This window comes from Rattus rattus, chromosome 2 (genome assembly GCF_011064425.1).
Source record: "Rattus rattus isolate New Zealand chromosome 2, Rrattus_CSIRO_v1, whole genome shotgun sequence".
Lineage (NCBI taxonomy): Eukaryota > Metazoa > Chordata > Mammalia > Rodentia > Muridae > Rattus > Rattus rattus.
Genome location: NC_046155.1, coordinates 111221007 through 111281954, shown reverse-complemented (window position 1 = coordinate 111281954; position 60948 = coordinate 111221007). Strand labels below are relative to the sequence as shown.

At 41.2% G+C, this 60948-nt stretch overlaps 3 protein-coding genes across 6 annotated transcripts in view; 1 reads left to right on the top strand and 2 right to left on the bottom strand.

Annotated features, from left to right (window-relative positions):
- The first annotated feature begins 5487 nt into the window (after positions 1-5487).
- LOC116894234 (ferritin light chain 1-like) lies at positions 5488-6089 on the top strand. Its single transcript, XM_032895940.1, has one exon. It carries the CDS (start codon positions 5523-5525, stop codon positions 5931-5933), a length of 411 nt encoding a protein of 136 aa, XP_032751831.1. The 5' UTR covers positions 5488-5522; the 3' UTR covers positions 5934-6089.
- Positions 6090-20200: 14111 nt separating this feature from the next.
- Hikeshi (heat shock protein nuclear import factor hikeshi) lies at positions 20201-43451 on the bottom strand. 3 transcript variants are annotated; one of them, XM_032893253.1, is made up of 5 exons: positions 43214-43451; positions 38296-38533; positions 25101-25252; positions 21560-21678; positions 20201-20528 (listed from the first exon to the last, which is right to left on the bottom strand). In XM_032893253.1, the coding sequence occupies exons 1-5, from the start codon at positions 43241-43243 to the stop codon at positions 20474-20476; spliced, it is 594 nt and encodes a 197-aa protein (XP_032749144.1). In that variant the 5' UTR covers positions 43244-43451; the 3' UTR covers positions 20201-20473. The 3 variants fall into 3 exon arrangements, with proteins under 3 accessions (XP_032749144.1, XP_032749146.1, XP_032749145.1); XM_032893255.1 differs by lacking the exon at positions 43214-43451 and adding an exon at positions 31732-31868 and having other exon boundaries at positions 38296-38362; XM_032893254.1 differs by lacking the exon at positions 38296-38533 and having other exon boundaries at positions 43214-43443.
- Positions 43452-60170: 16719 nt separating this feature from the next.
- Positions 60171-60948, bottom strand: part of Eed (embryonic ectoderm development) — a 27340-nt gene continuing 26562 nt past the window's right edge. For both annotated transcript variants that reach the window (XM_032893250.1, XM_032893251.1), the window contains exons 11-12: positions 60898-60948; positions 60171-60564 (exon numbers count right to left, since the gene is read on the bottom strand). The exon at positions 60898-60948 is cut by the window's right edge and continues 23 nt beyond it. In XM_032893250.1, the coding sequence (XP_032749141.1) occupies positions 60438-60564; positions 60898-60948 (178 nt within the window). In that variant the 3' untranslated portion in view covers positions 60171-60437. The remainder of the gene's footprint in view (positions 60565-60897) is intronic.

Sequence of the window (60948 nt, the reverse complement as noted above, 5' to 3'; positions counted from 1 at the left end):
TGTGGCTGCTGGGAATTGAACTCAGGACCTCTGGAAGAGCAGCCAGTGCTCTTAACGGATGAGCCATCTCTCCAGCCCCCTCCCCATTTGCTTCTTGTCAGATAGATGGCCAGAGTAGTGAGAAAACCAACCGCATTGTTCTGGCATGCACATGAGTTTGTTTACCAACCCAAAGGCTTCTTGCACCCTTTCCTCTAGAGGTATTATGGAGGTTTCAGTTCATAAATACGATTGACTAATCATTGGCCATTGGTTTTGAACTCATGTTCTGTCCCTCACCAATACTTTAGCTCACTGATGAATGTGTGGCTAACGAGTGATCAGGAGATAGGAATTAGTTGAGAGAACCAAGCTATGATGGTTGTGTGTTTGAAGCCTACCCTTCCATCCAGCTTTGACCCTCCCCACTTCCCTCCTTCCTAGCTTCTGTTAAGTGGGCATCTTCACTTTGCCATGTGCTGCCTACCGTGATGTATGCCTTATCTCAAACTCAAAGCAATAGAGTCAAGCAATTATGGATGAAAACAATGAACCAAAATAGAAACGTTCTTCTTTATATTGTTGTTCTCCATTATTTTGTCCCAGCAACAGAGATCTGACTAATACAGGCTGGGTATATCAACCAGAGAGTGGATGAACAACAGACACTAATATATCCATACAATGGAGCACTGTCAAGAGCCCTCTTAGAATGAACTACAACAGATAACACCAGTAAACTCCAAAACCATCATGCTGATAGACACAAGATACTAAATATGCCTACTGTGCGATTTTATTTGTCTAAAAATGCCAAATAATTTATAATAAGTCAAGAAACCACCTATTTGACAGAGCCAGGATCATGAGAAAGATGAACTTCAAAGGGGCACAAGAGTATGTCAGAGAGGGGCATATTCTATATCCAAATGAGGGTGGTCTCACAGAATACACAGTTGTTAAGTTACCACAGTTGTGTACTTCAATGAGTCCATTTTATTGTGTATAAAATATACTTCAATAAAGACTTTATTTACAATCATAACTCAGAATTCTGTGGAAGCAAGCACTGATTGGTCACATGTATGAGAAAACTGCCTGTGGCACTGGAAAAAAAAATCAACCAAAGGATTGCGTGTGGGGGTTCAAGGACAGTGTCATCAGGTCATCAAGTAATGTGCCTGTTACCAGCAGTTGGAGGAGAAAATCTCTTATTTCAGGGGAAACTTCACAAAGAAGGAAACTTAACCCTGGATCAAATGCTACTCCAGTTCTCCTCAACAAAGCTAAATATCTATTGCAGGATATTGATCACACTGTGAACTCCAAAATTGTGTTATTTACTAAAAAAAAAAAAAAAAAAAAAAAAAAAAAACCAAAAACCCTGATTCTAGTTGTGGTGTGGCTCAGCCCTTAGCACATACCTTTAATCCCTCTGGTTAGAATATAGACAGACTCTTAGTACACAACTTTAATCCCAAACAATAAATGTAAAGTTAGTTTGTAGAAAGCAGCACCTGTGTTTGAAAGTGATGACTAATTGAGTGGCAGACAAAGTGATGAATTAGAGAAAGATTTGACAGACTAGGATATGCCCAACTCTCATGAGAAGAGAGAGGAAAGAGAAGCTACTTAGAGAGAGCAGTGCAGAAAGACAGGGGGACGAGAGGTAGTTTTTCTGGGACAGATGTACAGAGATTGCAGAGAGAGAACAAGGCTAGACACAGGAGAAGACAGAACAGTCAGAGAATACAAAGAAGCCAGAAGACTAGAACAGATTGCCAAATAACTAACATATGAGGCCAAGCAGAGCATTTCAGGAGAGGCAGAGAAAGACACCAGATTGAATCAGTCAGCTTGGAGAGGAGTTTGAACCAGAACAGCTGAGTTGAGTCAGACATCCAGAACTCAGATTTAGAAAGAGTAAGCTTACTCACCATTACATTTCAGAGGCAGAAAACACTCTAGGCCTAGATAAGATTATACAGAGGCTAGACGCTTCCAGGGCCAGGCCTAAGTTAGCAGACTGAGGCAGTAAGACTCAGAGATGACAAATGCATCAGGCAAATAAAGGATACTATTACAAAGATCAGAACAAGTTCCCTGTTTCCAACTGCCCACACTGCAGTCCAGAAGAATGTTATGTGGTATGGATAGAAATAGAAAAGGATCAAGAGTGGAGCATGAGAAAGTCCTAAAGTCTAACATCTAAGGGAAGGGAACAGGGAAGGAGAACACAGGCTCTACAAGGAGAGAGTAAAACCAATCCATTGTGGGATCAGCAATGGCTCAGAGTGCAGGTCACCAAGACTAACAACCCGACATCAGTCCCCAGGGCCAGTGTGGTAGAGAGAGAGCCAACTCTCACAAGTTCACAGGTTGTCCTGTGGCCTCCAACATATCTCTCTCTCTCTCCCTCTCTCTCTCTCTCTCTCTCTCTCTCTCTCTCCTCTCTCCCTCCCTCCCTCCCTCCTCCTCCCCTCCCCCCTCACACATGCACACGTGCACCATTTTTAAAATGAAAACAGAGTTTGGGTATATAGCTCTATTGGCAAAGTATTATCTTTCATGCATGAGGCCCTGAGTTGGATTTCCAGAGAGGGAAAGAGAGTAAGAGAGGGAGAAGGAGAGGAAAGGGGAGGGGAAGGGAGAGGGAGAAGAAGAGGGGAGGGAGGGAGGAGGGAGAGGGGGGGGGGGAGGGAGGGAGGAGGGAGGGAGGGAGGAGGGAGAGATTTAAGAAATCTTAAATTGTTGAAGTGACTGTTTCTAGACCTGCTAAAATGTTTCTGCTAGGTAGAAGGTCTGGAGGGAGTCGGCTGCACCCTTAGATTCGTGTTCTTCCTGTGACTTGCTGCTTCACCTTAGTGGCTTCCCTTATTTGCATCCCAGGGCTTTCTTTGTCATACCAAGTGTTGTAACCTCCAGGCTGATCCAGTGCTCTGACCCTTCGGACACTCCCCAGTTGATATACCGTAGGTGGCTAATATTCTAGTCAGGACACCGTCTCTGAAATGCTCTCAAAGGAGGGGAAGCAAACAGAACTCTAAAGCTGTACAGTCAGACCTGTCTCCTACTTTCAAACCTAATAAGGAGAAACAGTCAGTCACTATCCAACTTGAGGCCCATGCCTGACACTATCTGGATGGTCAGGACCCAGAGGCTACATAGCCCAGAGACCTAGGATAGAAGCAAACACAACTGACCATAAAATAGAAGTCAATGAAATGATTCCTAATGATATTCTGACACACTCAGAGTCCAGAAAGTAGCACAATCGTCATCAGGCAGGCTTCACCCAGCAACTATGGGAGCAGATGTAAAGATGCACAGCCACACATTAGGCAGAGCTGGGGACCCCTCAGAAGGGGGAGGAGGGGATAATAGGTACCAGATGAGTCAGGACACCACAAAAAAACCCACAGAATCAACTAAGCAGGTCTCATAGGGGCTCACAGAGACTGAAGTGACAATCAGGAGTCTGTATGGGTCTGGCCTAGGTCCTCTGCATAAATGTCATGGTCGTGTAGCTTGGTGTTCCTGAGGGACTTCTGACAGTGGCAGTGACGATTGTCTCTGATGATTTAAAGTGCTCTTAGGACCCTTTTCCCCCTACTGGGTTGCTTTGTCCAGCCTAGGTATGAGGGCATGTGCCTAGTCACATTGTAACTTGTTATTCCATGTTTGATTGATATCTGGGAGGCCTGCTCTTTTCTGAAAGGAAACAGGGAAGGAAGGGTTCTGGAGGAGAGAGGAGAGAGGAGGGAGGGACTGAGAGGTGGGAGGAAGGGGAAACTGTGACAGAGATGTAATACAAGAGAGAAGAATACATAATAAATAAATAATCAGTCTCTAAGTGAGCAAGTGAAGAGCGTGTGAAGTAGGCTATTAAGTGGAGCTTCCGTTCTACAAAGCGAGGGCTTTTCTTATTCTTCTTTAAGACACTCTGAAGTGCTCCATGAGCATCTGCAGTTCCTCCTATATAACATAATACCACTTGCCTTGCAATGAGTCCAATACAGCTGAACAGAGACAATGGATGAGAAAGTAGGGAACTTAGGAGACAAGGGTCGCCCCAGGAAAGCAATGGGAATGCTGGTGTTTATTTTAAGATTTATTTTTGGGCTGGTCATGGTGGCACATGACTTTAATCCCAGTATTAGGGATGCAAAGGCAGGAGGATCTCTCTGAGTTTGAGGCTAGCCTGGTGTACATAGCAAGTTCGGGGACAGCCAGAACTACACAGCTGGAGTTGCAGGTGGCTGAGACACCTGACATAGGTGCTGGGAACCAAGCTTTGGTCCTCAGCAAAAGCAGCAAGAGCTCTTAACCATCTCTCCAGTCCCCAGTGGTGGGGATTATTAGAGAGATAACCAAGGTAGTTATTCCACACAGCCCCTTCCCAAGGTCTGGGCCCTACCTAAGATCTGAAAGCCCGATGAAAGCCAGACAATAAAAGCACCACAATTTAATCTAAATCCATGCATTCTACAGACCTGGAGTGCTTGTCTTCTCTTCCTTTGTTGTTGCTGTTGCTGATGTTCTGAAACGATAATATAACTATACCACCATCACCCTCCACCTCCAACTTTCCCATACACCCCCTACTTGCTTTCTTACAATTCATGGCTTCTTTTTTTTTTCATTGATTCTCCATTTGTTTGTTTGTTGTTTGTTTGCTTGCTTGTTTGTTTGCTTGCTTGCTTGTTGTTTTCTAGACAAGGTCTCTCTGTGAAGTCCTGGCTGTTCTGAAACTCACTCTAGGGTCCAGAGTGAACTCCAGAGATCTGTCTACCTTTGCCTCTTGAGTGTTGGAATTAAAGGAGTGAGCCACCACCATCTGGGATTCTTTCTTACATTGGAGTTCTCGTTCCAACCTTTATCCCACCTTTGTCTCGGATATTATTAGGAACCTTCCTCTGCCCATCTGTACAGCTGGGTTCATTAACCCTCTTCGCGACTTGAATTTCTTCAGTGTTTCTTGAATGTCTAGTTAAGCAAGCTTGCTAAGTGCGCTGACCACTTTACCAGGATCCCTGCATACGCTCCCTCTGTAAGCCACCACCTGGTGGTGAACCAACGTAACTACGTCTGGATTGCCTAATTTGTACTCAACCTCCTAAAATCCTATTTAGTCATAGCGGTTCCCAACCTGGGAGCCACGACCCCCACAGGGGCCGCATATCAGACATTTACATTATGATTCATAACAGTAGCAAAATTACAGTTATGAAGCAGCAACGAAATAATTTTATGGTTGTGGGTCACCACACCATGAGGAACTGTATTAAAGAGTCACAGCAGCACTAGGAAGGTTGAAAACCATAGTTAAGAGGGGGAAAAGCCGGCAGCTCTTTGGAGATCCCGAGGATCTGTATCTTCAACAGTGTTTGCACGGAACAGACCCGGGGACTCCCACTTTATTCACTTCCAGCCGCCTTACAAGTCTCTCCAGTCGCAGCCTCCGGGACCATCTCCTTGCTGTCTTCGGCTCCTAGGACCAGCCGGCCAGGTCTTCCCGGTTAGCTCCATACTCCGGATCAGCCATGACCTCTCAGATTCGTCAGAATTATTCCACCGAAGTGGAAGCTGCCGTGAACCGCCTGGTCAACTTGCACCTGCGGGCCTCCTACACCTACCTCTCTCTGGGCTTCTTTTTTGATCGGGATGACGTGGCTTTGGAAGGCGTAGGCCACTTCTGCGAATTGGCCGAGGAGAAGAACCTGAACCAGGCCCTCTTGGATCTGCACGCCCTGGGCTCTGCCCGCATGGACCCTCACCTCTGTGACTTCTTGGAAAGCCACTTCCTGGATAAGGAGGTGAAGCTCATCAAGAAGATGGGCAACCACCTGACCAACCTCCGTAGGGTGGCAGGGCCACAACCAGCGCAGACTGGCGTGGCCCAGGCATCTCTGGGCGAGTATCTCTTTGAGTGCCTCACTCTGAAGCACGACTAGGCCTCTGTGCCTTCCAAGGGGCTCCCTCCTCTGCTCTGCACCGACCGCCTCAGCACCTCCACCCGAATGAACCTCTAAAGCCACTAGGCAGCTTTGTAACCGCCCTGGAGCCTCTCCCAGGTCTCAGACCAAGTGAAAATAAAGCTTTTGAAAAAGAAAAAAAAAAAAAAAGAGGGGGAAAAGCCGCCGTGGTCTGCATGAGTGTGTTTAGTGAGGCCAAGCAGTCTTCTCTCAACTATTTTCTTTCACCCTCCCCCTCCTCTCGTTTCCTCGCATCCTAAATCTTCCATCCCCCCCCCCTTTTTTTTAGTTGGTTGACGGTAGAAATACACTGGCGTGCATTTGCAGTGTTCTGGCTCCTTAAGAACACCCAGATGTCCTTTTGGAACTCACACATCCGTGTTATGCACAGTCTAGTGGGACAAATTTCTCAGTGATCACACTGTGTTTCAGAAGCTGAAGCGAACAGTCCTTACCCTCCCTGACTCAGCAGGACCACAGGCCAGGTACGCAACCAAAGCTCACACGAGAAGGTGATTCAGAGGTTCAGACACAGACAGCAGAAGACTCTGGAAGGCAGACATGCAGAGATGGCACACTTCCCTCTCTAGCAATCGAATTGTCAAGGCTCATACGGCCCACCTTTCCTTCCATTCCTACCTCTCTGACCCTTGCAGCTTCTCCCACTAGGTAGCGTCCCCGACAGACTTCCAATAACTCCCTCAAATTAACTCACTCCAACATCTGTGACCTTGTTGCTTACGAATTTATAAAAAGAACTAAATGTCAGACTATTGTAGAGCTATCAACAGAGGCAGGCTATCCACTCTCCCACATCGCAATCAGATTAAAGAGGCCTATTTTAAATCCGAGCTTAAGTTACCCACGTGGCTCCAGCAGAACTACATGCTGTTAACATGATGATCCTTCGAAAACCAGAGGAAGAACAAATGCCAGTGGGAAGATTAGACAGACTTGCCTAATGCAGATTAGATCGTGTGGTTCTGAGAGAGAAATTAATCCACCTTACAGCACGGCAAACCTTTTACTTTAAGAGAAAAGCAGCCGCAGGTAGAAAGGACTCCTCAGCTTGTCCCTGCTCTCCCCCACCCCCAATCCCCATAAAGATCCTCCCTCCCCAGAGGAGCATATAGATACAACACAGGGGGCGGGGGGGGGGCGTGCATGCACACATCCAGTGGGAATGTCCAGCAAGAGTTTATGAGATACAAAGGGGCTGAAACTGTATCTGGTGCCGAGGAGTGGTTTTCGTAAAGAGAACAGAAGCAAGATTTGTTCTTGAGATGTCTGGTGCCCGACAGCTTAGGCATGCAGTCCTACCTGGCTCTCAGGCAAGGTGAGGGAGAGATCAGTTAATGCCAAATGCTGCTCTCCACCTTGGACACCAAGTGGCTCGGGAGAATTCAGCTGACGCATTAGTGAGGAGCAGCTCTGGTTCTAGTAAGGACTACCGAATACCTCAAGAAAAGAACCTGCAGCTGAGGTACGGCTCAGAGAGTGAGGAGCACTGCCTGTACAAGCATGAGAAGCAGAATTCAGGTCCCTAGCGAGAGACCTTACTGGGGAATAAGAAAGAGAATGATAGAGCAGGATACCCAACATTACTGGGAAAATTAAGATTCCCTTTTTGTGTTCTAAGTCTTGATTAACTGAGTGACTGGTTGATTTGTTTATTTATATGTCTGTGAGTACAGGAGTGCTCTAGCTACATGTACCCCTGCATGCCAGAAGAGGGCATCAAATCACATTATAGAAAGTTGGGGTTGTTGGGAATTGAACTCAGGACCTCTGGAAGAGCAGCCAATGCCCTTAACCACTGAGCCATCTCTCCAGCCCCTAGTTTCTAGTCTTGTTAATAAAAGAATTCGGAAACAGACTCAAAAGAGTCTAGTCTAAAAGGAAAGAGCAGACAAACCGTTAATCTCAATGGTTTCCAGGAGAGATGGAGAAGAGAAAGCTACGTCCTTTGAACTAAGGTCTTACAAAGGCACGTCTTAGCAATGCAGGTCTGCAGACAGGCACATGACAAACCAAAGGACTGGGGAGCTCAAAGGACACTGAGAACGTCCCAACTGCTAGGGAAAGCAAGCCTGGGATCTGGGCAATATCTGAAAGAAGAGAGACAGAGGGGAAAGTTAGGCTTTCCTGAGTTTGGACTCAGAAAGTGGACAGGCTCTTTTCAGTGTCTTCACAGAGAGACTTCTGGGAAGGATAATTATGGTATGTCATTAGGAAGACAATTAGTATTCTGAGATTTTTTTAATTTTATTTTTCTTGGATATTTTATGTATTTACATTTCAAATAATATCCCTTTTCCCCCCTCCCTTACCCCTTACTCATCCCCCTGCTTCTATGAAGACGCTCCCACTTCCACCTACCTACTCCTATCTCAATGCTCTCTGGCTTTCCCCTACACAGTACCAAGGGCCTCTCTTCCTATTGATGCCAGACAACGCCATCCTCCGCTACATATGCCGCTGGCGCCAAGGGTCCCTTTGAGATTTTGAACACTTTCACAGCTAAATCAACTTTCCCAGGGGGTAGACTCCAGGCCATGTGATTGACAGGCCCAACTGGATTAACTCTTAAGAAACAAGGCAACAATATGTAATGTTTTAATCTTTGGAACAGATCAGAAAGTCATGCTTTTACCCAAGATCAGAGACAGCCCATTTTTGTGACTAGGAAGCCTAAGGAATAACAAAATTGATGTTTATCTTTTTAGTGTTACCAGGGAAATAGGAGGTAAGGTCCAAAGCTGACCACAAGGGACCAGTTTATCCTCAATGGCCCTATGTCCCTCTCTTTTTTTTTTAAAGATTTGTTTGTTTATTTATTTATTATAAGTAGCTATCTTCAGACACTCCAGAAAAGGATATTAGATCCCATACAGATGTTTGTGAGCCACCATGTGGTTGCTGGGAATTGAACTCCGGAACTCTGGAAGAGCAGTCAGTGCTCTTAACCACTGAGCCATCTCTCCAGCCTGCCCTCTCATGACCCCTGTTTAATTCTCTACTCAAATCCTCCTGACTCTTCCTTCTCAGTGGCAGGGTCACAAACAGATGCTACCACACCTGGTGTCATTCTTTCATTTCCTTTTGCTGTCTTGGCGAAAGCGTCTTCCAAGGAAAAGCATGTATTTAAGCTCAGTTTATGGTGCAGTCCGTCATGGCAGGGAAGCCAAGGCAGGAGCTTGAAGCAGTTGCTCTCATGGCTGGCAGAGAAGAGAGCAATGAATTCGTGATTCTGCTCAGCTCCCTTTGTCTGCTTACACAGTCCAGGAAATGGTACTACCCACAGTGGGAAGCTTTTCCCACCTCAGTCAAGCCAACAAGATAATCCCTTCAGACACACCCAAATGCCCACCTCCTAGGTGCTTCTAGACCCTGTCACATTAACAGCAGTGACATCCTAATTTTCACTTGGGTGCTAGGAATCAAACTCAGGTTCTTATGCTTGCCTGGCAAGCCCTTCCTAGACAGAGCCGTATCCCCAGCCACAGAATTAAAACTTGAAAAACTAGAGGGCCAATGGTGGCCCTCTTTAATCCCAGCACTCAGGAAGTAGAGGCAGGAGGATATCTGTGGAGCCAGAACTACATAAAAAGAATAATTAAAAACTTGAAAAGATAATATCTCTCACAAAGAGTTTACAAATGATATTTCGTGTGGTCCCAAAGGAACTTGTCCGCACTTTTAGCATCATATACTCATTATATCAACATCTGTTTTCCATATTACAGGAGGTAACAAGGGAAAACTGTCTCTTATTTATTTCCTCATCTTTGTCTCCACATCGCCGTACCACAAATCTGGGATATTAAACATAATCAAATGCATATGCACTTCTTTCAATGAAAGGGACAGATGCTCTAATATTGTGTAAATGTAAACATCACATAAGATTTTGAGTTCTTACTATAATCCTTTGAACTTTTTTTTATCATTCCATCATTTTTAGTTTACTCTCCAGGCCTTGTTTCAGAACCACCCCCATGAAACTTTGTGGCCACCCCTTCCTAGGGGTCCCTTAGCAACATCCCCAGCACTGCTCCTCACAAATGTAGCATGTCTAGTTTACAGCATTGGCAGGACTGCTCTAATACGGTTCTCAGGACTCTCAAAAGGGAAGATTTCCATTAGCTACTCTCTCTCTCTCTCTCTCTCTCTCTCTCTCTCTCTCTCTCTCTCTCTAAAACCCTATTCATTTGTTTTTCCTTCCTCTCTCGGTTCCTCTACCCTTCACTTCTGTCCATGCACACCCCAGGTCTGCCATCAATTATGAAAGTGAGCCTTTATCCTCGGGCCTCCCGCTGCATACAGAAAAGCAGTTACCTGAAGACCCCAGCAGTTTTTCCGCCTTGACTTCTCACTGAGTTCTCCAAGAACTACTTAACCATGAGCAAGCAGCTGCTTATACTGTCCCCCCTTCCTGGTCTTGACATGTACGTGTTCGTATAACCTAAAGAATGAAGCCGACAAGCCAATAGACCCTAGTGAAACTCCAATAAAAGCCGAGTGGATAAACAACACTTCTGACATTACAAATAGTAACTTTTGGCCACAGATCTATTTTTGTATTTTTAATTAGAAAACACACAGACACAAATTTAAGATCTTAACCCTTCTAAGAATAAATACAAAGGTATTAGGTTTATTTACATTGTTTCCAGCCAATACCCAAAACTTTCTTCTGAAAAACTGAACCTTCCTCCATACCCCTCCCCCTAACACACACCTGGATAACTACCGATTCCCTTCTGTTCCTGTGATTGATGCTAGGTACTTCAGGGAAGTGGAACCATTTGTTCTTTGTTTCGTAACTGGCCAGTGTCATTCATGGTGCAGCACATGTGGAAATCCTTCTTCTCGTGGCTCTGTAATCACACCTTGTGAGATTATCCATCTGCTTATCCATCCATCTGTGCTGCAAACAAACATCCCCCATTGCTGAAGACTTTGCCCAGGTCTCTCAGTCCTCTCACACACAGGTCATTTCGATTTTTCTCTTTCAAAAAGACTGTTTAAAGGGCAACGTTAGGTTCATAATAAAACTAAACAGAAAGTATAAAAACTTCCCCCTCAACTCCCAGCCACCCAGCCACCCAGGGCAACCCCACCTAATGCTTCTTACTCCAACATCCTACAGCACAGTGGTGTGCGTGCGTATGTATGTATGTATGTATGAATGTGTGTGTGTGTGTGTGTGTGTGTGTGTGTGTGTGTGTGTGTGTGGAGTTTATTAGGAAGATGCTCTTGGATGGATGAATTCATGGGACCCCAAAAACAGAAGCCAGGGAAGTCCATGGGAAAGAGGGAATGGGGATAGGGAAGGGAGAAAGAAAGAAAGGCACATGGGAGAGAGAGCCAATGGTGCCTTTTTATTACTGGCAAACCCACATTGTCCATAGTCTATAATAGGGTTCACTCTTAGTGTTTGGTATTTGGACAAATGCACAATGATGTGTTCATCCATGTGATAAACATCGCTAATCTGAAACCCCCCAAATCTAAGGCTTTTGAGAGCTAGTCACAGCCCAAGTCTAAGGTTTTTGAGAGCCAGTCACAGCCCAAGTCTAAGGCTTTTGAGAGCCAGTCACAGCCCAAGTCTAAGATTTTCTAACACTTTGGATTTCAGATGTTCATACTAAAGGCAGCTAACTAGCAAGGTCTATGAAATAACTTTAAAATAAAAATAAATCCTTAATCCGAGACACTTTTGGTCCTAAGCATGTCAAACAGGGATAGTCTAACGGTACTGTGTATATAGGAATTTTGATGCTCTAAAATCATCTCCTCTACCTGTGCATTCCTTTCACACCCCACTCGGCAAACTTTGTCTTACCAGTTTTCCCTTATCTAGAATGTCACATCATACATAGTCCCTTTAGATTAGCGTCTGTCACTTAGTTGCATGTATTTAAGGTTCCTTTTCTTAGGTTGATAGCTCATTTTCTTAAGCGATGAATAGTATTTATTCATCCTAAATGTTTAAGTATATTTGGTTTCGTGAAAAGCTCCGAATTCTCTTCCGGAGAAGCTTGACTGTTTTGCATTGCCAACAAGAGCTGCTGGTGCTCTATGTCGTCACCTGCACTTGGCCATGCTACTCTAGACATGGGGCATTTAACAGGACGCAGCAGTATCTCAGCATCGTTCCAGCTTGCAGTTCTAGAACACGATGCGGACCAGCCTTTGATGTGTATGTTTAGCATCTGCACATGCGTTTTGGAGAGGTGTCTGTCATGTTAGGTCTTTAGCTACTTTAATTTTAAAATCAATCTTTTCAATAATGAGAAATATCAGAAATATAAAAAAGAATTGACGGTGGTTAACAGGATGGTAATAAATACTAGCAGGGCTGATGTAGCTGGGTGCTTGAGTGCTTGTGTGTGCAGTGCAGGGTTAGGGCAAGTGGCTAGGCCTCCACCGTGAGCTACATCTTTTGACAAGCATCCTCTCCGGATGAAAAGGCCTCCCTCCCATCTGTATTAGCTAATTTTCTATTGCTGGGATAAAACACCATGACCAGGGGAACTACAGAAGAGGGAGTTTATTTGGGCATACAACTCCAGAGGCACGAGTCTGTCATGGCAGTGGGAATGGGCAGAAACAGCTGAGAGCGAAGTGAGAAGGATAAACAGTTCTTAAAACCTCAGAGAGGTTGCTCCAGTCATGACAGCAAGGTGCACCAGCTTTGAACACTATTCAGAGGCAGACAAGCCTTGGTGAATTTTGGGCGACCCTGTTCCCCTAGCAGCCACTCAGGATGGGACAACATCCCTCTGATTAAATCACAACATCTCTGTGATTGGTACAGTAAGAGCCGCTGTCTGGTCTTCTATGAGGCCTATGACTGGCCTGTTATAGAAGACCTGAGAAAGATGAAAATTGCTCTGTGTAGCAGCCTATGTAACCTGTGCACAGCATGGCATACTCCCTATCAGGCTTTTTTTTTTTTAATTGGTTATTTTTTATTTACATTTCAAATATTATCCCCTTTCCCAATTTCCCATCCATATACCCCCTATCCCATCCCCCTTACCCCTGCTTCTGTGAGGGTGTTCACCCACCCACCCCTTCCCACCTCCCCAACCTGACATTCCCTTACACTGAGGGGTCAAGCCTTGGCAGGACCAACAGCTTCTCCTCCCATTGGTGCCCAACAAGGCCATCCTCTGCTACATAGGCTACTGGAGCCATGGGTCTGTCCATGTGTACTCTTTGGATGATGGTTTATTCCCTGGGAGCTCTGGTTGGTTGGTATTGTTGTTCTTATGGGGGTGCAAACCCCTTCAGCTCCTTCAATCCTTTCTCTAACTCCTCCAGTGGGGACCCCATTCTCAGTTCAATGGTTGGATGCAAGCGTCTGCCTCTATATTTGTCAGACTCTGTCTGGGTTTGTTGGCTGTATGTATATGGGCTGGATCCCCAGGTGGGACAGTCATGGCCTTTCCTTCAGTCTCTGCTCCAAACTTTATCTTTGTATTTCCTCCTATGAATAATTTTGTTCACCCTTCTAAGAAGGACTGAAGCATCTGAACTTTGGTTGTCCTTCTTCTTGAGCTTCATGTAGTCTGTGGATTGTATCTTGGGTAATCCAAGATTTGGGGCTAATATCCACTTATCAGTGAGTGCATATCATGTGTGTTTTTTGTGATGTTGTAACCTCACTCAGGATGATATTTTCTAGTTCCATCCATTTGTCTATGAATTTCATAAAGTCATTGTTTTTGATAGCTGAGTAATACTCCATTGTGTAGATATACCAAATTTTCTGTATCTATTTCTCTGTTGAGGGACATCTGGGTTCTTTCTAGCTTCTGGCTATTATAAATAAGGCTGCTATGAACATAATGGAGCATGTGTCCTTGTTATATGTTGGAGCATCTTTTGGGTATATGCCCAGGACTTCTCAGGTTAGTCTACAGAAAACTCACTCTGGCCTATTATCCTTGGTATTCCAATATCAGGCCCAAATAAAGGGCATCTTCCACATGATCTTGTATTAACCCCTTGTGGTCTTTATCACCATAGTGGTTTAAACTGATTGCACAAAGAACAGAAGAGCTCCTGGTTTTAGCCCCAGGCCTACCCAAGCAGCTACAAGAAGGTAAGTTTCTCAGGACCAGTGGCAGAAATTAGACAGCTAAAATTACAGAAGGTGCTACAAAGATCCAAAGGTGAGACCCACAAGTGCCAATCACTAGATGTCCTGACAGCCACCAAGGCTTAAGAGCTGAAGAGTCTGACATCCAAAGTGTGGGAGCTTTAACACTAAAGCTCAAAGCCCAGAGCGGTAAGTCTCTGCCTGTGCATCAAGAGCTGCTTGCATTTGAAGATTGGAACAATAATCATTTGTTTCTTGGGTCCATGAGCCACAGCCTCTGGCCAGTGTTTAGTCTGAATATCTAGAGCTATAAGCCTCTGGCTTTCAAGACCTAAAGCCTCAAGTCTCTAGTTCCCAGATCCTTGAACTGTAAGTTTCTGGGTTTTTAGCTTAGCCTATAAGCATCACACATAAGTTCAGGCTATTCCTCATCTATTCCCAGTTTCTACCTCAACAGGTGAAGAACAACCCTTGGTGTTGCTAGAATTCCTTCCCTGGGAAGACCTAACTGTCTACCTCTCTTCTGAAGGCCCCAGTGTTAAACCAAGGCATAATTCCACCAGAGTCCACTCTGGAAAAATTAACAGGTCCATTAGACTTACTTGTATAGCAAAGGGGGTAGGGCTTGTGTACAGAAGAGTAGGTGGCCCTAAAGCAATTACACTGGAAGATCCACACTCAGCTGAGATTAACAATTCCCCAATGGCTACATAGATAGAGCATCCTCTCTAGTCTTTCCCAACCTATATACTTCTAGCTCCTCCCTGAGGCCAACTTCAAGAGCCTGGTTGGGAGGAGTAGCTGGTACTCTGTATTATGACTCTCCCCAGCCTTCCTTCTATGAGGCCAGTTGTCAATGAGCCCAGTTATGGTGAATATTTATAAGCAGAACTCAGGAAGATGGTGGCAGTTTGGCTCAGGAGACAGCCCAGTACAATATCCAGATGTTGTTTGTGACAATAGTAATAAATCCAGCTTGCTTATTGCTTTGGGAAGAAGTTATCCACTTTCCACTGCCATCTTGCATGTGAAAAACCTGATTGACTGTCTTCATCAAGATATTGGCTACTGGAGCATTCCTAAGAATGCTGGCTTAAACTCTGCTGGGATTGGTTGTCTGCCATCTGGAAAAGATACCTGTCATTAAGTTGAAAGCACAGTCCCAAAGACTGTCACCATGGAGCTTTACTGCCAGGCTAGTTGTTGAGCAGCATCTGGTAAGCTATTGTCCTTGCTGGGAACTTGTCTCTTCTAGGAGGCTGTTCCTAAGGGAGGCCATTACAGGAAACAGTGCTGTTTGTTTGTGGCTTAGAGTGGATGCGGTTGTTGTTTGTGTGTGTGTGTGTGTGTGTGTGTGTGTGTGTGTGTGTGTGTTGTTGTTGTTGTTGTTGTTTAAGCAGGAAAGTGGAAGCTACTAGTCCCACTATTGAAATACAAAACAATTTACAGAATTGTAATGATTACTACATTATTGACAGTGAACACTCTCATGTGTCCCATAACTTTATCAGTGTGTGTGTATAAGATGGGGAGGGAGGTTGTATGCGTGCCTCAAATGACGACTTTGTGGAGTTGGTTCAGGGCTCAAACGCAGGTTGGCAAGATTACGTAGGAAGTGCCTCTCACGCAGAGCCATCCCACTGACTCTAGGTTTTTTTTTTTTTTTTTTTTTTTTTTTTTTTTAAGCTGGGTATTGAAGTCAGGGATCATAAAGTTGTTTTGGAATACCTAAAATCTAAAAAATGCCAAGCAAACTTTTAAGTCTTCTATATCTTTTCATCAACAAGATGAAGTTCATCCATAAAACACATCTATCCAGTATTATCCCGGAATTTGGAGAACACAAGATTAGTCAACTTAAGAAAAACTTAAGATGTCTGAAGGGCCAAAGGACAGTTTCAGTTAACATCTGCATCCAGCACACTAGAAAAGTCAAGAGCTATTGAACATCTCATCTCAGAGATTAATTTTAAAAATTGTGTTCAAGCTGCTAGCCCTTGGGAGGCAGAGGCATGTAGATCTCTGTTGAGTTCAAGACCAGCTTAGTGTACACAGTGAATTTCAGGACAGCCAGAACTACACACTGAGACCCTGTCTCAGAGGGAAAGATTTCTTTTACTAAAAAAAAAAAAAAAAATAGGTATTTTTAAATGTTTGCTAGCCATTTGAAATAATGAGATAAATTTTTGGTATGCTCATAGCTGATGACATAGATACCAATATGGACAGGTATCATCCATCCTAGAATAAGGCTGTGTTAACTTCTGCTACTGGAACAAAACAATCAACTTTTTTTAAAAAAGATTTATTTATTATAAGTACACTGTAGCTGTCTTCAAACACACCAGAAGAGGGCATGAGATCCCGTTACAGGTGGTTGTGAGCCACCATGTGGTTGCTGGGAATTGAACTCAGGACCTCTGGAAGAGCAGTCAGTGCTCTTGGTTAGTGGTTAACACTGAGCCCCGTCTCCAGCCCACAATCAACTTTTAAAAAGGAAGATTATTTTGGTTCAGCTTCCAAGGCTTCAGTATACGGTGGCTTGGCCCTGTTGCTTTGAAGGCCGAAGAAAGCTGTATCATCGTGGAACACATGGCGAAAGTTAGCTCACCTCATGACGGCCAAGTAGCAGGAAGTCTCACTACCCTCTTCGAGGCTATGCCCCAAAGGATCCTGGGGCCGTCCACTAGGCTCCACTTCCCACAACACTACAGGTACTGACTCAGTCTTTAAGTATCCAGGCTATTGGAGAACATTTAAGATCCTGCAAACGCTGTTCTGGATTTCAGTCTCTAATTGCAGTTGCTCCTTGTTCTCATAGTTACAATACTTTGAGAAGAAAAGAAAAAGTTAAAATCATCAAGAAATCTTTTATTTCTGTAGCTTCTATATTTTTCCATGATTTTCATGTACATATTTATTTCAACATTGGCCTTAGTTTTTAAAAAGCTTTAAGACATAATCTACATACACAATTTCCCATTTAAAGAATACAGTGCTTTTAGTTTACTCAAAGCTGTGTCAGCAATATCAACGGTCTGACTTTAGAGCATTGTTTTCTGTTTTATAACTTTTATCTTTTTTTATTCTGGAATACTTCCATCCTCCCCCAAAGCAGCCTCACTTCCAGTAACAGTTAATCCTATCCTGTAACCCACAATGGCCTTAAGCAACCACTGATCTTTCTCCAGATTTGCCTTTTCTAGATATTTTATGCAAATTAAATCAGTATGTAGTCTTTTAGTATTGATTTCCTTCACTTACCATGTTTTCAATATTTTCCATGCCATAACTATGTATAATTCATTTTTTTAAATATATATGTGAATACACTGTCACTGTCTTCAAACATGTCAGAACAGGGCATCGGATCCCATTACAGATGGTTGTGAGCCATCCCAGATCCCATTACAGGTGGCTGGGAATTGAACTCAGGACCTCTGGAAGAGCAGTCAGTGCTCTTAACCTCTGAGTCACATCTCCAGCCCTAATTCACTCTTTTCTACTGCAAATAAAATATGGCATTATGGGAACAAAGGACACCATATCCAGTCTCAGCTGATGGACAACCGTGTTGTTTCCGTCTTTGTAGGCTACTAAAATAATGTTATCGACATCTATGTTCTATTTTTATGAGAATGTCTTTCCTTTTTAAAAAGATCATTTTAAATTATGTGTGTGTGTGTGCCTACAGAGGAGGCCAGAGGTGCCAGGCCCCCTGAAGCTGGAGTTAAAGGTGACACTGAGCCACCAACATGGGTGCTGCGAATGAACTTGAGTCCTCTGCAAGAACAGTCTGAGCTTTTAACACCCAGCTTTCTCTCCAGTCCACTAACATCATCCCCCTTGTACTTCCTTAGCCATCTGGGACTACTCTAAATAAGTACACAGACTAAAAGGCCAAAAATAAGTGATACTAACGTTCCCATTATTTTATGTACCATTAGAAATTACATACTCTTAGAGACAGGATGAGGGGTGTCAGAGGGCAGACCAGGATGGGTATGAAGTCTGGGCTGTTAAAAAGGTTTAAAATATAAAAATAAAATAAAAAGAAATTATTTATCTCAAAGCCAGGTTTATACATGCATCCTATACAAAAATCCATCTTGTGTATATAGAGTAATTTTTTAAAACTTTTTTCTCTTCTTTTTTCCCTGGAATAACTATGCATGTCCAACATGCCAGGAGTATATGCCATATCTGAGAGTTCTTGGAAATGAAAACTCATTTGTTCATGCTATGCCAAATGCTATTGCAAGAGCAAGAATAACTCAACGAGAAAAGGTCATCCAAAATTTAACTCTCACCATCTGCTCAGGAAGCCAAACGAACTAGTTTAAATGTACTGACCCAGAACTGTCATAGACAATTACAGTCTTATGTCCTCTTACCAAACCAAGGGACAGTCTGTGTTAAATAACTTGTACCTCTACCTACCAAATCACTGACTAGGCAGAACAGATTTTTTTTTTTCTTTTTTTCGGAGCTGGGGACCGAACCCAGGGCCTTGTACTTGCTAGGTAAGCGCTCTACCACTGAGCTAAATCCCCAACCCCAGAACAGATATTTTTAAGATTATTCATTTCTGTCTTATGTATATGGATGCTTTGCCTGCACATATGTCTGTGCACAACATGCATGTCTGGTATCCTTGGGGAACAGAAAGTATCAGGCTCTCTGTTGCTAGAATTACAGATGATTGTGGGCCACTCTGTGTGCTGGGAACCAAACCCAGGTCCCCTGAAAGAACAGCCAAGTGCTCTTAACCACTGAACCATCTCTCCAGCCCCAGAACAGACTCTGACTAGGTAAGAAGTAGTACATGACTAAATACTCAGCTGACCTGTGTGTCAGTTTTATAGCTTGGGTTTGGTAATCTAGGTCCTAGTTACACACATGCTGGTAGGAAAGTCGTTCTGGTTCTGTCGATTATACTGAAATTGATTAATGCTTTTTGTCTTGAGTAGCAAAAGCTGTTGTACAGCCACTGTCAAGGTCCATGACTCAACATTTATTAACAAGGATTGAGCATAATCACTATACACTATCATAACCCAGTAACCTAGTTCTAGCTGGGAAGGGAGAGAACTGAGAATAATTTAGGGGAAAAGTCACACCACATGTAAAGTCATCCAAACTCTGACATTGAAGAAATTTCCAAAGGGCAGGTTGGAGTTCCAGTTAAACTAGATCCTTGTTTCAACAAAAGACCGCAAACTGTTCTAACACTGTTTCATGTATTTTAAAGACACTGTTAACAATTGGTTCCTCTTCAGATCACTTACACCTTTTGAAGACAAAAGACACTGCACCATCAGTGACTTATTTTCCAGTTTTTTAAAAATTATCTACCAAAACAGGACATAATTAACTCAAGGCTCCAAACTGTTAAGGTCCCTATTTATACAGGGACCCTGTGCTCCTCTGCTGTGCATGTTCCCTGGACGAGTGAGCAGATACACCGAGCTTCCATTACAGTTACGATCTAGGCGGTCGTCAGCCATGCTTCACTAGTATGAATCTTTTCATATGAGACTTCATATGCAAAGGCACCGAGTCCTTTTCTCGCTATGTAAGTTTCTACCAACATTAACAATGTTCAATAAAAGTTCACTGGTATTAAACATAGAAAATTTATTAAATAAAAACATATCAATCTGCAGATATAAAAACTCACAACCTACCTTTCTTGATTGAAAAACAACAAACTTGCTAATCTTAAGAAATATTTCCTAAAACAATGTGGTGGTGCATTCTGTAATACCAGCACTCAGGAGCCAGAACTGGGCATCAGGACAACGTATTCTTAGCTACAGAGGGAGTGTGAGTCTAGCCTGGGCCACATGAGGCCCTGTCTCAAAAACAAAACACAAAAAAGAAAGAAAAGAAATACTCCCTGAAGATAATTTTCCCATCTTAACACACATATTTGACATGTTTTCCAAAAGTCCCCCAATTATGAGTTGATTTAAAGTTACCTACATTAGGCAGGGCCTGATGGAGAAGGCCTGTGATCACAGCACTAGTTACTGGCCACCCTGGGCCACATGAGACCCTTAAAACCAAGCAACAAACAAGTTAGCTACTCCAGCAAAGTACTGTGAGAATAAACGAAAGGTTACACAGGCGATGGCATTTCAAATACTACTGCTGTGAGTAGGATTTATTTTAAGAAATGAACGACAGCTGATACAAAATGTTTGCCTCCAAGAAGTATGTCATACTTACAAGGGAAAAGGTAATTAATATTGAACATTTTCCTTGTTCAACGGTTCTAATTTTTATAAGGGTTTTTATAAGTCTCATAGTCACTAAGCAGGTTTTTTTTTTTTTTTGAAAGGTAGGCTTCATGACCCATTTGACTTCGTGCTTTTACATGACATGACAAATTATTTTATTCAAATTATGTTTTCCAAAAGAGAGGGTTCTGTGCTAGTCGTCTTTGAAAGTTTTCATACCTAGAAAAGAAAATTCAAATTTGTATAAGAACATTTCAATCACGATTTCATGACATTAAATAACTTTTATCAATAATACTTTTATGACATTTCTAAAACACTATGATAAAAAAGAAAGAAAGGAACCCTGGAAGTGAACGGTGACCTGAGGTGAGATGGGGTTGACAGCTCTTGGCAGAGAGCAGCAATCACCTCGACCTCTGCAATCAGACAGAGCCAATGCGAGAAAGTCAAGGTACAGAACCATCGCAGAGACTGCAGTCCTGAAAGCAATTTGTTCAAAGTCACATCAGCACTGGGACAAAAAGCAAACCCAGTACATTCTGGTGCCCCTCGCTGCAGCAGAGTACTACTGCCTACAGAGCTTCCAACATCTCCTCACTGGGACATCCAAAGTGAAAGGAAATCCCTACAAACCAGGAAGTCAGAGAAAAATAATTTAGTACTCATTATGTTCAAGGAGCAGTGAGAACCATGCGATGCTGGTTGACTGGCGATTTTAATATTGTAATTTTTATGTAAAAGAGGATTTTACCTGCATGTATGTATGTGTACCATGTATGTGTATGATATCTACTGGGGCCAAAAATGGACATCAGATCCTTCCTCTGGAACTGAAGTTACAAACAGTTTTGGGTGCTGGGAACTGAACCCAGGTCCTCTATAAGAGTAAATGCTCTTAATCATTGAGTCATCTCTCCAGCCCTTGGTAAATAATGTTTTGGTCCATTGTTTAAGTATCAGTACAGTACTTCTAACTCAACATATACTCTAATAGCAATCCCCAAAGCACAGACAACTATCTTTCCCTATCCCTATGAATTCCTAATAACTGTTATGTAATAGGACATTTAGGGTATGAACTACTCCAGATCTGAATGCTACAGAACAGACATTACCATGCAATAAATGAAAATATGTTGATATCCACAATAAAAGATTATGTTCACCCTCAAAGAAGACATACATTCATAGGCAAAATCTATATAGTTACTAAAGCCTGAATACTAGAGACTGGGATTGGCTCCTACCATTTCAGAACCACATTTGCTGGGATGAACATTTCCGATGGATTTGGTGTCATCTGGGCCTGAGAGAGAGCAAATGATGAAGCAAAATTGTAGAAGTTGTCCAACATCTTCTGTGTGAACTGAAAAGTTAATAGTTGATGTTAGTGAGTTACATTAAATGTGCAGTTGAGATCTCAATACTTTTAGTTTAAAGTTTCCGCGTATTAACCTGGTTTAAGGAATATAAGTTCCAAGTTAGATGACTTTTTATTTCAACACTTGAGAGGCGCAGCAGGCAGACTTCCATCAGTTCCAGGCCAGCCAGGTCTACATAGTTGCAGGCCGGCAGTACTACAGAGAGACCCTGCCTACAATGGTCTAATGAGTAAAGCTTTTTCAGTCATAAAGTGATATTTGTCTAGAGAAGTAAGAAAATCTTCCTTTGAATCTTTCCTCTCTGTAATGTGGACCCTTTTTTCCTTCAATCACCACATTTCCATATAAAACAATAACCCCCTCTACAGGGCCTTTGTCTTGACAGAAATATAAAAGCCTAAGTATTATTAGACAAGCTACAACCATGCAGTGGTGGTGCACACATTCTCCCAGCACTTGGAGGCAGGCAGAACTCTGGAGTTCGAGGCCGGCCTGATCTACAAAGTGAGTCCTAGGACAGCCAGGGCTATATAGAGAAACCCTGTCTCAAAAAAAGAAAGGGAGGGAAGGAGGGAGGAAGGAGGAGGGGAGGGAGGAGGGAGGGGGTTATGGGTGACAGGGGAAGAAAAGCTACTGGGTCCCTTTACTGTGAAAGAGAGCAGGATGGCCACAGTATCATTCCATTTCTTCTAGTTGTTAGTCTGACTCTTTTCACTGACCTAAAATTATCAAATCTACTAATATCCTGAAAGTAGAAATTAGAATTAACTAATTCTTAATGAAAATCAAATGGTCTTAAAGGCAATGAACCTTAAAGTAACGAAATAAAAGGCAATGCTACCTTCCAGGCCAGAGATGGTTCAGAAGGTAAAGGAAGGTACCGTGCAGGCCCTATGGCCTGGGTTTACCACAGGAACCCAGTGTGGAAAGAGAATCAGCTCACAAAAGTTGTCTTCTGCCCTCCACAATCACCACAGCACACATGTGCCCACTAACACACATGTAACACACACACAATTAATAGTAATAATAATAAATTTAATAAGAATTATTATAATAATAAATAATAGTAAATTTAATAATAAATCTTCCCAGCATTACTTTCTCAAAAATACAAAATCAGCTCTGAAAGTTCCTGATATATCTTTTTCACAAAAGGAATTACCTTACTGGGGTTTTAAAATCTGCTCATTTATGGGATGGAAGAAATACAATTCAAAGATCTACCATTAAATCATTAATATCAATAATTAGTAAGATCACTAACCAAAAAGTTACTATTAGAAACAAAGTTTGCAGCAACTCATACCAGCAAAAAGACTTCTTTTTTCCTGTCTTTCCTTTTCTGACACATGTAGACAATTCATAAAGAAAGGTAACTAAAGTCGCCCCAAACTAAATGCATAAGTTCATTGCTAAAAATTTTCACAAAATTTAACAAGGTGTTAATCTCTGGAACATAGCACGGTTATTAAAATTATTGGGAAGATTAGACCTATTCTGATGAGGCGGAGGAAGTTGGACTATTAGACATTAAAACTTAACTGGCATCAAATTTCCGTGAGTTCGAGTCCAGCCTGATATAAGAGTGAGTTCCAGGACAGCCAAAGCTACACACAGAGAAACCCTGTCCTGAAAAACCAAAAAAAGAAAAAAAGCTGGCAGTTGAGCAGTGGTGGTACACACCTTTAATAACTGCACTCAGGAGGCAGAGTCAAGTGGATCTGTGGTTTGAAGCCAACCAGATCTACGTAGTAAATTCCAGACCAGCCAGAGCTACACAGTGAGACCTCGTCTCAAAACAACAAAAAGGGGAATAAAATTTTGGCAAAGGCATGAAAATAAACTACCTAGAGTAAAAAAACATCCAAAATATAATTGAATATAGGTGACATTATATAGGACAAAGGTGTTGTTTACTCTGGGGTGGGAGGCTAATCATTAAAACGATGGGCCAGAAAAAATTAAACAAAGATAATTCAACGCATAAAGAAACTCCAATCTCTTGCTCCGGGCTCTGTCCTCTCACCCTTTCCTCTCTCTCTTCCCATTCCCTTCCCCCCTCTCTTTCCACATGTTTATGGCTCGCCCTCTCTCTCTCTCTCTCTCTCTCTCTCTCTCTCTCTCTCTATCTATCTATCTATCTCTCTATCTCTCTCCCCTTCTTCTCCCCTCCCCATGCCCTGAATAAACTATTATTCTATACTGTAAAAAAAACAAGAAAGAAAAAGAAACTTCAATATTAACTATAAAAAGAAAACAACCCAAGCAGATTACATGAGACCTAAATAACAAATTTATATTAGAAAAAAAATTTTTTTTTTCTTTTTTTTTTTTTAAGGAGCTGGGACCCGAACCCAGGGCCTTGCGCTCTACCACTGAGGCTAAATCCCAACCCCAGAAAAAAAAATTTTTTAAAAGAAAAAAAAAAAAAATCAGCGAGCAGAAAGACGAATGGCTACAGAAGAATGTCACAATAGTATGATTTATACTTGCAGACTCTGGGCATAAATTAGAACAGGAAACAAAAAGTATGCTAAAGAGATGGGATAGAGAAGTCCAGAAATTAGTAGATCTGAGAGAATATAACAAACAGGGGGTTAGGCTTAAGTCTACAAGGACAGCTGTTACCTTATTCTGTCTACTTTGTATTTATCTGTACTTTAAAAACTGCTTGACACAGAGTAAGTACATGATACAAATTGTGGAATACTAGCTTATTCTCTGTACTTTATATATTTGAAATACTTCATAGTAAAATGTCCAATAAAAACACAAGTGCTTGGGATAGACAGATGGCTCAGTGGTTAAGAGCACTGACTGCTCTCCCAGAGGTCCTGAGTTCAATTCCCAGCAACCACATGGTGGCTCACAACCATCTGTAATGGGATCCAATGCCCTCTTCTGGTGTGTCTGAAGAGAGCGACAGTGTATTCATATACATAAAATAAATTTTAAAAAATTCCCACTGCTTTATGCGGAGAGAAGAATGGTGGCTGTAGACGTTAAGGGAAATGGGGAGGTGTTGGTCAAAGGCATGAAGTGTATGTATGACAGGAGATTACACATTGAAAGTGTACTGGAAATCCTCTAGACGTCAGATCATAAATGCACTTCTACAGTGAGGAATGCAGCATTGTGCAAATGTTACGTAGCTTTAGATATTTCACAAAATAGACACACACCAAAACATTATTTTAAACACCACAGAGGGGTTGGGGATTTAGCTCAGTGGTAGAGCGTTTGCCTAGCAAGCGCAAGGCCCTGGGTTCGGTCCCCAGCTCTGAAAGAAACAAAAAAAACAAAACAAAACAAAACAAAACCAAACACCACAGAGATATACAATTTTGTGAAATATACCATAATGGGGGAGGGGCAAAACAGGAATGAAATCTGTGTGCATCACCTGTGTGAAGGAGTCAACCGAGGACACAGCGGCACTGCCTACGGGAGTCTGCTGAGCCAAACTGTCCAACAACTCCACCGAGATTCCAATCTGGGCAACAGATGGGGTTCGCACAATATTCATGGCTCCAAATGGGTGCTGGCTTCCTTCTCCTGAAAGAAATTTACAGGTGCTACAAATTTCAAGATAACTTGTACTCATGCAAATTCCTCTGCAAATGAGGACTCTCTCCCTTATTTAACACATTAGAAAATATGAAGTTTATCATTATGATTCTGATAACTGAAGATGTCTCACTTTAGGGTCCCTGTTCAGTCATCTACGACAGCTGCTTTGGACCTTAAGGCCTGCTCCCCACTTCACATTTGCTGCTTTAACTCTGAAAAGCTCCCCGGAAAGGAAACTCATCCTAGCTATCCTCTGATATGAACCCCCAGCTCGCTCTACTATACAAGTCTGTCTAGTAAGTCACACAGCATAGAATAAATATGTCCATCTTACAGATCTCACCACCACACAAAAATAAGTAAGGAAATAAATCTCATGGCCAGATCTCTATGGGTATTAATGGTCACATCCTCTTCTTTTTCTGCACGTGCACATCAAATACAATATTTCAAATCTTGGAACTCTGAAATCTTTAGTGGCTCATAATTTCTTCAAGTAAGGAACATCATCTTCTCTACCCATAATATATAATATGTTCTCATTTTTACATTTATAAACCTTTTTTAAAATGGCCAACTATGGGCCAGTGAGATGGCTCCATAGGTAAAGGGACGCACATGGTAGAAGAGAACCAATCCGTACCAGCCTTCCTCAGATGCCCACGTAAGCCCTAGGGAGTACTCGCACAGGCAGACAATAAATAATAAATACATATATAAAAATCAAATAAGAGACCCAGCAAGAGCTCAGAAGGTGAAGAGACCTGCCACCAAGTCTAACTGCCCAAGTTCTGCCTTCAGGATCCCCAGGTGAAAGGACCCACGGCTGTCCTTTGACATGCTAGGGCACACGAACTCACAGGACAACATTAGATACAGAAAATAAAACTACACAACTCTCTAGAATGACCAATTTATAATAGTTGCCATGATTGTCAACTTGGCGGAACCAAGTGAGAAGCACGCATGCTTGTGAGGGATTAACATTGGGTTAACTGGGATGGGGAAACCCATGACTGTAGTTTTCTTTCTGTTGCTATGATAAGAGCAACTTAGAGAAGGACGAGAGATTTCTTTGGCTTATCCTTCCAGGTTCCAGTCCATCATTAAGGGATGTATGACAGGAACTCCAGAAGGAGCTTGAAACAAAAACCCAGGGAAACACTGCTTGCTGCTCTGCTCTCAGGCTCATAGTTAACTATCATTCTTCCACAGCCAGGGACCACATGCCTCGCCTCAGGAATGCTGCCACCATGGTAAGCTAGGCACTCCTGCATCTACTAATCATCAACCCAATCCCTCACACATGTTCCACACCAACTTCATCTAGAAGGTTTAACGACTCAGAGATCTCCTCTGAGATGACTGTAGGCTGTGTTAACTGAAAATCTTTAAGGTAAATGGGGCACCCAACCATCCTGAATGTGGGAATATTACAAAATGGGCTGGAGTCCTGGACTGGATAAAAAAGGGCTTAGCACAAGCATTCGTCCATTTGTTCGTTTGTTTGTTTGAGGCAGGGTTTCTCTGTGAAGCCTTGGCTGTCCTCACACTCAGATTCACCTGCATCTGCCTCCCAAATGCTAGAATTAACAGCATACACCACCACCAAGACCACCTGGCCATTCATTGACTTCTAACTGACTGTCCCTACAATGTGATCAGCTCTCAGGTTCCTGTAGCCATGACTTCCAGGCATGCTACCTTCCTCCTTATGTTGCTTTGCTCAGGTGTTTGGTCACAGCCAGTGGTCCAGTAACTAATACAGCAGCCCAATGGCTTTTTGATTTCATGTTTATACTACTTCATTTCAATTGCCTTTGCACATAAAGCCGTATCAGAGTCTTCCCACATATTTTCACCAAATGCTCAAGATGTTACCAAATACTGAATGGTAAGTTCTTCTTAAATGACTGAGTAAAATACCATATTTTGTTTTAGTCCTTAGAAATAGTTCTGTGGTCAACCCTTACTTGAAGAAACTCAGCTGAGACTGTCATCTAAAGACCCAGTATCTAAGATTTTGCTAACACAAATCATTCTAGAATGTATTCCTTTTTATTCTTTTATTTCCCTTGGTGTTTCTCTATCTATAAAATTTCCTGTCTATTTCTTTACCATTATGAAAAAAGTCTGAAAAGTATGAACTCCAGATTCTGCTTAATAAAAGCAAAAGGCCATAAAGATCACATCTCCAGTCTCCTTTTATATTTCTTTTAAAGATGGTGTAACTGGAGCTGGGCAGAGTGGCATATGCCCTTAATCCCAGAATACAGAGTGCAGAGGTAGATGGATCTCTGTTGAGTTTGAGGCCAGCCTGACCTATATATTAGAGTTCTGGGACAGCCTGGGCTAAACAGAGACTTTGTCTCAAAAAAAACCAAACCATAGCAAGCGTAAGGCCCTGGGTTCAGTCCCCAGCTCCGGAAAAAAAAAAAAAAAAACCAAACCAGACTCCCCCAACCCCCAAAAATATGTTCTATGAAGTATATGTCAGTGCAATGGAAAATCTGGCTCACATCTCATTTTGTATGACCTGGAACCGAAGAATATAGTTCCTATGTTTAAAGTTGTTTAAAGAACAATATGCTAGGGCTGGAGAGATGGCTCAGCAGTTAAGCGTACTGACTGCTCTTCCAGAGGACCTGAGTTCAATTCCCACCAACCACACGGTGGCTGTAATGGGATCCGATGCCATCTTCTGGAATGTCTGACAGCTACAGTGTATTCATATACATACATTAAATAAATAAATTTAAATAAAAAAAAGAATATGCCATCGAGACCTCCTATAGCCTAGAAAGACTAAAGTACTTACTATATGACCCTTTACAAAAAAGCTAGTCGATCCTGCCCTGAGGAATCCATCTCCATCTTTCCTATCATATTTCAACCCCTTTTCTTTTAGCACAGTTAAAATAAATGGTGAGCTGAAAGTGAAATAGTTTGCTGTTGGAATCCACAGTGTATGAGACTGGAACAGTAAGACACAGGCAAACTACAGCTTGGATTTTAGAAATGACCTATTGCACTTCTGTAATTGCAAGATAAAAATAAGCTTTAGTCTATTAAAAATGTATTACTACAGGGTTGAAGAGATGGCTCAGTTGGGAAACTGCTTGCCTCACAACCACAAGGCCAAGTTTAAACCTCAGAATACATAAAGAGCAATGTGTGATGGTTGTAATCCCAGCACTGGCCAGTCAACCTATCATAGTTGGTGAAACACAGGTTGTAGAAGAACCTGTCTCAAAAAATAAGGTGGACATCTCCTAGGAGCAACACCAAAGCTGTGTATGTAAGGGCTCCCTCTGTTCTTTGGAGGCCCGTATACAAGTATAAAATCATGAAACATGACCCATCCACTCAAGTCCTCAAGAGAAAGCCTAAAAAGCTACATACCCTGTTCATATGCCGTATGTGCACAGCAGTCAAGGGGGAAGACTGGAAATGCTATGACAAAGGAAAGAAGTTGCCACACAGTAACATCTGAATACAACAACATATGCTGCAAAGTTAGACATCATATATATATATATATATATATATATATATATATATATATATATATATATATATATGTGTATATATATGTGTGTGTATATATATGTAGATGCAAATACAAGTACACTTAAAATCTCTTTGTTCTATATTTAATAGCTTAACAAGTGTGAAAATACATTTTTCACTAACCATTTCAAAAAGTGTATTTTAAGGGTTGGGGATTTAGCTCAGTGGTAGAGCGCTTGCCTAGCAAACGCAAGGCCCTGGGTTCGGTCCCCAGCTCCGAAAAATAGAAGAAAAAAAAAGTGTATTTTAAAACTTTATTGTTAGTAAATATATTACTTAAATCAAAATATTTAACATATCTGAATTTGGATATTTAAAAATATATGTACAGAAATATCAAACTCTACCAATTTAGGAGATATTAACAGTTTCTACTCTCAACAAGCTTAAACTTTTAACTGGGGCAATAAAGCTACTTAACTATTCTGAATTAGTATCATTATCTGAATGACTTTTGACTTTGTTTTTGAGATAAGCCCAGACTGGCCTTGAACTCTTGACCTGAGCTTGCCCCCATCTCTATGCTGAGACTACAGTGGTTGGGGGATACCACCATATTCAGTTTCTCTGGTGGTTTCTAATATCCCTTCTAACACTGGCATTTCACAACTCCGAAAATAAAACAACCATTAACTACTCACCAACTGTGACATTTTACATATATCTAATGTATTTTGCATACCTTATATCTGATTCTTGCATTTTGTATATATTACATTTAATGCTTCCAAAACAACTTGCACCGTGGCTAATATTCCCATTTAATGTGAATTCTCCTCTATGGTTAAAGCATCTTGGTCCAGAGAACACAGCTAGAACTAGGCGTGGCGGCACATGCCAGTAGTCCCACCTACTCAGGTGGCTGAGGCAGGAAAATCCCTGAGCTCTAAGTTAAGAGCATTTGGGCAGTAGAGCGAGACGCCTGGCAGCTGAGGACAGCAGTGCTCACCTATATTCCAGCTTTTGGAAGGTAAAGAGAGGCAGGAGTTTAAGTCCACTTTTAGCTACATACTGAGTTTGGGGCCAGCAAACCATTTCTCAAAATCAAAATTAACCAGCCAACAAAATTATGGAATTAGGGAAATGACTCAGAAAGGAGAGATTTGAACTAGATCTAAGGTACCTGTAACTGCAACATAGGGTTGAGGAGCTTAACATACAAAAGATCTCTGGGATCTCTAGCAGGTGGTATTTCAAATTCAGTAAGAGACCCTGCCCCTCAAGAATAAGGAAGAAAGTGAAAAAGACACCCCAAGTCCTGCTCTGACCTCCCAAGTACACACAGGCAAGTGCACACACATACGTGCCTACACACACACGAAGCAGAAAAACAAAAGCAGAGCCCATGTCTTTTTTAAAAAATACATACACCAGTAAGTAGTAGTGGACACCTTTAATCCCAACACTTGAAAGACAGACACAGACAGATCTCTGTAAGTTCAAGGCCACCCTGATATACATAGCAAGTTCCAGAACAGTCAAGGCTATAAAATGAGAAATGCTGTCTAAAAGAAAGATGCACACCCATATTCCAGCCCATTATTCTTTGGTGACAGCTTTTTTTTTATAGATATTTTAATGTTAGTGTTATTAAAGGCAAAGAAAAGTTAAGCAATTGTACCAGATCAAAGACTAGAGAGGTAATGCAAGTAATATATGATCTGCTTAGAACATGAAGGCCGACAGAACAGTTATAAATGGCATTTTGTGGACAAATGACAAAAACTAGAGCAGATTAGATGAGAGATGCAAATTAGATGAGAGTATTGTGTTTGCATTAATGCTGAACTTGATCACACTGTGTTTCTACAGGCAAGATTATACCATGGAGCTACAAAATACGTGCTCATACACTCAGCAGTGAGGGAGAACAGTAAGCACAACATATTCTCAATACTTTCAGAAGAAAGACAGAAGCCAGGGAGATAGCTCAGCAGGTAAATGCATTTGATTCCTGACAATCTGAACACCTGACAAACCAAGTTCAAGCCCCAGGATCTACATGGTAAAGGAAAGAGACAATCCTCAGCTCCCACACAGGCACCATGGCGCGCACACACACGCACACACACACACACACACACACACACACACACGTGTAATACACATAAAAACAAATAAATAAATGTAAGTCTTTTGTATCTAGATAATGACAAATATGACCAAAAATGATAAATGTGGAAAGGAGTATAAGGAATCTTTGTACAAGTCTTATATTCTCCACTAATTCCTTTTTTTCTGATGCAGAATTAGGAATGTAAGTCAGTGGTAGAGTGCCTGCCTCACATTCATATCACAAACACAATCCCTAATACAAAAAAAAAAAAAAAAAATTGTGATTTTTTTTTTTAAAGATCTAAATGTGTGAGTGCCTGCATGTATATACCATATGTGTGCATGGAGCCCATGGAGGCCAGAGCAGGGAGGACATCAGATCCTTGGAACCTAGAGTTATAGACAAATTGTGAGCTGAGTTGCCATGTGGGTGCTGAGAACTGAACCCAGGTTCTCTGCGAGTGCTCTTAACCACTGAGCCATCTCTCCAGCCTCTGGAACTGCTGTTTTAAAAACCTGAGTTTCAAACTAATAGTATGTCATAATTGGGCTTTGGTCAAAACAGTATAAAGGAAACTCAACTACAAGGTACTTAATTTACTCTGGAGGCCTGGAACACAAAATATAATCCTTCACTAATAACAAGTTTGTAGTTTATAAAACCCTACTACAGTACTTATTCACATAAACACTTGTTTTCTCTTATGCCACAGGCAATTTGAGCAACTTTATTATTCTACTAAGTATAATCACACATTAAAAGTGCTGTAAACACAATGAAAATTTGTCAAGCTCTATGTAAGTGTTTTCATATCTGACCTAAGGTCCTACTCCCCCACCTGCTCTTCCAATCTTGGCCTCTTCTGTTTCCCATTCTCCATATAATTCTCCACTGTAGATGTCACTGGAATGCTCCCTGACTGAGGCATTGCGCTACTTCCTCCTTGTCTCTTGAAACACTTTACAAATAGTTAACCTACAGAGAAAAGGAAGGTTTGAAATTGAACTTTGTGTGTATGAACAGGTATGTGCCTATGGCTCAACAAACTCTTCAAATAGTATAAGAACCCTGCAGACACTTATCTTTGACAGACAAATGCACATAAACATGAGTACACATACATTATTTATATTTTTCTGAGTACTTACTTAATCTTTCGCAAGAGAAACTGCTTTCTACTTCCAAATTCAGAATCAAAATTTTAATCCATAATTTTAAAAGTATCACATTCATATTTCTGAATCATCACAAATAAACAACATTTCACTGCATTTCATTACTTACAACTGCTACGGTTTAACAGGCATTTAATGGGAAAGCACTTTTCAGTTGTCCCTCTGAATGCTGAGAGCAATATCAAGGTTTCTCCAGATTCTTAATATTAATACCACAAAGGATAAATACCACTTTCAAAACTCGGATATGACATTTAAAGAAACAATTGAAAAAAGGAATAACTGGTGTTAAAATAAAGCTTGAGATAAAATAGGTATATGTGGAAATTAATTTTGAATTCTTAAGAGTATTTTTTATGTTAATGAGAATATTATAGCCAGTAAAAGGATTTTATTGACATAATTAAAGATGTAGTCCACTAAGACAATTCTCAGGACACCTAGAAATGAAATGCTTTGGTGGACCAAACTAAGTCAAAATAAAAGTACGTAAATAGCTTTTGCCTATGTTATTTGATTTGGAAAATGAGGGAACTCCAAACGTTAGAGAAAATAGGCAGCATATCTCAACAGAGCATCTGGCTTCCCACTGTCTGACTTCTTTGATGCCTATCGAGAACACCAATGTTGGCAGGGCATGGTGGCACATGCGTTTAGTTCCTGAGAGGCAGAAGCAGGCCGATCTTTGTAGTTCAATGCCAACATGGTCTACATGGTAAGTTTCAGGACAGCCTGAGTTATGTAGAGAGACCCTGTCTCAAAGACAAAATAAAAAAAAAAAAAATACCCCACCACTAATGTTAAACTTTAGTATAAAAACAGTAAGAACTGAGACAAATATTTTTAATTCAAAATAATCAAAAATATTTTGTCCAAAATTTGTCATCATATTCAGAATTGTATTAAATGAACCAACACACAAGGAAGACTGAAGATGAGATATAAAAATTAAATTTCACTGCATAGTCGCCAATATATACAGATATTTACTTCTAGATTAAATCATGGAATGTTGTAAAAAAAAGTCAATGGTAAACTCTAGGGAAAAGAAATACAGCTTATGGATAAACTTTAAAATATTCATAAAAAAGAATGCCAAAGATAGGAGAAAATAAAGTTAAAATGTTAAAGCCAACCAAGCAAATACTAACCCTGAGCTGATCTACACCGGTTATTAGAAAGCTGCTGGTTCTAAGAATAATCCCGGCCACAACTACCCCAAGCTACTTCAGCAACTCTCCTCCCAGCCTTGGCTTGATTGGCTAGCTTTGCTTGACCTAATCAAGCTTAAAACTCTGGGCTTAAAGTAGTATCCCAAAGATTAAAAAATATGAACCTATTACAAAGATGAGTCCAACCTTCACCCTAAGCAACGCTTTGAGTCTGTGTATAAAATTAGCCAGTAAACTTCTGGCTTTCAACTGGCACACAACCCAACCTACAACTTTTCACTTAGAGCTCTACACAGGCTTCTCAACTCCAAATCCAAAGCATTCTTTCTTCCCACAATTCATTGTCTTCTTCCTATACTGCTTACTACTACAAATACAGACCAACATAAATCCAGTCGTTTTCCAAGTCAGTTTCTATTGTTTAAAAAAACAATATAAAAATATCTATTTCCGTATTATTTCTATTCTTTTAAACCAAAAAATACAGTCCAGAGAGATGGCTCAGTAGGTAAAGGCCTGACAACCCAAGTTCAGTAACTTGTATCCACATGGTGAGAACCAAATTCCAAAAGCTGCCCTCTGCATGTTTGTGCCTACACACATATATGTACATTTCTTTTTAATTAAAAGTTTGTAACAAATAGTAATTTATCTTTCTATTTCACTAGCCCTCCCGAGGAATACCTGAATGTACTCAATGACAGCACGATGTGCTCCTGCTGTCTTTTAAATACGTGCTGGAACTACTGGACATCCATGTCCAAAGAATTAAAAAGAAAGACTTTCGAAACATATCCTGAGCTGGACAGAAAACAAAACTCATGATTCATACACTACACCAAAATGTAAACATCTATTAAATACACATACCGCAAAAAGAAAAAAAGTAATCAAAGACAAAGAAAAAAGGTGTTTTCAGATCATAAATCTGAAAAAGAACTCATATTGACAATTCTCAAGACTCTAATTTCCTGGAAGTAGAAGTAGCAGAATACGCTGTCATCCAGCACCTGGGAGGCAGATGCAGAAAAATCGCCAGTTGAAAAGCTTCCGAAACTACATGGCAAGCTCTCCTGACTATGGAAGAAAGGAAGAGGAAGAAGAGCAAGAGAGAGAAAGAGATGGGGAGGAGAAAAAAGGGGGGAGATCTCTGAAGAAAAAAAAAGCAAAGATCTGAGCTGGGCATGGGGGTGCACAGCAGAGACCACCATGTCCTTCAAAGTAAGTTTCCAGGACAGTTAGGGCTACACAGAGAAATCCTGTCTTTGAATGAAAAAAAAAAAAAAAAAAAAAAAAAAGGCACATGAAAAAGAATTCTCATATCATAAAACATTTGAAAAATGTTCACTAAAACCACAATGAAGAGTCAGGATGTAGTGGTGGATACCTTCAATCCTAATGCTCAGGAAAAAGAGGCAGACAGATCTCTAAGATCTCTGAGTTCAAGGCCAGACTGATCAACTGTGAGTTCCAGAACAGCCAGAGCTGCTGTTCCAGAGCTGTTCCAACTGAGAAACCCTGTCTCAAAAAATGAGGAAAAAAAAGAAAGAAAAGAAAAGCAAAATCCACAGTGAGGTAGTACCTCTAAAATAATACTAGCAAGGCTAAGGCCGATCATACCAAGGGTTGGCAAAAAGAGGGTAGATTCGTCAACAGCAAAGTATCCAAGTACATGGACTGGAGAGATGGCTCAGAGGTTAAGAGCACTGACTGCTCTTCCAGAGGTCCTGAGTTCAATTCCCACCAACCACACCATGGCTTACAACCATCAGTAAAGGGATCTGATACCCTCTTCTGGTGTGTCTGTAGACAGCTACAGTGTACTCATATACCTAAAATAAATAAATAATAAAAATAAAAATAAAAAAAATTAAAAATAAAGTATTCAAGTACTGTATTATTCAGCACTGCACACCTTGATGCTTACCCAAAAGTAAATATCATATAAATACATATGTATGTTCATATACACATTTACAAAAATTATTTTTTTATTTATGCTACAGTATAGAGGTATGGAGGTCAGAGTCCAAAGTCAGAGGTCAGACGACAACTTGCAGAAGTTAGTTTTCTCTTTCTACCATGTGGGTCCTAGGAATTGAATTTGGACCATCAGGCTGATGGCAAGTGCCTTTACCTACTGAGCAACTGTAAGACTAGAAAACCCTAACTGTTCATTAAGCCGTCAATGATCAGTCAGTCCCCAACAGTGGTGCACACCTTTAATCCCAGCTCTTCAAAGTCAGAGGCAGGTTGATCTTAGTGAGTCCTGGGCCAATCTACTTTACATAGTTGATTCCAAATCAACCAAGGAAACCAAAGGAAAAAAAAAAAAAAAAAAAAAAAAACAAAGAAAAAACTCAGGGGAGAAAAGAGGGAGTAAATAATAAACTTTAGTATGTGTTCGACATCAATAGAATGCTACATAGCAATGAACTGTCTGCGTAATGTAAAAAAAAGCACAATGTAATAGTTCCTAACAGAAATGCCACACTTCAGCTTTGTTTGATACGCAATTCTATTAATAAAGCTTATAATCTTGTATCAAACAAGAAAAGGAATAAACTAGTGATACACACTATAATATACATGATTCCAAAATTAATTGTGCTCAATTAAAGAAGCTACCACCTGAAAAAGTTCACATTATACAGTATCATTTATAATTCTAGAAAATACAAATTCTTTCATGATATCAGAAAATAGGTCAGTAGTTGCCTACACTTGCAGACAAAGGTGAGGCAGGACTACAGGGTCCACAGCAGCCCGGGACAGTGAGTGAAGAACATGAGAGTCAAGACAGAATGTCGTACATAAGACTGAAGAGCTTCAGAAATCACAAGGAGGTGACAGGATAGCTGAAAAGAACAGGGAATGAAAGAATATGCAATGGAGAGGAGCGTGTAGTGTGAGCACAGGGGAACAGAATTCTAACCAGCAAATGACAACAGCCAGGCGGCCCTGATGAAGTCCTACTACAGGACGTACACAATTCCCTGGGCCCTAACTCTGGGTGAGTAAGTCGGTGTAAGGAGAGTCCCACTGAGGGGCTGGTCAACACTGTGGTGCTTGGACTTGAAGCCAGGGCCTTGTACATGGTATGCAAGTGTTCTGACCACTGAGGTATACATTCCTAGCCTTTTTTAAAAAGATTCTCAAAATTTATCTTTCAAAGACAGATAATTAACATATTTATAGATTACTTGTGATTCAGGACTCTGTATCCATTCATATCAAAATAAAGAAGTGAATAGGAATTTAAACCAAATAAAGGGGTCATTTTTAAAGCTGGATGATGAGAATGTTTTATTTCATATAATACTGTATAATTGAAAATTCTTATAATGAAAAGTACAATAGCATTTCAATTTACTTTGTTTCTTCTATGCAGATATTAAGGATAATTATTCAACTTATTCACAGTAAGTCTATTTCGAACTTCCATTTACTCGTCAATTGTTTGCATTTGTAGTACACAAACTTTGTATAACATTATCAAATAGGTCTATACCTTAAGCACATAAAGAACTGGTGACCTATTAACAATATCCACTCAATTTATGATCCACACCTACTATCCTTGCCATACACACTTGCCTTATGCTATTGTGCACATAGCATACTCTCAAACTTTGACTTATCCCTTCATCTAGAAATTGTCCCCACTCCTAGGAGAGAATGCCAACAGGCCTCAGGCCTAACAAACTCTTCCCAAGAGCAACAATACATCTCTTCAGGGAACATCCCAACCACCCAGAGCTCATCACTCTTTTCTCCTCTCCCCAGCACTCTTCCCAGTCACAGCTACTTTCTACTCTTTTTCTTTAACAGACTGAAATGTCTCAAGTCTTTTTGTCTTGTGGTATGTGAGTATGAACCCGGGATCAAACTCATGCTGTCAGGCTTGCATGCTAAGTGCTTATACTGGCCAAGTCATCTTGCCAGCTCTTTGCTCTTCTAAATAATGACCTACATAAGTGTCTTCCTTTATAAAGACATGTTACTGAAATCAAGAATCCAAGTGTTATCTTTAAACCACCATAGCAGGTGTCTATTTGTTAAGTATGTAAACATGTTGTCCACACTGCCTAAATTTCTTTTGCTTGGCCTCCATGTGTAATTTCTACAAAAAACACATCCATCTAGATTTAAGAGAAACAAAGACTCAGCAGCAGAAAATGGTATCCAATCCAAGCTTGTTTTCACAATTCCTTCAAAAAAATACTTCAAAGATTATGCCCCCTCATTGTTAACAGAACCAAAAGAATGTTAACGATCAGACAAAGAGTTGAAAACAATTGTGTGTGTACATGCAAGTTCATATGTGTGAATATGGGTGTGAACGTTCACTTATATAAGTATGTGAATACACGAGGAAGCAAATATTCACATGTACATGTTAAAGTGCATGTGTGATGTACATGAACATGTATGTAGAGGGTAAAGGTCAATCTTAGGTGTTATTCCTTGAGACAGTCCACACTGTTTTTGGCCAGATTTCTCCTTGGCCTGGAGCTTGCCATTCTGGCTAGACTGCCCAGCAAACCACCTGGGTACACCTGTCTCTGCCTCCTTAATGCTGAGATGACAATCACATACCACCACATCTTACTTGTTTGCAGAGAGAGAGAGAGAGAGAGAGAGAGAGAGAGAGAGAGAGAGAGCACATGAGCGTAGAGCACTACCAACTGAGCCATGTAAGAGTTCAAACTTTTAATGAAGAATTCCAATTGTTGTAATTCTATTTGTATTTAAGATAGATAGGCATATTATAAAATCTGAAGAAAAGTCCTTTATTAAAATGCTCAAGAACTCAAAAAAGTCCAAAGTAAACAGTGACAGTGGCTTCCTTCAGGGCCAAAAGACAAGTAAGGCATGGCTAAGCAGCTTTTACTTACTACTTATCAAATGTTTCTATGTCAACTGTTCTTACAAAAAGAATGTTATACACTACTGTTACACAGAAAAACATGATGGAACCTTAAAAAGCTGTACTTCATGTTACGTTGTTTATGAAAAAGCTTAACTATGACACTATTTGAATGTTACTCTTACCAGATTTAAGACCTGATATTTTGAAGATGGCACTTGGCTTCCCATTCGTGACAAATCCTAGGAGCTGCCATACTGGCACCCCATTTGAATCAGGATAGGAAAAGTAGACAGATCCTCCCATCCCCTCAGGAAATGGGATTGTTCCCAGCATAAAAACCACAACATGGTTGATATTTTCATAATCAGGCAAGTCAAAAACAAATTTATCCTCTGCCACTTGCTGTGCAGCTGTTTGCACCTAGAAAATAAAGAACCAGTCTTAGTTCCAGAGTTTGATGAGTTACTATATAACCTTTAGTACTGCTACAAACTGTCACCAGTATGGCCATTACATTTAATATAATTTTGTTAGCAGAATTACAAAACCACCAAATAAACAAATCAAAAAATAAAATCCAAAACCAAATATTTAGCCTTAAAATGCTCATTTAAAAATACTGCCACATTCTCAACAGCTCCCTGAATGAGTTTTTACCTACGAAAACAAATAACTATGGTTTAAGAACTGTGTTAAGAATGATCACATAGTGGCACATGCCTAGAATCCCAGGACCTGGGGGGTCATCCTCAGCTACATAGCAAGTTTGAGGCTGCCTGGACCACATGAGATGTTGTCTCAAATACAAAAGCCTTGTAAAAGTGAGAAAGAGTGAGACACTGAATCACAAACCAGCCTGTATGGGACTGACTTAGGCCCTCTATACATATGGTACAATTGTGCAGCTTGGTCTTCATGTGGGACTCCTAACAGTGGGAGCAGGGGCTGTCTCTGACTCTGTTGCCTGCTTCTGGGACCCTTTCCTTCCATTGGGAAATCTAATCATATTGCAACTTAATACGGCATGACTGGTTGATGTCCATGGGAGGTCTGCCCTTTTCTGAAGAGAAATGGAGGATGGATAGGATGGGAGTTGGGGTGGGGGTGGAAGGAAAGGGGAAAAAACTAGTGTTCTAGTAGGAACACTACTAGGTTTTATCCTCAATCTGAAGGACAGAGGGTCAGGTAATTAAAATGGGTACTCAATTATTCTAAGATTCTAGATTTGTAAATTCATCCACTAAATTTATTTATAACCCAAAGCCAAGGCTTGTAGGATTTCTCCCATCACTGACCAATACTCTCTGGGGCAGAACAATAAAACAACACATTAAGTTGCCTTATCAAAACTATTTCCAGCTAAAATGGAACAAGGCTGTGTAGCGCCTTCTTGTCTCAGCCCCTATGTGTTAACAAATGTCCTCTCTGCAATCTTTTTAGTGCCTTGTTTTCCACTTTGTGCTTTTGTTGTGATTTTGATATTTAAAATGGTCACACTTTATAAAGTACTTGTAATGTTTCTAATTGCAAAACGACTATGAAATGCCTCCATGTAAAAAATACATTGTTATACTTTTCTTCACGTATGAGGTATAATGGTGTTAAGCCATGAGTTGAGTACTAATCAACAATGGTTTTTGTTAGAAACAGATACTGCTATGTAACCCTGGCTGCCCTGGTACTGGCTTATATAAATCACCCACACCCCTTCTGCTAGTCAAGAATGACAGTTTAACTCTCCAGTCTGAAGTGTGTTGAGATTATAGTTATATACTATCAGTCCAGCTCTATAATACATGTTTTTAAAGACAAATATATAGGAAATAAAGTCATGACATGATATTTAAAAGAAAATGCTAGGAAGTGGGAGGGGAAACTGGGATGTATATAACTTAATTAAAAATAAAAAATATAAAAAATGCTGAAACCAAAGGTCCTCAGAAACCAGAGGTCCTCAGGAATCTAATCCTTAACTAGTTGCAAAGATTAGCATTTACCACTGAGTCTTCGAACTAAAGAAAACCTTACTTTTGAAAAGCTTAAGATTTGGTACTAGCACATACATCCTAGAAAGAGACAGGAAAATCAGATCATGGCCAACCTAAGCTTACACAGCAGGTTGGAAGCCACCATGAGATACCGTGTGGTGAAGTCAGGGCTGCTGGTTCCAGTACATAAAGTTCTGTCTTTATTACATACTGATACTGCTGAATTAATATCTATCATTAAAAAATAGCAATTCTGAGAGGACTCAGGTAAACTGAGGACTCAGGTAAACAAACTGTCTAAATTTTAGCTTATATGGGATTCTTTTAGGTTATTTAACTACTATTCATCAAAACAAATCTACATCACTACAATTACTCTGAAGACTAAACATTTAATTGATTGATTTCTATTTAGACTCAGGGTTTCTCTAGGTAGCTTTGACTATCCTAGCTAAAACTCACTCTGTGGACTAGGCCTGGCTCTGCCTCCTGAATGCTGAGATTAAAGGTATATGCTATCACATACCCAGCCAGCCCTACTCAAATCTTGAATCGTTAATGCCCGAATGTAACTAATTTTCTATGCCCAGTATTTGCTGCTACCCAAATGCTTACTTTTTCTTCTCTATAATTAATTGTCTATTTTACCCATACAAGCAACCTTAAAAACTTAATTTTATAAGCTAAACACCTGTAAACTAAACGAAACCAAATCTCAAGATGTTAAGGCTGAGTTTCAGGGGCTCACATAGCTCACGCGAGCCTCAAACTCAGCAGAGGATGACCTTCAACTCCTAATCCTCTGCTTCTATTCACTGGTGTCAGATTTACAAGTACAAGTAACTGTACTTGACTGGGGCTGAGTGTTTACGGTCAAGCTCTGATTCCCTTTTAAGAAATTTACTGACCCAACTTAAAATTTTCCACCATAAAAATTAAATAAAACAAAAAGCAAAAATATAATCCAAAACTTCCTGTAGTGCTAAATTCAATGTTACCAAGTTTTAGCGAATATATTTCTTAGAAGGCATGAGAAATTATGTATTCAAAGGTATGGAAATAACCATAAGGCAAAATAAGTATTTGTTTCAACTTTTATTGCACAGACAAAAGACATTCTGTAATTTGTACCCACATTCCAATCCCCTTTTAAAGACAGGATATAATTCATGTGGCTCAGGTTGGCCTTTAGTGATCTATGTAGTCAATCAAGACCAACCTCAAACTACTGTCTCCACCTCCCAAGTGCTAAGACGACAGTGATGTACCATCATATCTAACTAGACAGTCTACTCCTTGACCTTAATTAAAACAAACAAAAATGAGGCGCAGAACCTTTCCTTTCTTTGGGTTCTTTTTCCTTAAAGAAAAAAACTAAGGGCTGTGGCTTTTAATTCCAGCACTGGGGAGGCAGAGGCAGACAAGTCTGAGTTTGAGGCTAATCTATTCTACAGAGCAACTTCCAGGACAGTTGGAACGACACGGAGAAATAAAAGGGAAAAGAAAAAACTCAAAGAATGAAAATTAGGTTTGTAAATTTCAATAGGTGGCTTTTCCAGCAAAAGAATGTAGTTAAGTTCTGAGACGTTAGTATGCCTATCTGTCCTTCATTTTCATTCATGTCTAATGATATACAATCCAAAGCCAAAAAAATCTTGAAGAAATTATCCACTGGATTGATGTTGGACAAATAAAGCAGATAGCTCTAAATTCCCTTCCAGATGACTTCACAACATAACACCCATGGTACTAGAGTTTGAACCCACATCTTCAGCTTACAACAATTCTGAGCTGGATGTGGTGGCACACACCTTTAACCCCAGCACTTGGAAACAGTCCGATCTCTGAGTTCAAGGCCATCCTGGTCTGCAGAGTCCTAAGACAGCCATGGGTACACAGAGAAGCCCAGTCTCAAAAAAGAAAGGAAAAAAATACTTTTACTACTGAACTATATATACTCCCAACGCCTTTTTTTTTCCCCCTTGCAACTGTGATCCTCCTCGCTCAGCCTTTTGAATAGTTGGAATTACAGGTGTAAGACACCAAGCTGGGCTTTATTAATGGCAGACATCTGAGTAACGCGTTCTTCTCAAATTGTTTCTTTCATCTTCCAACCCCAGAGGTCCCACTGGGCCATTCCAAAAGTAGCTCACCAGTGTTGCCACTACCCCACCGCCACAGGAGCCTCCCATTAACTGGAGACAGAAGTCCGTGGTTCCTTGGAACCACGTGTTTTCTTAAGAGCAGCGTGTACAGAATACATTATCAAAGGCTGGTGAAAACGGAGTAGAGCTTACCACGCGCTAGGCACAATTTAACAAAGAGGCTGCAATATTTAACAAAGCAAGGAGAAACGAAACAAAGAAAAATCACTCTGAAGAGAAAGGAGTCACATCTCAGGACGGATATATGGATGGTTTCTACAGGAACAAACAAGATTCACTCTGGATTATTCCTCAGCTACTCCCGGCACTCATTTCATTTAATTCTAAGACTCTGGCTAAGCAAGGGCATCTCTTGACCAAAAAAAAAGAAGCATTATTATACTGGAATCTTTTAGTTATCACAGATATGGCTCACATCTAAATTTCAATCATTCTATTAGCAATTTGCAGTTATTTTAAATTGGGTCAGTAGACTTCTAAAAGAGGACCTTCCAAAGATACCGACAAACCCTCATTGCACCGGCAATTGAAATTTTTCGAAAAACACTTAGTTTTAGATTACAAATCTCAGCTCTACTTCTAAGTGACATTATCAATTTAGCGACTAATTACATCTATTAGAGTGGAAGTTCTTGAGCTGCAAAGAGAAAATTACTATCTCACGAGTTACCACAGTTACAGCAAAATGCCGTACAGAAGGCTGAAATAACAAGTAATTACAGCACTCAACCCAGCAGGTGGAACAAAATGCGCACTCAATAATATGCAGTAATATCCTGACAGCCTCTCAAACATATCTAAGAGTTGGGCAAGCGTCCCATTCGCAGTCGCACACGCCCAGAAGAAGACAATGACCAGGTTTCCCCGCGTTCCTAACGTCGTGCACCGTGCCACCACCCAGCTCTCAGTCACCGACCCCTTCCTGCCACCGCCCGGGCCATCCTCACCAGCCTCCCCGCCACCAGGCAGCCAAACATGGCAGCGCCCTCGGCGCCTCTGCTCGGCCAGCGGGCACCTCAGGCCGGACACCAGGAATTCCGCAGCCACTGTCCTAATTGAACTCAAGAACCTTCCAGAATTTGCAGGAAGGAACGTGCCCCTCCACTACATAGCAACACGGGAACGCATCTGGGCCGGCGACCTCTGACCCTCCCTTCCTAACCCACACGCCTCTCAGGAACGAGTACTTCCGGGTCCTTACACCAATTTCCTCCTTCTAAGGTAGTAAGGAAGAGCTGGTATCGTATCAAGACTACAAATCCCATGGTACCGTGCGCCATCCTCCGGGAAGGCATGCCCGGAGAATTTGAAATTTAGGACTGACAGTACGTGATTTCCGTGCCTGTGCGAGTCAAAATTTCTCCCCCCACCCCCACCCCCGGAGCTGAGGACCGAACCCAGAGCCTTCCGCTTGCTAGGCAAGCGCTCTACCACTGAATCCCCAACCCCTCGAGTCAAAATTTCTAAATATGGTGCTGGGAGAAGATCTTCCTGATGTTTACGTAACATTTTAGGAGTAACAGTGCGCCTTTGCCAGAATCGTTTCACCTAGTCTCTCCTTTCAAAAGCCCAAATGGGGTAAATATCTCCATTTTATACTGAGGGCAATTGGTTCAGTGCAACCAGCCGTAAAGCTTGAAAAACTGTGATTTTTGGAGCGTAAATTCAAGTTGTCATCCAATTGTTTCGTTCTTTCTGACAAACACTATCTCAAAAGTGTTAATGTGTTATGTGTTAAGTGTTATGTCAGAGTCTTATTACCTAGTTCAGGTAGACCTCAAACTCGTGAACCTCCTTTCTCGGCCTCCGATTGCTGGAATTATCGACGTGGACCACCGAAACCACGAAGGTCCAGAAGTACTTTTTCCCCCTAAGTACTAATTTTAACAAGTAATTATGTTCTTGTTTATATTTCTTGTGCTTTCCAGCTTTGCTTTTGCTTCCTTCCCTGCCCCAACTAGTGTGCTGTACAACTGTGGGCAAGCTATACAATAGCTTCTTCAGTCTATCACTTGCAAAATGAGAACAAATATATCTATTTTTCAGGGTTGCTGAAAGGATTAAATGATGAATTAATTGATAAGTGCCACCAAGAATAGAGTCTGGTGCTGCTTAGGGAGTTTTGCTGTTAAATGCCTTTTTTAAAATAAATTAAGTTTTCCCACTTTTGCAGCGGGGCGGTGGGGGGGATCCAAGACCGGGTTTCTCTATGTAGCCCGAGCTGTCCTGGAACTCACTCTATATAGACCAGGCTGGCATAAAACTCAGAGATCAGCTTGCCTCTGCCTACTAAGTGCTGCAATTAAAGATTGTGTGCCACTGCCACCCAGCTTTGGGGTTTTTCATTTTGTTTTGCTTTGTTTTTTATTCATTTATTTGTCTGTCTATCTTTTTTAAAAAGGCAAGGTTTTGCATAGTCTAGGCTGTCCTGGAACTTGCTATGTAGTCAAGGATAATCTTGAATTCCTGATCCTTCTTCCTCCACCTCCCAAGTGCTAACGTTACAAACATACACAACACAATAACTGGCTTAAGTGTCCTTTTTTTTTTCTGCCACACTTCTAGAAGAGGCTCATTGGAAACACAAAACAATAGCTAAAGGAAGTAGCACCAAGGATCAACTGCCACTGATATTCATTCTCCCTTTCTTGGCTTTAATCACTGTGTCTTCTGCATAAGGAAGGACCATCGCCATAGTAGATCTCTCTTCCACGGTGCAAGTTTTATATGGAGTGACAGACAGTTCTTTACCTAGCAAGTCCCTGCACTTGTAGACTAGAGAGGATGTGCATAGTCAGACCACTGGCAATCACACTGCTTCTATTCAAAGTTCATTTACTTCTACCATTTACTAGCTGCATACTAGACTGATTAGGCTAACATTCCCGTGTCTCTTTTTCACCATTTTTAAAATGGAATAATATCAGGATTTACCTAATAGGGTCGCTTTGATGGTTCTTATCTGTGAAATACTAGATAGTGGTTAGATTCCCACTTAGTATTAAAGCTTCCCTTTGCAGGGTTTCCTGTCTAACACCCCACCGTGGGTTCTGTGCATGCGTTTGACTTTAAGAGCAACTCATGCTATTCAACTTTTATGTGCTTAGGCAACGTTTTTATGTGTACCCAATAGTTGCTCCTCTCCTTATAATGTAATCTTATTAATAGCCTGAGCGCTGGCTCGCTTAGAAACTTTGTAACAATCTGCAGCTGCTGTTTATTAATTACTTTAGTCTTATTCTTATTTTGTAGGACTTGCTTTTTTTTTTACCATTTTCTGGTAGGTAATTTTAGTTCTAGATTGAACAGAGGACTAGAGAAAATAATTTAGTAACCTTTCTCCAGCCTGTGAAAGCTAGGCTTCTACTCACACATCATGTGTTTGTAGAGTTAAGTCTGGTTCTTCCTCTCAGCCCCTTGTTCCCAGAAATAAGACTCTGAGTAGATCATAGCTTAACATAGCCCATTTATTCTAATCTACATTCTGCCACATGGCTAGTTACCTGTGCTCAAACACCATACGCCTGTACTTCTCACATCTTCCTGGGCTAATCTCCGGAGCCTAGCTCTATCCCAGAATTCTTTCTGCCTCCTGGATGTTCTACCTTCTATTCTACCCTTTCCTATAGGCCATAGGTTTTTTTAACTGACAGGTGATGCATCCATACAACAACAAGATATTCTCTCTACAATTCCCCTTTTTAGTCCAATAAAAGGCTCCTTTTCTTTCAAATATAAATTATACAATAAATTGAATAGAATTATAACAATTATGAAAACTGTAAAGTATGATATACATTTACAATGTCCAATCTATAGTATTTGGCAATTAGGGAAAAATTGCTATTATCTATCTAGCTTGGTATATTCAAAGTTTTGTACCTAACTCAACTTGTATTAACAATCTAGAAACATCGTTTTAGACTAAAACATCTTCTTAAATCCTAAATAACTAAAGCTTAATTTTGAGACCTTAACAGTCAAGTTTTCAGCCCCATCAGACACCTGAGAAGGAATGAATAATAGTAGCTAGGTATGCAAGAAGTGTAGGCAAGCAGCCTTCAAGACTAAGAATTGACAGACAGCTGGCTGCCTGGACAGCTACCCAGTAATCTCTATAAGGTGGGGCATCTGTCTTCAGCCTTCTGAGCAGTATATCTGCAGACATATTTATGAAGCAAGAATTATGAAGGACTTCTTACCCTGTCTTGGCAGAGTCCAACAGTCAACTTCCCTGTGTCCATTTGTTCTTTCTGGACAGCATTTTGTCTGTAGTTGAAACATGGTCATTTTCTTTGCCCAGTGGCTGGCTTGCCACAACTGAAGCAACTCCATGTTCATCATCTTCTTCCAAATTAAATGGGGTGCTGCCAGGAGATGATATATCTCATGGTCAAAAAGATCTTTAATTAATAAAACATCTTTTTAATGCTGTTGCTCTCTGAGGTTTTTGAAGACTATCTGAATTTTCAAATATAGTTTATTCTTAGTTATTTATTATTTATTTATTTGTATTTCTTAACCATTCCTAAGAGTTCCTAACTTGGATTTTTTTTTTATCATCCCTAACAGTTTGAAATAGAAGCTTTCAAAAGGACTAGAACTTTATATTGTATCTTTGTATCTTTAAAAAAAAAAAAAAAAAAAAAAAAAAGAATTATATAATTACAATACCTCAAATAAAAGTTAAAAACATAAACATTATGCATGTCAAAATTAATCTTAAATTTGTATCAACATACAATAATCTATATTGATATAACAAAATAACCTTATTCCTGTATCATTATACACAATTCTGTATCAATATAACAAAATACAAACTCAATTTTGCATCTAAATAAAGATCTCTACCAATGTATGATATAACTATAAAATGTTTTTTGGTTTAAGAGTAGATTCAATAATCTACTCCTTTTGTCTAATATTCTAATACTATTTCTATATACCGCCTTTCTTTTCAACCCCTTGCCCCTTACGTAATAAAGAAAAAAGGTAGAGAAAACGAAAGAGAAAAAGAAATCCCTGACCCTAATCTCCTTATTTTGTTTCCTTCCCTGTCCAAGACAATAACTATTTCTAACCACCCCCTTTTAAAAGATGACAAACATCCAACACCCACTGACTGACCAATAATCCCCCAACCCACTCTTAGGAATGGGGCAAAGTTTTCTCTTGGGAGCTGAAGAAAATTGGGAAAATGGTTAAGCCCTAAGAAAGCTAGCTATAGCATTTATTGTTCAATCTTTACATGATGAGAAGTTCAGACTTAAGTGAAGTCCTGATTGGATTAATCTATAAGGCTAGACCAAATGAGCAAGCTATTTGACGTTGTCCTGAAAGCAAGTTTTCAGGCAGGGAGCTAGAACAGCTAAGTCTCAGCATGTCAGCATCCCCGAGAGAGAATCTTATCAAGACTGTCTTTTTGGTTGTTTGTTGCTTGTTTTTTCTGTGACCATAAAGCTTTCAAAGGTGTGTGTGTGTGTGTGTGTGTGTGTGTGTGTGTGTGTGTGTGTGTGTGTATCTATATGTGTGTGTATTACTGTATTAACATAATGTATGGAATGTGCAATGGGCACAAATCAGTTAAGATTTTTGTTCCTTGTCTGATCAGGAGAATGACAACTGTAATTGTAATATAAACCTCCATTCATGCCATGTGAAAGGATGGTATGCAATAATAAGTTATGAGAACTCTGTAGCAACGAGATCTATTGGGCGTGTAAGCTGAAGTTTTGGCTGGCAACATTTTTATATCTCAGTCAGATTCAGAACTGTCCCCAACTGAGGGATCAGCAAATACATCACCTGTTTTATTGGTCCTTTTGATTTCCTCCTTCCTGTCTACAGTCAAAATCTTCAGGGGGTCTCCCTCTATCAAATCTGATCCTTATTTAGATGGAATCTAAAGCCTTTTCTTCTTTCTTGTTGACACAAACACAAAGCCTCTTTCCCAACATAAAACACCTTTTGTCCAGCAGTTTGAAGTCACCACAAGTATAGACTGATCCAACATAGCAGCCCCCTTTCTCTCCAGGTCTGCTCCATTTTGACTCCTTTCAAAGAAGATTATATAATGTCAGCCTTAACATTGATGACATAACTATTTTCATATTGCTAAATCAAAACAAGACTATATGGAGTTCAAATATATTCCTCTACAATGATATACATTTATTATTGCTTATTGAGACAAGATTTCTCTGTAGCCCAGCCTGTCCTGGATTTGCTCTGTGGATCAGGCTGGCCTTGAACTCACAAGGAACCTATCTGTCTCTGTCTTTGTCTTCCAAGGATTGGGATCATAGGCATGGGTTTATTTACTTAGCAGCTATGTACCCTGAAACCATTAATATCAAGTTTTAGCTCTTCTCCCTTTGGAGATTTACTTCTATGTGGATTTATTTAGCCTTTTTTCTTTCTTTACCATTCTTCCCTGTAGTCAACTTTATTTAAATCCCTTTTCATCTTTTTGTCCAAGCATACCCAAAGCATATTATAAAACATTATCACATTGTCTCTGTGACCCGTGTGCTTTTTGATTATTTATCTCCTCTGACAAAAGGCATCTGTATTCTGTATTGCCAAGCATTAGCGTGCAGTGCAATTAATAATCTTAACAGTATTATTTTTTAATCCCTTGTCCAGTGGTCTCTGGAGTCCTTAGTTGGATGCTTTTCTTCTCCTGGAAAGATAAAAGCAAACAGCCCTACTCCAGTCCTAACTCTGAGTCACACTTAAATTGACTAGAAGAATATCTTTCCTAGGGCAAATGCTTTTTGGCAACAAAAGAAGCATTATGCTTCTAATTAAAATCAAAAACATACCTTACATGGATAAATGTACCTATTTATCCTCTTCCTCCCTGCTCAAATATTTACCTCAATTCCAAATCATTGTAACTCTTTATTAGAAAACAGATTTAATGCAGGGACAACAATGGAGCAGAGACTGAAGGAAAGGCCATCCAGAGACTGCCCCACCTTGGGATCCATCCTGTGCGCAGGCACCAAACCCTGACACTATAGCTGATGCCAAGATGTACTTGTAGACAGGAGCCTGGTGTGGCTGTGCTGAGGTTATGCACAGGTGCAGATACCTACAGCCAAGCATTGGACTGAGCCTGGGGATCTCAGTGGAAGAGTTAGGGGAAGGACTGAAGGAGCTGAAGGGGATTGCCACCCCATAGGAAGAACAACACTATCAACTAACTGGATCCTTCTAAGCTCCCAAGGACTAAGCCACCAACCAAAGAGTATTCATTGGCTGGTCTGTGGCCCCTGTTACATCTGTAGCAGAGGACTGCCTTGTCTGGCCTCAGGGAGGGGATGTGCTTGGTCCTGTGGAGGCTTGATGCCCGAGAGAAGAGGGATGTTACAGGACTGAGGACAGAGTGGGTGAGGCAGGAGGGGTGAGTGGATGGGAGAGCACCCTCTTAGAAGTGAAGGGGAAGGGGGAGATGTGGTGGTGGGACTCATGTAGGGAGGACTCAGAAAGAGGGTAACATTAATAATAAATAAATAATTTAAAAACGGAAAACAACAAACTTGAACTGTAGTAGCATTCTGAATTTACTTAAAATCTTTAAAAATCTGTTTTAGCAATGGCAAACAATAAAAATATCTCTTCTATTTCTCCTATTATGGAAAAAAACAAAAAACATTTACATAAAATCAAGCAAAGAGACAAGCAATCTCTAAGTTTGGGGTCCAGATGTGTTATCTCAGGCTGTAGCATTGAAGTCTTGTATGTTGGGCCTTGGAATTTAGGTGTTGCTGCCTTGTATCAGGGCCCTTAGCAGAGAGAGCTGACGAGCATCTCATAACCAGAGAGCTCTGAGCTCCCTGCTGCCATCCATTTCCTGTTCTCTGTTGGGAAGAGCCTTTTTCCCTTCTCTATTTCTATTGCTTGTAATTTAGCATTCCATCTCTCAGTTCCCCTCTTACCTAAGTCTGTTTTATTCTGAACTTTCTTAGAGAGGACACAGAAAACTGTGATCACTGGTGAACGTGTTGTAACTAGCTCCATGACGACGACAACTAAGACGAAACTGTACGGGATCCAAGCGCCTTCTGCTGTGGTGGTTTCCATTTTCTAATGTGGGAAGTACTTTCCCTTTAAATTTCCAATTCTTTCTGTAAGGATTTCAATTTACTAATTTTAAACTTAATTTCTTACCAGTTCAGATGCCGGGGGCTTTTTTATTTTGTCCCTTGTGCTGTTGCTAACCCTACCCTAGCAGTTCGGATAGCTCAGGGCGCCTGGTGCTGCTTCAGGCTGAGGCTTCAGGCCGAGCTCTCTGTCTAGCACGCTTTTAACTGTGCTAAGCTTGGGAGAAGCTGCAGCTATTGTGCCGAGGCTTTGGTCTGCTATCGTTCTTTATAAATAAACCAGGCCTCTAGTCTGGCCGGCCTGACTTTTCACCTGCCTTTCAGCTAGGCCTTTTTAGGCCATAAGCTTGGTTTCTTATGTCTTAAATACCATTTGTTGTGGCAAATTTTAGTTGGGGGTATCTACCTCATCTTTGATCATTTAATTCCCAAATAAAAGACACAAAATTTTTATATTTATAAAAACCTTAAAGCACTAGAGCTGGGCAGATATCAGCCCTCTATCTTATTTTGTCTACTTCCTTACCAATAATCCTGGGATTCTGCCTGGGCCACTCCTATTCCAATCAGCCAGCCCAGATGGCCATGCGCTCACAATCCACGTACCCCTTGGTGGCTTCCTCATTCTCTTTAAGAAATTCTTTCCATGATTAGACCCACCACTCTGAAATTTTAGAGGAAAACCAAATACAGAAATCTTATCCATATTACATTTTAATATGAAGTTCATATATTGAAGAATCTATGGGCAATTTGAGAAATACACCTAAGACCTCAAAGGTATGCCCACCTTTCAAAGGGTATTGGTGTGTTGTTCTTTGTTCTTTGTTTTGGGGTGGTTTTATTTTGTTTTGAGACAGGGTCTCACACATACAGGTTAGGCTAGCCTTGAATTCGTTGTGTAGTTCATGCTGGCCTTGAACTTGCAATAATCTTTTAGGCCGTCCTCTTATCCTCCCTTGTGAGATGGTGCTGTTTACCTGGTACCACTGTGTGTTAAAACTATCTAACTTGCTGGGGAGGTGGTGGTGCAGGCCTGCAATCCTAGCACTTGGGAGGCAGAGGCAGGCAGATCGCTGAAGTAAAGGCCAGTCTGGTCTACAGAGTGAGTTCCAGCAACGCAGGACTACAGAGAGAAACACTGTCTGGAAAAAACACACGGGGTGCGTGCATCTCCTCCCCCACCTCAGACAGACAGACAGACAGACAGACAGACAGACACACACACACACACACACACACACACACACACACACACACACACGTATCTTGTATTTTAATTTTGCAGAGGCTCACAGCCCAGGGGTTGCCCTCATCTCAGAAGAAACTGTGAAAACGTTAGAACTGTAAAGCCCGGGGCCTTCTGAAGTTAAATCGAGTGCATTTTACATGGCATAAGCTGATGCAGGACAAGGAGAAAGAGTTATCATTCGAATGTAAATCGTTCTCACAGGATTGTGTGCTTAAACTTTTGGACCCCCATAGACTAGTGCTGATTTGGGAGGTTTGGGGAAGTGGGTCTGGCCGGAAGCAGTGAGTCAGGAGCATCAGGTCATGAGGTTATAGCACATCCTTGCTTCTGACCTGCTGTCTTCTCTTTCACCTACATAGATATGAGCAACTTCCTGTCTCCATGCTTTCTTCACTGTGATCGGGTGTATTCTCTCAAAGGATGAGTTCAAATAAAACCTTCCTTTCTTAAGTTCTTCTCTCCATGACAAGGAGAGAAGTAACACCATGCTACTGTACAAATTTTAACTCCGAGAAGATATGTGGATAATTTGAAACGTTCCAAATGACAGTTCTTTCTTAAAGGCAGATCTGAGCCTTATCACTGGAAGCAGGTTGCAAACATGTCAGTCTCATCCTTACCTGTAGCCAAGCCCATGGACTGTGACTTTGCAGAAGGGGATCGTCTGTTTCTTCCCTCTTGGCCATGTTTGATCTGACTGAACGAAGGGATGCTGGGCCACTTCCAAGCTCCAAAATATTTGCAAACTTCTGCTCTAGCACTTGGAACTTGGCCAAGCTATTTAAGGAACAAGCCAGGGAATGCCTGCAGATAATGAAAGATACCTGGTGTTCTATCAGCAGTCAAACCTCAGGAGCCGACTTGCAGCTGAGCAGGCTTGTGCAGCCAAAGCCAGAGGAGTCACCTAGCTGAGCTCAGCACACATAAAATCATGAGTTGCATAGTTGTATTTTAATCTGTTAATTTTTTAGAAATATTCCCTTTTTATGTGTATGGCCATCTATCCGTGTACCACAGGGGTGCAAGTGCCCAAGGAGGCCAGAGGATGGTGTCAGATCCCTTGGCACTAGAGTTACAGATGTTTATGAGCCATCGTATGAGTGTTGGGAATTAAACATGGGTTCTCTGGAAGGGCAGCAAGTGCTCTTAAATGCCGAACCATCTTTCTAGCCCTCTGTTATGTTTTGATACGCAGCAAAAGCTAATTTTATGTAGTTCTTTCATAATCTATATTGACTTTTAAATTTTTCCTTCACTATGGAGAGTACTGTTAAGTGTACAATTGACATTCATTTCCTCCCAAGTCCATCTTTTGAGGATTCAGGGACTGAGCCTAGCCCTGCCTCAGGGCATGTAAGTCAAGTTCTCTATCACTGGTCACTGTCTCCAGGGCATTTTCAAATTCTCTTTATTTTTTATTTTAAGAAAGTAAGGGATGGAGAGATGGCGCAGCCACTGAAGGGTAAGCTCACAGCCAAAAACACAAGAAAGTGTCTTAAGTTGTCACACTTGGGCCCACTCTCAAGACTTTGCCCTTTAGCCTCTTGGGCTGTCTTGTGTTGTGTGTAGCTATACGAATCTGCAGTTGAACAGGCATTAGCATTAGTACCTCAGTACACCAGAGAAAAGAACACAGGGAGTGCGGAGAGCTTTTGGAGCCGCTCCTAGAAACTTGGCAGGAATTTGACATTGGGACAGGGAAGTAGGTTCAGATAAGAATATTTACATTTGGACTAATACAAAGCTCCAGGTAAACTCAGCTGAGGAACGTGGCACTCCTTTTGTCTTGGTCATCCTGATAAGCCCCTAGAAACAGTGATCGCAGGACTTTATTGCCTTGTTCCTTGACCTAGAACTGGCCTTATTATTTGCATGTAATTAAAATGCTATAAAAGGAGACTGGGGAAAAATAAAAACCTGTGTCAGCCTCAGAACTGTGCTACAGGATTGTCTTTTTCTTTTTAATCCTCGCTCCCTCCCTGGAGAACCCCTTGACTGGGTGAGCTGGCTTGGTCAAGGGTGTTTTTTGAGCTCTGCAACTTAACTGTCTAGGTCTCACCCATGAAGTTTAATGCTGTCTTGAGGCCTTGTATCTCTCTGTTCCTCAGAAAAGGCCTATGTTTTGTTTAACACCGCTGACCGCATCTAGAATTTCTTATTAATTTTATCTTTGGATTTGCATTTCTGAAGTTCAGCAGAACATGTGTGTTGAGACAAAAGATAGCACCTCAACTGTTTCTTGCCACTCCTTTGGCATATGGCACTCCCAGGTCCTCATGAACACAGACATGTCAATAGACTCATGTGTAGAATTCAGCAAGTTTCCAAACAAGTGCATGGTAAACAAGTCAGGGTACAGCAGGGTAGGCAGGAGCGCTGACAGCCCCAGGAGGCCATGCTCTCAGTTACAAACAGAACTTACCTTGAACACAGAAAGATCACAGCATTTTTACTAGTATGGACTGTTATCCTCCACTGAGTTATTTCTGAGCACTGTTTCTACTATACTAGGAACAACATACTGAAAGATAAAAGTTTTAAAGTTGCCCCCCTAGACACAAAGTTTAGAGCAGAAAAAGAAAACAGGTTAGGCCCCAGAATTGTATGTTCCAAGAAGCCTCTCCTAGGGCTATAGAATGGACATTGGCCAGCTCAACAGCTTTCTCCCAGAAACTAGCTGACCATAAATCTTAGAGAACAATATTGAAAAGCAGGAAACAACGTCTCCTAGGAACTAGCGGACCATGAAGTTAACAATCTGAGAAGTAGGAGACAGCTTCTCCTAGGAAACAATCTTGGGGGACAGAGTTCTTCCTTGTGATTTTTCACTGTTATTCTATGACGCCATCCCTGCCCCCTCGGGTTGTGGTTTCTCCCTTTAAATACCTCTTCTCCCAGCCTCTCGGGGTCGAACTCCACTGCCCCTGCGTGGGATACGAGTCTCGACCCCAGTGCACTGGTTGCTATCGATAAACCTCATGTGATTATAACAAGGACGGTCTTGTGTGAGTTCTTGGGGGGTTGCGTCATCCTGAGACTTGAGTGAGGGTCTCCCCACTCTGGGGGTCTTTCAATACTATATATCGATCACAAAATATCACTTTCTGTGATTGTTTGCATGATACAATGCGAGGGCTAATACTAAACTGCGTGCTAATTACATAAGATTTTAACTTATCTAAATAGTGTAAGATCCCGCCCTCAAGTCAGTAGTGCTTACTTCGAGAGAACCCCCTCCCCCCAACGAGACACCAAGATTCAGATGAATGCAAGAGGAAAACAGCCCCTGGAAGCAAGTGACTAGAAGGCGACCCCGAGTGGCTATTACAAGCAGTTTTTTATACTTTTTAGGGGCATAGATTACCTCAGCAAGGTTACAGTTCAAACGTATTGGCTAAGGATATTGACCTTTAAATCTACTGGCTAGCAAGCATCAGTCAATACATTCTGAGAATTTTCTACTGAAGAATGTTCCTGTGGGTGGAGAATGGAACTCGGCCTAGCCTTGACCCCAGGCGGGTGGGTGTACGACTGGCAAGGCCCCTAGGATCCCTCAATAGCAACTTCTTTGAAAAATGGAAGATAAGTGTTTAGTTTAGAACCTTGTATTACCTTTTGTGTTGCTACCGCAAAATAAATGGCAACTTAAGAGAAGAAAGGTTTACTTCTGCTTAGTTTGAGGGGATGCAGTCTATGAGCACTGGGAAAGGAGTGGCAGTCAGGACAGGAGAGGGCTGTTCACACGGCATCAGCCATCAGAAAGAGCAGACACAATGAATGCTGATGCCCAGCCTGCTTTCTCTTTTTTGCAGTTCAGGACCCTGGCCCCAGGAATGGAACCACACACTTAGGATTGGTTTCAGAACTCAGTTAACCTAATCCAAGGAATCCCTCACAGCCAGGCCCAGATTTTTTTCTTTGATAATTCTAGGCCCTTCAAGTTAACTTTAATTACTATCATAATCTTACATTCACATTTTTAAACACGAGCTGCATTTTCATTTTGTAGCTTACAAATTTTGTAGCTGATCCTGTCTTCAGACCTAGAAGTAGGTCTGGTGGCACTCTGTTCTTTTCCTCTCTTTCAGTTAAGTCTTATCTACTTTTGAGATGTGCATGTTTATCATTTGTTTCAAAAGTTTCCATGACTAAACCGGTAGCATTCGCCTACATCCTCAACAAGAAGAGAATGAGGCAGGAGTATTTGGGGCATGTTCAGGCTACATACTGTCAAAACAAAGAAAAAAAGTAAGGTTAAGAGAATGTTCCTTGGAGTCAATGAGATGGGTCAGTGGGCTAAGGCACTTGCCAAAAAGCCTGTCACTAATCTGAGTGCAGTCCCCAAATCTATTATGGTAGGAGAAAGCCTATTCCCACAAGTTGTCATCTGACCCCGACATGGGCATACTGGCATGCATACACGCCCATACTGGTCCACGACATAAATAATAAACGTAATTTTTTAAAAAGGAACCTTCACTATTGAAGGTGTAACCCACTAAAGAAGTGACTCCCTATTGTGTAAACAAAATGTAGAACTCAGAGGTCACTGAAACATCTGGCTACATGGCATGTGTGCACATGCACAAGAAAACTGAATTTCGGATGCTGCAACTGCCAGGCAAGCACTTAACTAATGAACAGCACCCCCCAGAGAGGAATAGGAGTTTAGATCAAGTTATGCCCTAAATGGGCCCACGTTGTGTGATGGTACCCTTAATTGTCTGCAAACAAAACTGTCTGACTTCCATGTCTTCTTGTCCCCAGAGGTTCTTTGGAAAGCTACTTTCTAGGAGACCATCTGCTGTCATCACAAAAGGCTTTAGCCAGAGTATGACAATCATCCAGAATCCAGCTTCAAAGGGCAAACGGAAGGGCATGCTTCCTCATGACGTGCTAGTTTGGAGTGAAGTCTTGAGTGTGAAGAGACAAGCGGCTTATCAGTTATTGACTCCAATGAGCGGCCATGCCCAAGCCACCCATCTATTCTAGATCTATCTACACAACCCCACAACACTCCCAGGTGCCCATTACTTCAAGCATTGCTTTTTCTCTACTTTCCTTTTATCCATTTTGATCGTTTGGGTCACACTCTAGATGATTCCTTTGGATCTCATGCAATTCACTGAGTCTTTTAGTAGTATCTAACCCATCCAGTATATTTTTTACTTCAGCAAATATATTTTCATCTCTAAAAGTTGTTTTATCAGCTCCACTAGAGTCAACCTCTAGTCGTACTACTGGCTTTGTGATATCTTTTATTTCATTCTTCCAATATTGGTGCTCATAGTGTGCAAGGCACTGTCCTAGTTGCTGGAGTTATACGGGCAAAAGAAAACAAAACCTACCAAGACACATAACATGGTAGGAAATCAGTTGGTTTTTTTTTTTTTTTCTTTTAAAAATTTATGTGAGACATTGTTGCTCCATCCCCCCCAGTTGTTCCTCATTTTAAGCTTGCTATGTTTAAGTGCATGACAGAAAAGTACGGGCACATTTGAAGGCCAGAGGACAACTCATAGGAGTTTATTCTCTTCCCACCATAAATTCCAAGTGGAGGCTGAGTTGTCAGACTTGTATGGCAAACTCATTGACTATATTGCCTGCCTTCAAGTAGTGATTTTTTTTCTTCAAAGATTTATTTAATGAATATGAGTACACTGTAGCTGTCTTCAGACACACCAGAAGAGGGTATCGGGTCTCATTACAGATGGTTGTGAATCACCGTGTGGTTAGTGGGAATTGAACTCAGGACCTCTGGAAGAACAGTCAGTGCTCTTAGCCATCTCTCCAGCCCAAGTGGTTTATTTTTGAGACAGGATCTTGTGATGTATCTTAGCTGTCTCAAACTCATGGTCCCTCCTCAGTTTGCCAGGTGCTAGAAAGGTAACTTTGAATAGGGTGGCAGTTTTGCATCTGAAAATTCCAGGTTACTCAAGGCTTGAGGATCTAATGTTTCAAATCAGTATAGAGCTCACTTCACTGTCGAAAAGCCTTGGTTGTGAACTATTTGGTTGACCTAAATCTTCAGCAAACTCTTTCTTTTTAGTGTTAATGAATAGGAAGAGGTTATCAAAAATGGAAGCCCAGCATGGTGTCATTAAGTCTTTAATCCTGGTGTATGGGAGGCAGAGGCAGGATTTCTGTGAGGCCAGCTTGGTCAACATACTGAATCCCAAGACCTCAAGACATAAAACACATACTAAATCATGTCAAACAAAACTTAAAACCATGGGACTGGAGAGATGGCTCAGAGGTTAAGAACACTGCCTGCTCTTCCAGAGGTCCTGAGTTCAATTCCCAGCAACCACATGGTGGTTCACAACCATCTGTAATGGGATCTGATGTCCTCTTCTGGCTTGTCCTAACACAGCAACAGTGTACTCATACATAAACTAAATCTCTGGTATCTGTCAAGGAAAGCACTGGGTTATAGGCATGCATGTGACCATGGTTTACATGATTGCCGAGATCTAGTTATTTCTGTAGGTTTGCATAAGCAACTTTATACACTGTGCTATTTCTTTAACCTGGTGGTCCTAACTCTTGCAATGCATCCAACACCCAAGTCCAAAATATACTCCTAACTCTGAGACCTATTTGTCTCACTAAGCCATTATTGTTTTAATGCCACCGAATTCTTGAACCAACCATACTTTGTATGCAGGTGCATGCCAATGGAGGTAAGAAAACAGTGTTCAGGGGCTGGAGAGATGGCTCAGTGGTTAAGAGCACTGACTGCTCTTCCAGAGGTCCTGAGTTCAATTCTCAGCAACCACATGGTGGCTCACAACCATCTGTAATGGGATCTGATGCCCTCTTCTGGTGTGTCTGAAGACAGCGACAGTGTACTCACATATATGATGTAGATCTCTTCTGAGAGACAGTCAGAATATGGCAAATACATAGGCGAATGCCAGCAGCAAACCACTGAACTGAGAATGGGACCCCCGTTGAAGGAATCAGAGAAAGGACTGAAAGAGCTTGAAGGGACTTGAGACCCCATATGAACAACAATGCCAACCAACCAGAGCTTCCAGGAACTAAGCCACTACCCAAAGACTATACATGGACTGACCCCGGGCTCCAACTGCATAGGTAGCAATGAATATCCTAGTAAGAGCACCAGTGGAAGGGGAAGCCCTTGGTCCTGCCAAGGCTGGACCCCCAGTGAACAGGTTTCTTGGGGGAAGGGTGGTAATGGGGGGAGGTTTGGGAGGGGAACACCCATATAGACGGGGAGTGGGAGGTGTTAGGGTGATGTTGGACTGGAAACCGGGAAAGGGAATAAAATTTGAAATGTAAATAAGAATACCCAATTTAATAAAGATGGGGGAAAAAAAGAAAACAGTGTTCAGTCAGGAGCCTAGTTTTTCCTTCCACTCCAAGTCCTGGGAATTGAACTCAGGTCATGAGGCTTGACAACTGAACCATTTCACCAGCCCCTCTTCCAAATCTGGTGAGTCCATAAAACCTATTATCAGTAACCCCAGGCTTGAAATGAATTTTTGTGCATGGGTGCTTTGCATGGCTTTCCATGCCCTGTCCTTTCTGAGGCTGGAGTTACACAGTTGTGAACTACCATGTGGGTGCTAAGAATTAAATCCAAGTCCTATGGAAGAATAGCCAGTGCTCTTACCACTGAACTGTCCCTGCAGTCCAAAACTTACTACCCAGCAAACAATGTTCAAAATGCCTCAAACATTATTAACTTCCTAAGAAAATTAAAGTACGATGATACAAAATTACACATCTACGGTGGTTTGAGTAAGAGTGGCCCCTATAGGTTCATATAGGTGAATGCTTAATCACCAGAATGACACAATCTGAAAGGGTTAGGAGGTGTGTGGCCTTGTTGGAAGAGGTATCACTGGGGGTGGGCTTCGATGCTGCTCTCTCATTAGTGCTGCCTTGGTCAGATGTCTCTTCACAGAACTTGACAGGACCAGTAACTAAGACAATGTCCAAAGCTACATGGTAACAGAGTCACAATGTAAGTTTAGTTTAGTGCCATTCCTGGTTGTCAGCCTGACTATCTGGAATGAACTATATAAACCAGAATTGGAAAGCTCACCTGTGATCCTGATCTTGAGGCTGGGAGATACAAGTTTCTGACCTGGATCATGGCATGGAGATCTTGTGGCAAAGTGGCTATGAATCTGAGGAGACTAGGGCAAGGGGATCTCTGAGTCCAAGGTCATCTCTCTGAGTTCAAGGTCATCTGGGACAAAGCAAGTCCCAGATCCCGGTGTGGTGGTATACACCTTCTGCTGGAAACCAACATAAGGACATTGGAAGAAAGAAGATCCTCTCTTCTTTGCCTGCCTGACTTGTAGGACTGAGCCAATGCTAGATCTTTGGACTTCACCACTGTTGGGGAGTTGGACTACAGACTGTAAGTCATCAACAAATTCCCTTACTATATAGAGACCACCCATAAATTCTGTGACTCTAGAGAACCCTAATACATTTAGGTATACAATTTACACTTAAGACTTCATAGTAAATAGCTTTCTCTAGTTAAAGTAAACATTACAAGAAGATATGGTATAACTTTATTTCTTCCAGTTTGTTTCCATCACAATAAAAATAACACAGCTTTACAAAAATAAATTTTTATTAAAAGCAGTAAAGTCTGAGCAGGAAGACAGTACAAAGAATGTAAACAATGTAAACACCACTACATTCAGCTCAGCCTGATCGGATGCTGAAAGACAAGTCTAAATGCTCTAGTCCCTTTGCTAGCAAGATACATTAATTCTATTTTACACAGACAACATATTCTAAGTTTTACTAGGGAAAAATAGTTTATCGAAGTCGATCCCAACGCCAAATGCTGGCATCATCGCAGACAGCTATGAGGATGCTGCTATCCCTGCTAAAACTGGTTTGTCGAATAGCAGCGCCACATTTATGATGGGTCAGTGTTGTGCATCTAGGGGAAACATGACAAGAGTTAAACAGCACATAGAACGGCATTTACCTTAAGAGTGAAAGAGAAAAGGTGCAGTTTAAAACCAGCCTATCTTCATTAAGAATTCATTCTCTAATTTCACCTTGTTTGGTATATTTATCTTATCACCACAGTATAAATAACAGTTATACCAAAATATTACAAAATTGAAATTAGGCTATGACACAGCTCAGTGGTAATGTACTTATCCAGAAGGAAGGCCCTGAGTTTGACTGCCAGCACCACAAAAATCAATGATTAAGGATGGCATAAGAAGGCTACAATTTAGAACATTTTAGAAATTTCTATACTTACTTGGCTTTATGAGGATCTTCTACTTCTAAATCCCAAACATACAGTTTGCCA

Coding starts and splice junctions, on each gene's coding strand:
- LOC116894234 (XM_032895940.1), top strand. CDS start 5,523: ATGACCTCTCAGATTCGTCAGAATTATTCCACCGAAGTGGAAGCTGCC.
- Hikeshi (XM_032893253.1), bottom strand. CDS start 43,243: ATGTTTGGCTGCCTGGTGGCGGGGAGGCTG. Junction 25,253..38,295: donor AATATCAGGTCTTAAATCTG/GTAAGAGTAACA, acceptor AATTTCTTTCAG/GAGAAGGAAGCCAGCACCCA. Junction 21,679..25,100: donor CGGTTGACTCCTTCACACAG/GTGATGCACACA, acceptor TTAACTTTTCAG/TTCACACAGAAGATGTTGGA.